The sequence below is a fragment of the Pseudochaenichthys georgianus genome, chromosome 22, assembly GCF_902827115.2.
Source record: "Pseudochaenichthys georgianus chromosome 22, fPseGeo1.2, whole genome shotgun sequence".
NCBI lineage: Eukaryota > Metazoa > Chordata > Actinopteri > Perciformes > Channichthyidae > Pseudochaenichthys > Pseudochaenichthys georgianus.
This window is the reverse complement of record NC_047524.1, coordinates 11,772,176-11,844,264: the sequence shown is the minus strand read 5'-3', so window position 1 is coordinate 11,844,264 and position 72,089 is coordinate 11,772,176. Positions and strand designations below refer to the sequence as shown.

At 41.0% G+C, this 72,089-nt stretch overlaps 2 protein-coding genes and 1 pseudogene across 2 annotated transcripts; 2 read left to right on the top strand and 1 right to left on the bottom strand.

The window, feature by feature from the left end:
• The first annotated feature begins 23,924 nt into the window (after positions 1 to 23,924).
• LOC139432918 (uncharacterized) lies at positions 23,925 to 25,850 on the top strand (annotated as a pseudogene).
• An 11,690-nt stretch (positions 25,851 to 37,540) lies between these two features.
• LOC117467534 (procathepsin L-like) lies at positions 37,541 to 40,224 on the top strand. The gene is made up of 8 exons (XM_034111205.2): positions 37,541 to 37,640; positions 37,910 to 38,052; positions 38,209 to 38,406; positions 38,500 to 38,691; positions 38,879 to 39,044; positions 39,141 to 39,246; positions 39,553 to 39,656; positions 39,819 to 40,224. The coding sequence occupies exons 1-7, from the start codon at positions 37,541 to 37,543 to the stop codon at positions 39,650 to 39,652; spliced, it is 1,005 nt and encodes a 334-aa protein (XP_033967096.1). The 3' UTR covers positions 39,653 to 39,656; positions 39,819 to 40,224.
• Positions 40,225 to 46,458: 6,234 nt separating this feature from the next.
• Positions 46,459 to 50,156, bottom strand: LOC117468189 (uncharacterized). The gene is made up of 3 exons (XM_034112209.2): positions 49,179 to 50,156; positions 47,857 to 48,025; positions 46,459 to 46,813 (listed from the first exon to the last, which is right to left on the bottom strand). The coding sequence occupies exons 1-3, from the start codon at positions 50,056 to 50,058 to the stop codon at positions 46,684 to 46,686; spliced, it is 1,179 nt and encodes a 392-aa protein (XP_033968100.2). The 5' UTR covers positions 50,059 to 50,156; the 3' UTR covers positions 46,459 to 46,683.
• Positions 50,157 to 72,089: the final 21,933 nt, after the last annotated feature.

The following is a 72,089-nucleotide window of genomic DNA, read 5'->3' as shown; positions in this document are numbered from 1 at the left end:
TTGTCTTTTAAAACTCATACTCTGGTGCCATGCGCTCCCTCTGAAGGGGCAAGTAAGATTTAAAACATCTGCAGGGTGGGTTGAGCAACCCCTTCTCCCTGAACGATATTTGTTGTTGAAAATATGCACCATTAAAATGAGTGATCCAAGGCCCCGTATGTATTACTCCCAATTATACTAGTTTTTCAAAATTATAATTTGCAATCGCTCTTTGCCTAGTGTCTTTTTAAAACTCTACATCTGGTTCGACAAACAAATGTTGTTTCCACCTTATCAGTTCTCCTGAGGTAATATCCATGCTACAATGGAGACATCAATACTCTAGATTGGAATACCTTCTTTGGCTTGGCTCTAGCTCTACCTTTAACATTTTCCATTCAAATAAAGATTTGTCTGCTTTCTATATTGTAACAAATTAAATCTTCCCCAAATTCTCACATGAATAAGAATCTCTATAAGAATAATTTGTTTATATGATGAAAAGATTGAATAATATGTTCTACCCTCAGTGTGTTTTTAGGATTATTTTCTAATAAGTGTGTTTATGTGTAAACTCACTCACTCCTGTGTTCCTTCTCTCCCCCTCAGGTCGTCAAGCCACGACCCCCTCAGGTTCTGCTGGCCCGTGCCAACTCCTCCGTCCTGTCCTCTCCTCCGTCCTGTCCTCTCCTCCGTCCTGTCTTCTCAGTCCATCCGCTTTTGGATCCTCTCGCTGTAACTCTTTCCAGTGGCCCAACTGCTTTGCATTTCATCTCCTCCTTTTCAGTCTCTACGCTGTTGCATGGAGGGCGTATTCCGCTCTCATGTCCCACACTCTGCTTTTGTGCCAAATCTCGTGGCTCAGTTTGCAACTTCGTGTCCTGATTTAGGGACCGATGAGTTTGCCTCTTTGTCAGCATGCTGGTTTGGTTCTGGATGCCTCAGGTGGAGCTGGTTCTGGATGCCTCAGGTCGTTGTTGGTTCAGCTCGGGTTCTCTGTCTGTTCGATGGAGGAGGGGAGGAGGAGTCTCCTGTGGTGAGGTCATTTGTCTGAAGATGGGGTCGTAGCAGTCTGACAGGCAGAGAGAGAGAGAGAGATCTCGGGATGCATTACCGATAGCTAATTCCAACACACTGAGGACAAATATATCCAATCCTTTCTACTCCATTTTTATAATCTTACTATCTGTCTTAGATGTTAAATGTCATCTAAACCCAATTAATGTCTACTAATGGTTGTGCCATATCCCTAAACATTGCTTTCACCCACTGTAACATGGCTATTCCAAATAACTCTTTCAGGAAACCATTTTCTTCTATAAATTAAAAATATCTACATGTTTCAAGCACCACATATTTCACACACTATAAAATAACGTCCCCATATTTTCTCCATTACTCTAAATCTCACTGTTATTTAGAACATAAGTACGTTTTGTGACTGGACATATCTGCAATGTCGCCACAATCTGCAGCTGGGGAGTTTGTAAGTACAAAGCTGTACTTGTGGGCTAGTAGCCAGTTTCTACTGTAATCATTTTCAATAATTGTGCTCAGGTCACCGGTCGGTTGTCCATAAACTTAACAGGGAGTGTTTCTGGTACAGACTAAAACATGGATCCAGTGTATTTGGAGATTCCCCTAATCTGTAAATCCCCATCACTGTTTATCCCGATCACTTAAACCCATCTCATCATTTGATACAAGAACTGCATATAGGGGTGAATCATCTTGATTGTAACCGCCTCACCTTTGGGACCGAGTATTTCTAACTCCTCCTCTTGTTGCTCAGCTGATCTTTTGGCTCTGGGGATAAGTGAAAGTCTCTGAAACACAGCTGGAGTTTTGTTAGTGATGTGAGCATTCTCTATGAGTGAACTAATGGATCATGTCTTACTTGATATTGTACTCCCCATCCAACCAAAAAGGTGCCAAGTGTAATGAGCACAATCAACAATGCTATTCTAACTCTTATCCCTAGGGGACCCCACAATTGATTTGGCTTTGTTCTTGACATCATCTCTATTTTGTCCATGGTTGTGTCAGTTACAGAATTTAAATAATGAGTACTATAATAACGTATACGAAAATTGGACTCTTTTTCAGATGTAAAACAAAAAATAGGTTTTCACTTTAGTGTACAATCTATAAAAATGTATAGACAATTCGTCTTTTGAGCTGTTTCTATCTTTATCTTATTTCTATTTATTGTTTTGTTCCAGCTCTGCCAAATCAGTCCTAACTCCCAATAATGTTCTGGAAGTTGCCGGTGAAGGGTGACCATGTGTGAGGTGGTGTCAATTTGCTCCTTTTTCTTTACCTTTAAACCGGAGCTCGTGTGAAGTGCATTACAACTTCTCACTGTTCCGTCCACTGGGATCAGCTCACTTTGTGAACTTTCACCCTCACCCATTCACCTGGCCGAACAGGAGTCTCTTCTGGAGTCTCGTCTGGTATCTCTGTAGCTTTCCAGCCTGTGTAGACAAAACTTGGATAATATTACTCAGAGTTCTGACATATTCATCACTTCTATTCATCTAATATCTAAAACTGGAATACTCCCTCCTTGGAGGAGGCCCAGGCTTCGGCATACCTTTTGTCGTTATGAGACCTATTATTAAATACATGTTATTATTCATTAACTACAACGTCACTGAAATCAACATATCTGTATAATCATGACACTCCCTCCTTTGAGCATAACATGCTCAATCAATATTGCAATGATTACCCTATTCTGAACAGGACATGTAAAACCCATAACGTTGCACAAAATAAATATAACTTCTCCGTGTAGCCATAAGGTGTACAAAATATATCATATGATGTATGGCTTTCTGATGGTATACAAACATATTCACTAAAATCTGCCATTAGCACAAAAATGTGTTTACTTGTTTCAGGAAAGGCTTTTGTCCTGGTATTATGCATCTGGTTGCTGCGAAAAACAATACCCCTGGTGTCGCTAATGCGTCTCAATAACTCTAGGATTAGAGGATTGTTTGATACCGCTGAACAAACATATGATAAAATAATATTTCTCCAAACTAGAGGGAAAATACGAATTATTCTCACAGAGGGTGACATGCATGGAGGGCTGGTGCCCCTCACTCAAAATGAGATATTGCCTTACGCACTACATTATAAATCAGTAAAGTCACTCAAGAATAAATAAATAAAAACTGAAACTTGAAACAGTTGTAAAAACCCTACAACTTCTTCATCCAAGCTCTCAATCAGTGTTATGTCATTTAATCTGCAGCTCATTGCCTTAAAACAGATACTTCAGACCGATTATAAAATTGTGTTTGAGAAAAAATGTAATCTGACTCCATAAATCACATAATTGTTTGACTAAAAAACTACACTTCTACTAACAATAAATGAAGTTCCCCTTTAAACACAGCCCCGGTCTCCTGACGGGGTCTATCTATGTACTGGCTGGAAATGTTGGGCCAGTCTCTGTCGCTCTGTCACTGTTCTCCCGCCAACAGTCACTCTCTAGTTCTGCTGGGTTCTTGTTGACTTCTTCACTGGTTTGAGACAAGCGACCCTATCAGACACCTCCCTTTGTAGCCAGACTTCACCACAGCAGAATCGAGTTTCTGTTTTTAGGTCTCAACAGCTCCACGTCTGGTGTATCGCCGCCCCTTGAACTGCAGTCGTGTGAACAGGAGGTAAGGATCCTCCGTCTTGGGCGAGTACTAGGTTTCCGTCTTCATATTTTTGTGTGGAAACCTGTCATCTTGACCTCACTAGCTGTGTGGACACAATAGTTTTCTGTGTAGGGGAACAACATCACTCGTAATCTCTTTCCTTCTCATAATTACAAAAATAGTCTGCTAAATGTTCTACTATGTTTTATGCTTTATGTGTAAATGCAATATGCTACTCACTGTCATGTTTTACATTAAACCGCAGGTCCCCACCAACCCGTTCACGTATCTAACAGATATTCCCCACTCAGCGAGACACCCGCTGAGAAGCCAACTCTGGTTATTGGTAGCTCTATGAGACACGTGAATTTAGAGACCGAAGCCTCCACAGTCACATGCATTCCGGGGGCCAGAGCGGGCGATGTTGAGGCGCATCTTAAACTGCTGGCTAAAGATAAACGTAAATACAGTAGGATTGTTATTCACGTCGGTGGTAATGATGTTCGTTTACGCCAATCAGAATGCACCAAACTTAATGTGAAGTCGGTGTGTAGTTATGCTAAAACAATGTCGGACACCGTAATCTTCTCTGGTCCCCTCCCCAATCTGATCAATGATGACATGTATAGCCGCATGTCATCATTTCAGCGCTGGTTGTCTTGGTGGTGCCCAGCAAACAATGTGGGCTTCGTAAATAATTGGACAGCCTTCTGGGGAAAACCTAGTCTGATTAAGAGAGACAGCATTCACCCTACTTTGAAAGGTGCAGATCTCATTTCGGCAAACATTTCAGGGCTTTGTGGACGTAATCCATGACAAACTGGAGTTGAGACCAGGAGGCAGAGTCGCAGTCTTACACGCTTCTCTGCGCTCTCTCCTAGGCAGTCACCCATAGGAATCCCGAACCCAATAAAATACCCAATATTAGCGGTGTGTGTGTCTGCCCAAGGACAATTTAAGGTAAAACCTAATAGAGGTGTCATACATAATAACCTAATAAAAGTAAATGTAACAACTACTACAGTGCAACAAAACAGGAAGATTAAATGTGGTCTCTTAAACATAAGATCTCTAGCATCTAAAGCAATATTGGTAAATGATTTAATATCAGATTATAATATTGATATATGCTGTCTCACTGAAACTTGGTTGAGACATGAAGAATATGTCAGCATAAATGAGGCCACTCCACCCAGCCATGTCAACACTCATATTGCTCGAGGCACGGGCCGAGGAGGTGGAGTTGCAGCAATCTTTGACTCAAGTTTACTTATCAATACTAAACCAAAATGTAATTATACCTCTTTTGAAAGCCTCGTTTTTAGTCTTACGCATCCGACCTGGAAAACTTTGCAGCCAATCTTATTTGTTACAGTGTATCGTGCACCAGGTCCTTATTCAGAATTCTTATCAGAATTCTCTGAGTTTTTATCAACTTTGGTTCTTAAAACAGACAAAGTAATTATCGTAGGTGACTTTAATATTCATGTTGACGATGATAAAAATAGCCTTACTGTTGCATTTAACTCTATATTAGATTCTGTTGGTTTCTGTCAGAGTGTAAATAAACCAACCCACTGTTATAATCACACTCTCGACCTTGTTCTGACTTATGGTTAGGGTTGGGTACCGAGAACCGGTTCCGGTTCGGAACCGGTTCCAACATTTCGATTCCAACGGCATCATTTAGAAATGTGAATTTCGGTTCCGCTTTTCGATTCCTGAGGAAATGTTTCTCGCCGCTCTCCGTAGCCTACTGTATGACTGCAGCGGGGCGGACAATGTAGCGTTGTATCTACATTTCCTACAGTGTAACCTGAGACCAGGGCCGGCCCGTCGCACTGGCATTATAAATGTTCGCCGAGGGCGCCAGATCTGTGGAGGCGCTGCGCTGACAGCTCTGGGAGAAAAAAAAATGTTTTGACCGTTGGTGCTCATCCTAATTGTTGGCCTTGATGTAACAAAATTCATAATTAAGTAAATGTAACACCCTTCTCATCCCGGTTACACTTTTCATTTGCCCTGTACGATGGGCGCTGCAAGTGATGAAAATGGGGGATGTTGGCTTATCTGGCAACCGCAGCTCACAGCCAAAGTGCGAGTGAGCGAGGGAGAAAGGGAGGGCGCTGTTGTTATTAGCATCTAGTGCTAGCTGCTCTCACGGAAGAAGAAGATGTTTCTACAATGATGTGGAGGGAGAGTCCTCTCCAGTCAGACTGAGAGGCTGATAACTTCAGCCCAGTGAGGTAAAGGACTCTGAGTGTTTAGATAGTTCACTTTAGTCTAAGTTATCTCAGTGGGTCTCAAACGTTTTGGTCACAATTTATGTAAACACATATTTCCAAGGCACTCCTTTATAATTATTGGGATAAAACAGGTTTGAAATCATTCCAATGTAGGCCTATACTATAGGACAGTAAACCAGACATATCGTTTTAAACTGGAGAGATAAAAAAATATGCATAAATAAAATAGTAAAATAAGATATGAATGAACAACAAAAATAAAATGCGTTACATGTAGGCTATTTGTTATTTAATTATTAAAATGTAAACCGATCTTTTTCATATGGGTGTTTAGAGTTGTACCCCCTAGATTTAGTCTCTAGTAATTATGCGTGTGCACCAGATTGAAGCATTTTACTTCAAAATGTTCAAACATTTCTTCCCGGTATGCCTGAGAAGGCAGATATGCTTGTTTTTCTCAACAAGAACTGTTTTTAAAAGTTGGACTGTTGCACTGTTGTAGCTTCAGTGGTTCTCAGGTTAAAGTTACATAGCAGTGAATATAAACAGACTGATTAATGTGAATATTACTTTAAACTAACTATTACTAACTTTAAACTAACTATTTTTTTGGTGGAAGAAGCATGTATCATTTTTTTACCCTGCCCCTCAAAGAATCGGAATCGAGAACCGTTAAGAACCGGAATCGAAAAGTAGAATCGGAATCGGAATCGTGGAAATTCAAACGATACCCAACCCTACTTATGGTATTGAAATTGAGCAACTATTAGTCGAACCGCATAATCCTGCTTTATCCGACCATTTCTTAGTAACTTTTGAAGTACTGTTACTAGACTACAAAGCATTAGTCAAAAGCTCTTGCAGCAGAAACCTATCTGTTAGTGCTATAGCCACATTTAAGGAAGAGATTCAACCAATACTTAACTCGATAGCATGTCTGCATGTAGGGGAGGAAACTTATACAAAATGTACACCACCCCAAATTGATCATGTTGTTGATAGTGCTATAGATGCGCTGCGAATAAAATTAGACTCTGTTGCTCCTTTGAAAAAGAAGAAAATAAAACATAGATTAGCTCCATGGCATAATGCCGAAACCCGCAAAATAAAGCAAAAGTCTAGACAACTTGAAAGGATATGGCGTTCCACTAAACTTGAAGAATCTCGTTTAATTTGGCATATTACTCTCAATGAATATAAGAAAGCACTGCGTAAAGCGAGAGCAGCCTACTACTCTTCATTAATAGATGAGAATAAGAATAATGCAAGATTTCTTTTCAGCACTGTAGCCAGGCTGACAGAGAGCCACAGCTCGATTGAGCCTTCTATTCCCTTAGGACTCAGTAGTAATGATTGTATGTGCTTTTTTAACGATAAAATTGTTACTCTTAGAAACAAAATTAATGACCTCTTGCCTTCGACCAGTATAGTGTTATCAACAGCTCCCGGAATCGTAAGTTCTAATATTACACTAGATAGTAAACTAGAATGCTTTTCAGCCATTAACCTTGAACAATTACATGATGAACAATTACAATGATTCTCTCTTCTAAACCATCAACGTGCATGTTAGACCCAATTCCAACTAAGCTGTTGAAGGAAGTTTTTCCATTAATTAGCACTTCTTTATTAAATATTATGAATATGTCTTTATTATCAGGCTATGTTCCGCAATCATTCAAAGTAGCAGTGATAAAACCGCTTCTTAAAAAGCACAACCTCGATCCAGAGGTTTTAGCCAACTATAGACCTATTTCTAATCTTCCGTTCCTCTCAAAAATTCTTGAGAAAGCGGTCGCAAAACAGTTGAGTGATTACTTAAAAAACAATGATTTATTTGAAGATTTTCAGTCTGGCTTTAGAACACATCATAGCACAGAGACAGCTCTGGTTAAAGTCACAAATGATATTCTAATAGCCTCAGACAAGGGACTTGTCTCTACTCTTGTTTTGCTCGATCTTAGTGCTGCATTTGATACTATCGACCATGATATCCTATTGCAAAGACTAGAGCACTTAGTTGGCATACAGGGAACTGCTTTAGGCTGGTTTAGGTCCTATCTATCTGAACGCTCTCAGTTTGTACGTGTTAACGATGAATCTTCCACGCAAACCAAAGTTAGCCATGGAGTGCCACAGGGCTCAGTGCTCGGACCTATTTTGTTCACATTATATATGCTTCCGTTAGGCAATATTATAAGGAATCATTCTGTAAACTTTCATTGTTATGCGGATGATACTCAACTATATTTATCAATCAAGCCTGATGAAATTAATCATCTAAATAAAATTCAAGACTGCCTTAAGGACTTAAAAACGTGGATGACCTTAAACTTTTTGATGTTAAACACGACCAAAACTGAAGTTATTGTACTTGGCCCGAAGAATCTACGAAACAAATTATCTAAAGACATACTAACTATGGATGGCATTAATTTGGCCTCCAGTGAGACTGTAAGGAATCTTGGTGTTATATTTGATCAGGATTTATCCTTTAACGCCCACATAAAATCAATTTCAAGGACCGCCTACTTCCATCTACGTAACATTGCAAAAATCAGGCATATCTTGCCTCAAAACGATGCAGAGAAACTAGTCCATGCATTTGTTACTTCTAGGCTGGATTATTGTAACTCTTTATTATCAGGGAGTACCAAGAAGTCAATCAAGTCGCTTCAGCTGATTCAAAATGCTGCGGCTCGTGTACTAACCAGAGTTAGGAAAAGGGACCACATTACTCCTGTTCTGGCTGCCTTACACTGGCTCCCTATAGAACACAGGATAGAATTTAAAATTCTTCTTCTCGCCTACAAAGCCCTTAATGGGCAGGCGCCATCTTACCTTAAAGAACTCATTATACCCTACTGTCCTACTAGGGCATTGCGTTCCAAGAATGCAGGGTTGTTGGTTGTTCCTAGAATCTTTAAAAGTACAATGGGAGCTCCACATTTGTGGAATCAGCTTCCAGTTTGTGTTCGGGCGGCAGACACCCTATCCGTTTTTAAGAGTGCGCTTAAGACCTTCCTTTTTGATAAAGCTTATAGTTAGGGCTGATTAGATTCAGCCCCTAGTTTTGCTGATATAGGCTTAGTTTGGTCCTCTGAGCTTCCTCATTGTTGTGGTTGATGCCAGGGTGTCAGTGGCATTTGGGTCATGGTTGGCACCCCTGTTCGTCTTTGACATCTCTGGGACCCCCTGCCTCCGTCATAAACCTCCCCGGGGTATCTGCATGGAGGGCCGTTGTTTGGTGCAATGTTCTGCGGACACTCTCAGCCTTCATCTGTTCTTCGTCTTGATCGTGGCTTTCCTCCTCTGCCACTTTGTCTTCCTCGGAATTGTTGATTCTGCACCTGAATCTCTGGCACCTCCCGAGCTTGAATTGTTGGTGGTGTCTGACCTGCCTTCTCTGGTTCTATGGCCATCCCTGATGTAGCTGCCATTTGCCTTGCCGCTTTCTTGTTTTTAATAGCTTCGGTATCTTTCTCAGCTATTTGCATCTTCAAGAGTCTCAGTTGTAGTGCTTCCATTTCTGTCTTTTGTGTTTGTCTTTCTTCTGTGATTTCTTCTAATCGTATGTTCTCTTCTATCAGGTGTTTTGATTGACTGGTTAGCACTCTTACTTCATACTCCAATTCTTTGAGATGTTTGTTCATGGAGACTCCATCCAACTGCAGGACTTCTCCTATAGAACCAACATTCGGGGAGGGAGGAGGGACTTCGGCCAGGCTTAGATACAGCTTCGGAGTTTGGATAACTGGAGCCTCTTTGGTTTTTTCTGCTATGTCTTCCCTCACTGGCAGGTCTGCTACTCGGACCACATTTATGCTGTGTGCCAATAGGCTGGCATATTCCAGGTGGAGTATCAGACTTGTAACTCTTATAAATCTTTCTTCAGCTTCTCTCCATATAGTTAGCTGTTGTAGGCATTGTTCGTGCTCATAGTCGAGTACTGCTCTTCTATGGGCTTTTGTTGGTCCAGGTTGATCATCTGCTGGAACCAGTCCTCTTGTTTGCCACTGTTCCAACAGTTTCTCTATTTGGTTCCATGTCTTCTGTCTAAGTTTTGGAACTGTTGTAGCATCTGATCTGATTTTTACCCTTTCCTTGATATCTGCAGTTGAGCCTGGCTCTGCTTTTGGTCTCAACTTAGTTTCTTTCGGTGACATGCTCTCTAACTATTCGAATTATCAAAGCACTAGTCCTCTGACTAGTACCTTTGTATTCCTTCAAAATATCCTACATCATCAGAATTGTTAAATCTGTTCTTTTTTTTAAAAATAAAGTTAATTAAAAGATACAAATTATGCAAATTTTTAAATCTGAAATGCTAAAAATAAAAATCGTACAGTGTATGGTTTTGACTATGAAATATGAAAATTAGAAATCTGGTGAAAATCTTCCACTTTCCGAAGTGTTTGGAATTATGTAAATGTCATAACTTGTGTTAGCTTCAATACATTTGTTTGCTTATTTGAAAAAGTATTATATAAAGTGTCTTATCTTATAATTAGAAACCACTTGCAATTCTATCTCGGCAATGAGGCATGTGTGTATTTATAACACTTAGAATTAGACTTCAAAATGCTATTGAGTGTTTCCTCTATGTAATAATTCTGTACTACCAGCAGAGTGCGCTATTGTAATTTTCAGCTTAATCCACTAGGGATTACTGTTGCAAAACTAACCTGTATTTAAGAAAAACTTATTTTCTTTTCTAATGGTAGAAAGAGAATTACACTAGGGAAGAATATTACACTTGGTTAAAACGACACAGCACATAATCGCCAAAACACTTTTGCAAACTGGAATATTTCAAAAACGTCAATTCAAGCAGAAAAAAACTTCCTATATCAGACCCCTATGAATGCCAAACTTCCCACGGTAAAATAACCTATCTATTTTATAATTCCAACTTTGCAAAGAAATATGATTTGTCCTTCTCAAGGAGGAGTAGGACTGGGTAAAAGCAAACAGTCTCACTTCTTCAATTAGCATTTCACGAAATGGCGACTGCCGTGTGGTCCATTTTAAACATGCTGGCAAAACAAGATGGCAACTTTTCCAACCTTTGACCTGAAGAACAAAGGGATTTTACAACACCTCGTGGCTTTCACAGCGGATTTTTTTAAAATTCAACACAAAACAACAATGCAGTTTAAAATAACATTTCTATTTAATGTACAATTTATAAATTGGCCTCATACCCTTACGTCACAGTTCTCTACCCATGCACGTAATTATTTGACTTTAAGAGCCAGTATGGTTATCTCCTCTGTTTAAACACGCCATGTTGGGACAAATTTAAGACGCAAATCAAACACAATCAGCAGAATATCGTCTAACTAACACACGAATGTCGCACTTCTAATCGTAATCCACACGCAATGTCTGTTTGAAAACAGGAAAACAACCACTGAAAGTTTCAAAACTTCCAGGCCTTTTCCTCGAAAAGGACTTTTTTATAAGAAAGCCTCACTGGAATCTAAACACTCACTCAACTGATCTTGTTTAAATAGTCTCCAACCATTCACGTTAACTTAAAACGTAACAAGAAACGCAATTGAAATGATTGCCAAATCACACAAAGGACTTTTAAAAATGACACAAACACTCTCTCCAATAATCTCAGTTTCCACTGGGATTTTGTTCTTTTGTTTAAATAGCCACACACTATTCACGTTAACTTAAAACGTAACAAAGAACACTATATTGGAGCGATTAGCTTCTTGCTGACATGTAATAACAGACAAACAAACTGCATGCAGGGTTAGATATAAGAAAAATAAGTAAATTGGACTCACCCTGCTTGCGACAAAGTAACGCCTCGTGTTATATGATTGTTGTCATTACATTTGGTTGTTTTAACATTAATTTCCCAGCTATTTTCAGGAACCGGAAGCAGCAGTCCAACACACAGTCCTAAGATTTTCCTGCATAAACTATTGAAGAATTTGATTTAACGGGTTTCTTCTCACCGATTGTTTGAGATCTCTTGTGTGTCAGACGATTGCGTTTCGGGTCCAGGCCACAGCCGGCTGGATGGTCTCTCCCGGTCCACTAGAATCACGTCGGCTTGGTCCCAATTGTTATCTGTGTGTGATTATTCTAGCGTCCAGGAGAGAAGTTTAAAAAGGAGACTAAATGGAGTCTCTGAGAAGGTTCAAATTGGTACTTTAATTAATAAAAAGCGTGATAATGTCACAAACAGAATATTGTCCGAACAGGAGAGAAAGGCTGCAGCTCCCTCTCCCTTTGGTGGCCGTGCAGAAGAGAGCTTACAAGCATTCGTCTTTCCCGCTTGCTCGCTGTTCGCTCCTCCTCTCTGGGAGCTGTAGTGACGCAGGGGACTTCCCCCCTCGTTCTCCTGTGTCCGATATCGCGTTAAACAGAGGATTTCAACATTTTACATGCATTGCTTACTTCCACATGCCTTTTCTCCTCCTTATCTCTTTCATAACATTATATGTAATACATGTTAACGGCGTCAATAGCCACTTTAATGATACTAATGGGCGGTAGTCCCGGATGTCGTCATGACGGATTTTCAGAATAAAAGCTTAGTATTGAGAACTTCCGGGTTTTTCCAGAATAAAATAGCATTTAAACTGACGGTATGTTTAAGGTACATTATGCCATAAAACATTGATTTTAATTTCTAACAACGGCACACTATTCAAAACAGGAATCGAACGTGTCCCCCCCCCCCCCCCCCCTTAGGTCACAGGCTCCTCCAACAGTGCTACGCAATAAAACAGAGAGGCCTACACAGAAAAAATAGTGAAATAGTGCAATAAGAGTCTACAAGTGATTGGAATATGATATATTAGATACATTATTTCTAAGTAGCAGCCAGATGAATGTTATGGATGTTGTTTCTAAGTTCAGGTGTTTAATAATCGTATAGCCTGTGGGATGAAGCTGTCTCTGTGTCTGGTGGTTTTAGTCCGGATGCTGCGGTACCGCCTGCCAGACGGCAGCAGACAGAACAGTTTGTGGCTGGGGTGATGGGGGGTCTTTTATAATCCTGAGGTCTTTCTTTAAGGTTAACCTGGTATTTTTACTCCACTACATTTATTTTAGCTGCTTTACAGATTTGGATTAATGATGTGAAATATAAACAACCCTTAAATCAGACTTTAGTTACACCTGAGTGAAATTCAGTGAAGGTGATTGTCAAGTGCCAACAATCAGGCGAGATATTTGATAGTTGGTGCTTGAGAAGACTACATATTTATCTGCAGATCCGTTTAAAGCATATTCATTACTCGTTATTCTCTAATAGTTCATTAAAGACTGTATATAATTGCTATTTTGCACATCCCTTTCAAGATTGTCTAAGGTTTATTGACATATCATATACACAATAGTGTAGTTATGCAATGAATGAAAAACTTGGGTCACAGGTTCCTCAACAGTGCATTACAAGACATCTATCAATATGTGTGTATACTTCCACCATTACACTGTCGTATTCTGCACATTTCTTATACTATCTACATACATAAGATTATAATTAATGTGTATAATATCAGTTAAAATAAGTGCTTCAACATAGTTAACATTGCAGGAAAGTTGATTGTCAAGTTCCAAAACAAACCATGCAATTTAGACTTTGTCAGGCTTAATATTTATCTGTAGATAAAGCTTTTTTCCTATTTAAAAGAAGACCTTAACCTAAAGTATTCTTTAATGTTTAAATAAAGCCTTATTAGTTAGCACATCCTCCTATCAGGCACTAAACTGTTTTATTCTAGATATCATTTGAGTATCTTCTTGATATTTTCTATTCTATATTTATATAATTGACCTTCTACTTTCCCACTATTTTGTATGTACTCTTAATATTTAAATGTTTTCATAAAATATAACACATTCAAAAGTGCTTTACAAAAATGAAAGACATTAAGAAAAAGGCATTTTAAACAGTCGTTAAAAAGCAACACAATCTTCCTGCATTGCAATTACTCTAAACGTGCTTTAACCAGTAGGTGGGTTGGGTTAAAAATCTGTAAAGTTTACAGTGTTAATAAAATAAAATATACTGCTGTTTCTGGTTTAGTTTACGACGAATATTATTTTGTTATTGTTTTGATATTTGTAACACAAAAGCGATGGAAAAACCCCACAGCAACACAGAAAAGATGGTTCTATTTCGTATAAGGCTTCGCCCTCTAAGGCTATCGCTATTGGGTAAACCCCACTGCACGTGTGCAGCACTGACAGATTTATTCCACGCCCACCTACGACGTGGGCCCCACCTACGACGTGGGCCCCACCTACGACGTGGGCCCCACCTCCGGGCTCACTTCCGTATAAATAGGACGTAGGCCCTACAATCCGCTCCTACTTTTCTTCAGCACTCCGTTGCAGAAGCATTGACAGGCAAAAACGGTTCTTTTAAGAGCTACCTCTGAAAAACAAAGATTCCTCCTAAAGCTTTGTTTTTCTAAACATGGAGACTGGACAGGAAAGTCAAGGCTGTGTCAGGGATTGCCTCGTGTGCGGGTCGGGCTACATCATGAGCTTTGACAGGCACTCACAGTGTGAGTCCTGCCTGGGAATAGAGCATGCGAACGCTGCTCTCATTCCCGGGGTAGCATGCTCGCATTGTGCCCGTCTCCCGCTGGCCCTGAGACAGCAGAGAGCGGACGCTCTCGCTGCTGCAGCTGCCGAGGACAATTGGCACGTCCGGGAGGAGTACCCCGGGGACAAAGCCATTGATTTTCTGGATCAGAGTGGAGGGCACGAGTCGGACGACTACGTCCCCTCCATACAGGGATCAACGGGTGATTCCCCCATTATCTCTCCCCTCCGGACGGAGGAGACAGATAGGGAAACCGGTGTAGGTCCGGTGTATGATCCCGTGATCCCTATCTCCGCCAACACGGCATTGCTGTCGATTGGCGGGATTCTCCTGGAACTGCCAGAGATCATATCCAAGGCGGCCGCCTGGAGAAATCTCCCCGTTCCCCTAGCTCAGGAGAGCTCGCCGCCGGATGATATGTCCGGGGTGTTCTCCCGGGTACACAGGGTCAGGAGCAGAGTTGGGTGTAACGCGTTACTTTGTAACGCGTTACTGTAATAATATTACTTTGTCGGTAACGGAGTAGTGTAACGCGCTACTTTTATAATCCAGTAATCACACTACAGTTACTAACATTGCCCCGACACGCGTTACTTCGTTACTTTCTAAAATCAGTCATAATCAAACCTCAACAAACACCTGCAAAGAACACATGCTAGGTGAAGCTAACGCACATAGCTGTTGTTTATTTATATCACACACACACACACACACACACACACACACACACACACACACACACACGTAGTTCTTCTTCTCTGTTTTCCGGTTGTTGCTTGTTTTGAATGACGAATACACACTACCGCTACCTGCTGGTAAGGAGAGTTATTGCCACTCACGCATGCGCAGTTCGTACGTGCTCGGCTGAAGTCTGGCTCCAGTGCAACACATGGCCAACACGCAGGAGAACACGCTGACGCAACAGCGTGAGCAGAGATAGACTGCGCAAAATATACAGATAGCAGGAGACAGAGGACAGCCACGGTCAGATAGCAGGAGACAGAGGACAGCCACGGTCAGATAGCAGGAGACAGAGGACAGCCACGGTCAGATAGCAGGAGACAGAGGACAGCCATGGTCAGATAGGAAAACATTCAGGATCTGGATCAGTCTTATGCGACAATGGAAACTGAACTAAAGAGAACATTTGAAACTTTAGCAGTCTGCGTGATCTGCCTGTAGGGAGGGGCGGGCCGGCCCTGCGAGTAAAGTAACGAGTAAAGTAACGAGTAAAGTAACGAGTAAAGTAACGAATTACTTTATGTAGATAGTAACGAAGTAGTGTAATATATTACTTTTTTTTAAAGTAATATGTAATATGTAATATATTACTTTTTTTTAGTAACGACCCCATCTCTGGTCAGGAGGGACCCGGTCTGGCCACGCTTCCCGGCCATAAGGAAGTACCAGGAGGGGGCGGCAGCGGACCCTGGAGCCATGAGGTCTCCGATAGGGACATACGTGCCTCTCACGAGAGTGGAGGGACTCACGGACGTGGGTTTCCCGACCGTGCCTCCGCTAGAGCCGAACCTCACGGCATTCTTTGGGGCTAGGCAGGCCAGCTCGGTTTCCGGACGGCAACCCATGCTGGCTGCCACCAAAGACAGGTTTGTCGCCAAACAGACGGACCGGATGCACCAGTGTGCTTTCCAGGCGTCAGCTGCGGCAAATAACATAGCGTTGCTGACAAACTCCATGGTGGAAATGTCGGAGCAGTCTAAGACTATGTCCTCAGGGGAGGCTGAGGAGATAGGCAAGGCGGCCAGTACTGCACTCACCCTGTGCGCAGCAGTCGCAGTCTCGCAGGCGCAGATTGCGGCATGGGCGACACAGGTCCACCGGTATCTCTGGCTACAGCAGGGGAATATACCGGAGGGTGCAGGAAAAGACCTTCTGGAGGCTCCAATTAGTCCGGACGGACTATTTGGACCACAGTTCCATGCCATGGTGGAAGGTATGAAGTCTGCTTCAGAGCAAGCAGACGACATAAGGCGTCATGCTAGCTGGCTACAGGACAAACGTCCGCAGCGACAGCAGCGTCAGCAGCGTCAGCAACGACAGCATCCGCAGCCCCCGCTACAGTCTCAACGGGGGCAGAGCGGGCAGCGGCGAGAGCAGCAACGGCGTCAGCACCGCCCTTCGGCAGCGGCAGGGGCTCCGTCCCAGGTCTCCGCTCCTCCGCCGCAGAGACAGGATCTGCAGGCGGCGAGTCGGAGGGGAAGGAAGAACCCCCGCTCCTGGTCTGCTCCTCCGAGAGAACCTCCGAGGAAGCAGAACAGAAGATGACTCTTTGGGGGGGTTATGTGGGAAGAGAGATTGGTCAATAAAAATGATTCAAATCTCAACAGTGTGTCTGTAGCATCTGTGTCTCACGTATCCCCCACACTAGTCAGGCCGGTTTCTATTAATCTATTGATTAAAAAGCAGCGGGACTTGTTGCATAATCCATCTGCTGTTAACCGGTCGGTTAATAGACAGAGGGACTCGCTGGTGGAGCCAGCTGTTTCTAATCGAACGGTTAGCAAACAGCTAGGCTCGCTGTATAAGCCTGCGGTATTTAACCAGTCGGTTATAAGACAGCAGGGCTTGACATTTAAATCGGCCGCTTCTATCCTTACGGGTAACAAGCAGCGCGATTTTTCCTCTGTCTCAGTTGTGCCTACACACAGTCGTATTAAGCCTAGCACGGCTGTTACGCAGGAGGTGAAACACACTGCACACACCTCCACAAGTTGGAGCATAAACCCGCCTCAGGGTCCTGTTTATTAGCCTTCTCCTAAACAGAGACAGGATGAGAGTCGGGGTGTGATGCAACGTGTGGAGACCCCTTCACAGCCCTTTAGGGTGGGGCCCCCTTGGGTTGCGTCACGAGCAACGGCGGCAAGGGCTCTGGCATGGCTAGTCACCATGACTACCACAGCACAACAAAAACAGGTACGCCCGCTCTCAGAGCGATGCTCAGAGTGGAGGCGGCTATGTTTAATGGACGGATGGATGAGCAGGCTGATCAGCAGAGGGTACTCTCTGCAATTTGCCTCCCCCCCCCGCAGTTCAATGGGATTCAGGAAACACTTCTGTCATCCCAAGAACAGTGCCTGGCGCTCCAGACGGAGCTGCAGGAACTCCTGGTAAAAAGTGCGATTTCCAGGGTTCCTCAGGGGGAAGAAAATCGGGGGTTTTACTCCCGTTATTTTCTTATCCCGAAAAAGGCCGGGGTGATGAGACCCATCCTAGATCTGTCAGCATTCAACAGAGTGATACGGAAAAGACCGTTTCACATGCTGACAATCAAACAGGTAATGGAGTGTGTTCACCAGGGAGATTGGTGCACCTCTATAGACCTGAAGGATGCTTACTTCCATATAACCATCATCCCAAAACACAGGAAATTCCTGCGTTTTTCATTCCAGGGAATATCGTACCAGTTCAATCGACTGCCGTTTGGATATTCCCTGGCTCCACGCACTTTTTCAAAGTGTGTGGAGACGGCGCTGGAGCCGCTACGCAGAGGAGGGATGAGAGTGTTATTTTATCTGGACGACCTGCTGTTGCTGGCTCGCTCCAGAGAGGAAGCTGCTTTACAGACGGTACAGCTCGTATCTCACCTGTCAAGCCTGGGTTTCATAATCAATTGGGAAAAGAGCTGTCCTCTTCCATCCCAGATCATCATGCATTTGGGGATGGAATTCAACTCAGCCCGCATGAGAGCACGACTCTTAAGTAAGACTTAAAAAAAAAAAAACTCTACTTTTTAAACGACAGGTAGCCCGAGTAAGCCTACCTTCGTTCCTTGATGGGGAAATATTCATTTTTTAATGCTATATTCCCTGGGAACGTGATGCTCCATTTACGCACGGCGAAATGGACATGGGTTATTAACTGAGTAGGTGTGTTTTTGTGCTTCTGGTAACGGACGGAACCAGTGCGTAGACTACATCCTGCTTCACCCTTAACCCAATAGCGATAGCCTTAGAGGGCGAAGCCTTATACGAAATAGGACTAGGGTTACGTATTGTAACCCAGCTTCTATGAGTATAGGCGCAGCCCTCTAAGGTTCGGGCCCCACTGGTGCCGCGAATAGCTGAAGAAAAGCTGTGGGAGCGGATTGTAGGGCCTACTTCCTATTTATACGGAAGTGAGCCCGGAGGTGGGGCCCACGTCGTAGGTGGGCGTGGAATAAGTCTGTCAGTGCTGCACACGTGCAGTGGGGATTACCCAATAGCGATAGCCTTAGAGGGCTGCGCCTATACTCATAGAAGCTGGGTTACAATACGTAACCCTAGTCTTAACATGACCCAGTGGTCTAGTAGTTAATAAAAAACAATAATATCAAAACAAAATATGACTACTAACTTTATTGTGAAATTAAAACGGAATGGTAAAATAATAGTTTCCGGTCTATTCTGAGCCCGATCTCTGTAGATAAATAAAGAACTAAGACAGATGTGTAATATGTAATGCAGCCAAACCATTTATTACAATGCATTCATGTGATGACTTTCAAAGAGTAAAGCAAGCACTGCTGAATAAAGTATGATTTTCTCTTTTACGAAACGTTTTTTTTTTATATGGAATGCAGTTGGAGGTCAACCAATCAAAGAGCTTGAGGACTGATCACGGGGTTTGTCAAGCTAAGCACATGGTGTAGTCCCAAACGATAGCTGAGGATTCTGGGTAGTGTAGTGTCTTCTGCCATCCAAAAACTCCGAAAAAATCTTTGTTTCTCCGAATTGAAGGGGGAAAATACAAAAGCATTGTACACAATTCAAACTAATCAATGTTGTGTAATTAACAAGGATAATCTGGTGTTTTTTAGTCGATGAGTAGTGCAGATATCACTGTAAAATCAATCGACAGTAAGGGGAATACTAACTTCCGGGTGTAAAATTCTCCGTTATCCAATGGGAATGGACGCTCGTAATACAATACAGGGGACATGATCATTATCTTTTAAATAACGTTAACTAAAGGGAACAATCTATTTGACACAGCTGAAGCTCTGGCCTTCCTTAAAAACTAACTAATTTAATAAAAATCACAGTTGCATTACACACAATGCACTGTTTTTTGAGAACACAAATTCGTAACTAATGTAATTTTTACATTCTGACGAAAAATAAAAATTATTATGAATACAAATAAAATAAAAGAAGCCTCCCGTGAGTTACTACAAGCTATAAAGTAGATTTAAAAAAAACGTGTTATAGAATAAAAGCTCACTGCGGGACGTTGTAGAAATGCGTGTGTGCACCACGACAAAGGAGCCTCATTCACTTTACATCGGGGTTATTTGCGTGGTGCCGACACGTAAATGTAACAAAGTTCGTGACTCCACCACGCATTGTGGTGTTAAGAAGTCGTGGTGGAGTCACGCATTCTGGTGAGATCAGGTTGATTTGGGGAGGACACAGGTGCACAGCATTAGGGATTGGGAATCACCAGAGGGAAGCCACACAGTTTTTCAACCGTGCGTGTTTTCGCTTATTTTCTGTTTGTTTTGAGTTAATTTCGGTTTATTTCTTTATCACAGTTAGTTGTTTAGTTATCAGTTAAACACCCGGCTCTTGTTTTGCTGTCATCATCCTGCAATCCAAATAAACATCTTAAATGCACTCAAAGAGAAGACCTGATTTGCTGTCAACACCACGCGTCTGGAAAAGCTTCATACCATATCCCTCACTGGCAAATATTTGTTGTTCGGTTGCCTTTACATTTGTTGAAAAATTTGCTTCCAAAGACGGATGGACACAGGAGGACAGCGCTGTATTCATTGACTTTTCCCGACTTAAATCCACGTTACGCACCCGCAAGAGGAACGAGGACGGACCAAACATCAAAGTCACGGTAGGAGTATTTATGAATGAATAAAAGGTTGCGGAGGAGAGTGGCCTTCACGCAACGGGATACAGGCAAATCCCATAAAGTAATTCTAAACAAAGCCTCCGTGGATTGCTAAATAATGGCCATGAGTAACGAGGAAAATCAGGAAATGAACGCAGAAATGAACTGAAACTGAAAGGAGGATGGGCTTGGTAAAAGGACAGCTAAACTCACATATAAAGCAGCGGAAGCAAAGATATTATCTATGCAAAAGGACAGGAATTCTGGGATAAAGGAATTGTGTAAAATGGCAAAGGAATTGGAACAAATGATGATTTCAGATGGAAATGTTTGTGACATGCAAATCAAACATGAAATGTTGTGGAAACTGTCTGGGGAAACTACAAGTTTGCATGAGTCATTAAAACCTTTGTTGCCTGAGGATAAAATGTTTAAACAAACGGAATGGTTTCAAAATCAAATGCACAATGTTAAAGGAGTAATACACAAAATGGAAAAATGGGTCCATGCAAACAGGGAGAAATGCATACAGGTTGTGGATGATGAAATCGATGATGTGACAAATAATGGAAATGAGGTTGTGGATAACAGTGGCTCAAATGAAAATGATGTATTACATGCAAATGAGGAGCTGGATAATATTGGGCCAAATGACAGTATTTCTAACATTGGTGACAAAACAAATGTGTCAGGTGGAAGCTCTGGCCATTCAAGGTCCTCAAGGTCAACAACGTGCTCTGCACGTATCAAGGCAGAGGCTGAAAGGGCTGCACTCCTGGCTTTGGAGGCTGCTCTCAAGGAAAAGCATGAGCTGGAAGCTCAAGAGGCTCAAATTAGGAAGAAAAGGGAATTGCTTGAAGTGCAAAGTCAGATTGCTGCGCAGACAGCAAAGGTCACGGTACTCAGAAACCTAGGGTCTGACATAGGAGTCACAAATGGAACAAATTCATATGTGTCAAAACGCAAGTCTGCTCTCAAACCCTGTTCCACAAACTTCAAGTTGTACCGTCAATCATCCACCAACAGGAGGCAGTAAAACTACAAAACCCACTCAATCACATACAAATCCATACAACCAGTACAATCCACCAACAGGAGCTGCTAAAGTTGCAATGCCATTACAGTCTCAGCAGCTACAGGATCCATACAACCAGTTCAATACTGCAGCTACAATGCCAAGTGGAACAGGGGCACGGCGCAAAGAAACCATTTCACAAGGAACCAGATCAAAAACGTATGCTTCAAATCACATCCCAAGCATGCCTCAAAGGTCTTTGCAGTCATATCCCAGTGCATATACACAACAGCAATGTATCCAAGTCGACGAGGACCAAGGCAGAATGCTTCAAAGATCTCGTCAGTGATATCCAACTGCACAGCAATCAAACCAAAACAGTGAGGAACCAGACCAAGGCAATATTTTCCCCATCATGCAAAAGCAAAACGACATCACAGCATTACTAGTGCAACAGCAGTCTTCATTATCATTACCCCCAAGGGACATACCAGTGTTTGATGGAAACCCTCTTGAGTACAACTTATTTGTCAGAGCTTTTGAAAATGGAGTGGAAGGAAAAGCTGCTAGCAGTGTAGACTGCTTATACTACCTGGAGCAGTACACTCGAGGGCAACCTAGAGAGCTGGCCAAGAGCTGTCAACACATGCCATCTGACAGGGGGTATCAAAGAGCAAGAATGCTTTTAGAAGAACGCTTTGGAAATGAGCAAAAAATAGCCATTGCATATATGGAAAAAGCACTTGGATGGGCACCACTGAAGTCAGAGGACATCAAAGCCTTACAAGCATTTTCACTATTCCTACGAGTCTGCTGTAACGCTATGGAGGACATAAGCTATATGTCAGAAATGAATATGCCATCAAACATACGTGCTATAATCATGAAGTTACCATACAAACTGAGGGGGAAATGGAGAAACATTGCTTTTGAACATCAGGAGAGACACCATCGTCAAGCAGGTTTCAGTGACTTGGTAAATTGTATTGAGATACAAGTGTCTATTGCATCTGACCCACTGTATGGAGACATTCAAGACACAGTTGTCTCATTCTCAAAATTCAAAGTTGGAAATAAAGTGTCACAGGGACGCATAAAGGAGAAAGGAAGCAGTTTCGCTACATCTGTGGCAGCTGTTAACTCTGAAACTCAAAAGGAGAAATACTTACCTGATAAGTCAACAAAGGGACCTTGTCTGCTGTGTGAAGAGGGCCACAGATTGGAAGTGTGCTCCAAGATGGAAAAGAAGCAGCATCGGGATAAAATTGATTTCCTAAAAAAGAAAGGTGCTTGTTTTGGATGTCTATCAGTTGGACACATGAGTAAAGATTGTCACAGTCGGCTGTCTTGTAAGTTGTGTAACCTGAAACATCCTAATATTCTCCATATCCATGCAAAGGAATGGAAAGAAATCAAATCAAAGGACACACAGCAAGAAACAACATGGATGAGTCAAGCCACTACTCCCAAGACATGTGGCCATATAGGAGCCAGAGCACAGGATTGCGTCTTGTCAATTGTGCCTGTAAAGATCAAGGCAAAGAAAGGCAGCACAATTCTAAAGACCTATGCATTTCTAGATCCCTGCAGCTCATCTACTTTCTGCTCTGAGCAACTGATGAGGAAGCTAAAGGTGAGAGGAAGGAACACTACATTCCTGATGAAAACAATGAATAAAGAAAGCTTTGTCAACAGTCACGTCATCTCAGGACTAGAGGTAGCTGCACTCAATGGTAACATCTATATTGAGTTGCCTAATGTGTACACCCAACGCAAGATGCCTGTGACTCGTAATAACATCCCACAACAGGAAGACTTGTATGCTTGGCCATACTTGGACTCTGTGGAAATTCCTGCTATCGATGCTGATGTGGAGCTGTTAATTGGAACTAACTCTCCAGAAGTAATGGAGCCATGGGAAGTGATAAACAGCAGGGGTAAAGGACCTTACACTGTTAGAACCCTATTGGGATGGGTTGTCAACGGACCATTGAGAGGAGGCAATGAGAGTGGGAGTAGCTGCCCCACAGTCACAGCCAACCGCATATTCATTGCTCACATAGAGGAACTGCTGGTGAAGCAGTACAACCATGACTTCAATGAGAAATCAGCAGAAGACAAGCCAGAAATGTCCATAGAAGATCTTAAGTTCATGCAAATTGCCAACATTTCAGCTGAACTCAACAATGGACATTACTGCTTGAAGTTGCCTTTTGGAGAAGAGGACAATGTTGTCATGCCCAACAACCGCCATCTTGCTGAGCAAAGGGTCCTCTGCCTAAAAAGTAAATTGGAGAGAAATCCAACATTCAAAGAGGAATACACCAACTTTCTTGGTGATGTCATAAACAATGGCTATGCAGAGTGTGCCAGAGCATCAGGTGAAAGGAAAAGAAGGAAAGGTATGGTACATCCGGCATCATGGGGTGTACCATCCTAAAAAGAAAACCCTGAGTGGTATTTGACTGTGCGGCAAGCTACAAAGGTGTGTCACTCAACACTAAACTACTCCAGGGACCTGACTTGACAAATTCCTTGCTCAGAGTTCTCACAAGGTTTCGCCTAAACTCTATAGCAGTTATAGCTGACATGACATAAAAGCTATGTATCATCAAGTCCAAGTGGCAAAACAGGATGTAGACTTTCTTCGCTTCCTATGGTGGCCAAGAGGTGATCTGACACAGCCACTCACTGAGTACAGAATGACTGTTCATCTGTTTGGTGCAATATCATCGCCCAGCTGTGCCAGTTTTGCCCTTAGAAAAACGGCTGAAGAGCTTTTATGTGGACGATTGCTTGAAATCCTTGTATTCAGAGGCAGAAGCCATGTCTTTGGTTACAGACCTTACCGCTCTATGCCAGTTGGGAGGATTCCAACTGCTGAAATGGATCAGCAACAGCAGGTCAGTGTTGGAAGCCATTGATGTGGAGAAAAGAGCCAAGGAAGTGAAAGAACTGGATTTCGACAGAGACAGCCTTCCTGTCGAAAGAACCCTGGGACTGCAGTGGTGCGCATAAACTGACACCTTTAGGTTCAAGATGGCAGTCCAAGAAAGACCATTCACAAGAAGAGGTATCCTGTCGGTGGTGAGCTCGGTCTACGAGCCCATTGGATTTTTAGCACCCTTCACCTTACCTGTCAAGATAATGTTGCAAAACCTCTGTAAGATGAGCTACAGTTGGGATCAGCACATTCCTCAAAACTACCAGTTGCAGTGGGTGGAGTGGCTAGAAGATCTAAGAAGACTCAGCACTTTCAGTGTGCCGCGATGTTTTAAACCCAAAGGATTTGGACAGCTCACAAGTGCCCAACTACATAATTTCTCTGACGCCAGCGAAAACGGCTATGGCACAGTTTCATACTTGAGGCTGCAGAGTGATGATGAGAAGATCCATGTAACTTTCGTTCTTGGAAAGGCACGAGTTGCTCCTCTAAAGAATGTGACAATCCCAAGGATGGAACTAACAGCTGCTGTGCTGGCAGCGAGAGTTGACAGACTCCTGAAAGCAGAGTTGCAACTAGAGCTGGAAAACTCAATCTTCTGGACAGACAGCACAACAGTGTTAAAGTATATCAGGAATGAAACAAAGCGCTTTCACACCTTTGTTGCCAATAGGGTCCCTGCTATAAGAGAAGCCACAGACATCTCACAATGGAGGTACGTTGACACAAAACGGAACCCAGCTGATGAGGCCTCTCGTGGGGTGAAAGTTGAACACCTTCTCACTTGCAGCAGATGGATCCATGGCCCAGAGTTTCTATCCAAGAGTGAAGAGGAATGGCCTCTTAACATCTTGGATTCAACTTCCATCAGCAGTGATGACCCAGAGGTTAGAGGAGAAGTTTCAGTTAATACTGTCATCATTAATGATGCACCAAATGCAACAAATAACATCTCTGATGAAGACCCACAGAATGCAGTAAATCAACTAATAACCCACTTCTCCTCGTGGAAAAGGCTTAAGATCTCAGTTGCGTGGTTTCTCCAGCTGAGAAAGACGTTGCAATTGTTGAGTCAAAAGAGAAAAGAAATACAAGCTTCTCTGTCCAGCAGTGGACTTGACCCAACCCAACAAAAGAATAAAGAGGAAGAGGACATGAAAAGATTCAGAGCCACAATGGGTGGTCACGTCTTATTTCCTGAAGATATTGACGCGGCAGAAAGTGTCATCATTCAGTACTGCCAAATGGACAAGTTTAGTGATGAAGTCACTGCTTTGAAAAAGGGAACATCTGCAGTGAAGAAAAGCAGTCACATTTATAAACTTGATCCGGTGCTGAAACAAGGAATCTTGAGAGTGGGAGGTAGGCTTAGCAAAGGAGCAATGCCTGAAGACACAAAACATCCAGTCATTCTTGCTAAGGACCAACACATCGCCACTCTAATCTTACGCTACATTCATGAACAGTTAGGACACTGTGGAAGAAATCACCTACTTTCCAGACTTCGTCGACTATACTGGATCACCAGAGCAAATGCTGCTGCTAGAAAGATCCTCTCTTCCTGTGTTGTCTGCAGACGATATAGGGGAAAGCTGGGTGAACAAATGATGGCAGATTTGCCAAAAGAAAGACTGCAATCTGATCTTCCACCATTCACAAATGTGGGCATTGACTATTTTGGGCCGTTTGAAGTGAAGAGAGGCCGCAGCCTCATCAAACGCTATGGAGTTATCTTCACCTGCATGGCCAGTCGGGCAGTCCATCTGGAAATGGCCTATTCATTGGAAACCAGTTCTTGCATCAATACAATACGCAGATACATTTCCAGGCGAGGCCAAGTATCACACAGCAAATCAGACAACGGAATCAACTTTGTTGGAGCAGAACGTGAGCTGAGAGAAGCTCTATCTCATTTGAACCATCAGAAAATTCAAAACTCACTGCTTCATTCTGGAGTGAAATGGAGTTTCAACACTCCAGCCGCATACCATCATGGAGGAGTATGGGAAAGAGTCATTCGCATGGTCAGGAAAGTGCTGAACTCTATACTTCATCAGCAACATTTGAGTGATGAAGGACTACAAACACTCCTGTGCGAAGTGGAAGCCATATTGAATGACCGTCCCATTACAAAAACCTCAGAGGATCCAAATGATCTCGAACCCCTGACTCCAAATCACATTCTCTTGTTAAAAGGCAAACCTTCTCTACCACCCGGGCTTTTTGACAATAATGACTCCTACTCCAAACGACGATGGAGGCAAGTTCAATTCCTTGCCAATCTCTTTTGGCACAGATGGATTCAGGAGTATGTAACACTGTTGCAAGAGAGACAACGGTGGCCAAAGGACAAGAGGAACTTTGTCACAGGAGACATTGTCATTGTAGCGGACTCTAATGCCCCTCGCGGATCCTGGCTGTTGGGCAAGGTACTGCAGACCTTTCCCGACAGACAAGGACTTGTGCAGTCGGTTAAAGTCCAGACGAAGTATAACATCCTGGAGCGACCAATCACGAGATCGGTCTTCTATTGGAAGCTGAATAAAGACTGAAACCCAACTTCTATTATTGGGGTTACCAACCCTATTGGATTATCCACATCAGGCATCCTCAAAGTACGGACTCCGATCCGGACCGAACCACAACTGTCTCTGGACTCTGAGCAAATTATACTTTTCATATGTATTATCTGTATTATCTGTGTTATCTGCGAGACATCGCCACAACGCAACGAGTCAAAAATGATCCGCTATGTCCATAGACTGCAAACAGCGCTCATCGGACATTTATGAGAGAAAGTCTCTAATGTCCGAGTGCAAGTGAATGCAGCACAAGATGCACGTCATGTAACTCCTCCCCCGGTCCTGGCGCGAGCGTGGACCAAGCGGCAAACTGTGGGGTAGAGCTGTGAAGCCAATACGGAAGTGTCACACACTGCAGTTCATATATTGGCCGATAGGCGATGGCTGCAGAAAGGAGCAATTTCCATAGACCCCCATGTTAAAATGCCCAACTTTACAGCAGAAAAAAACATGTTTCTCTCCCTGGCTCCATACATTTTATTATCGATATAGTTAGATTCCACCTTCATGATTATGGATCTGAGAGTGAATTGTTTTCTAACGCGACCCTTTTATTTATATTAGGTCTTAAAGTTTTTGCATAAATTAGGGCGTGGTCACATTGAGTGACGGCTCTGTCAAGTGCCTGCCGCTGTTAGCTTCTTGTCTCTCCGCTAGCTGCTCCGTGAAGCTAGCTACAGGGACTCTGCCTGCTCAGCTCATCCAAGGAACACAACTTGTAGCCGGCCGTGGTTGTTTGTTCTTCATGCTTATATATCAGACTATTGTGACTCGCTCTGCCGTTAAAACAGACGGTGCATGAATGCGGTAAGTGAAATTCGAGGGCTTTATTTATGTGTTAATGATTTTAATCAGCTACGTAATGAATGGTAAGGCTTGGGTTAGCATGTAAGCTAGTGGTAGCTACATCGGTGCTAACGATTGTAATCGTACCCTCCAAGTTAAAATCATAGACTGTATATATAAAGGTTAAAACGAAATAGACAAGTGTTAAGTGGGATAATACTGTTGAACAAACGGCTTCTGTTTGAGGTTGATAAAATAAGGTTACATCCTTGTAACTTAGAGATATTTTATTATGTAGGAGGAACTGTATGCATCGCTAAGGTTAATTTAAATTGGCTATGCTCAAGTATGTAGACAAGTTAATGTCGAAGTAGTTATGTGAAATCAACCTCACAATAAGATATGTGTATATTACAATTATTAATGTCATATTTCAAGATGATTACTTAGATATTACAACATGGTTGATTGAGCTGGAGTTCATTATTGAGCTTACACGTTAACGTCACAGTCATCTGAAGAATGGACCCAAACCTTGTTGTTTTTATTAATTGTATTACAAATTGATATAAAATAAACAGTAAGCATTGGTAACACAACTTCCAAAGTTACAGTAAAATAAAAAGGACCCTGACTCGGACAATACACAATCCAACATGTTCAACAGAAGAGAATCAGTTATATTGTTTGTACACATGGTACTTTACATATATATATATATCTGTTTGTTTAAGCTGTCCAGGTGATGCAGACAGGCTGGACCAGAGAGTGAGAGACAGAACTGGACTCCTCACAGCAGTGAACTTCAGCACAGGTACAAAGACTCTTTTTTTCTTACTGTACAAAGAATCAAGAAAGATATTGGTTTAAATGAATGAAGTATTGACTTGAATACACTGATATACATTCCATTAAACAATACTAAATACTAGATCACCTACACATCAGTTAAGTTGAGGGGTTTTTCCATGCAAAAAGTTACATTTAGATATTTAGCAATATGACTTTGTCAGCTTTCTAATTTAATGTATTGAAGGCAAAGATGTATCTCTCAATATTGTCTGTAAAAAACGTGGTAAAAGTGATTCTTTCAGTGAGACAACAGAGCAAGCTTCTACAGTTGCACTACGTTTTGATAACAGTTAAATATTATTTTGATAATAACATATATTTCAATGTTGATGAACTTCATACTGTTCCTTCATAATCTGATTGTCTTTGTAGCTCATTGTTTAAATTTAAAAAAAAAACATTACAATTACAAAATAATGATATCTACAGCCCCTAAACACACAAACACACCACTTTCATAAATAACACACTTGTTCTGCAATAATATGTTTTATGTTTCCTGTCATTTTTGTTAGGAAAGGACATACCTGAAAGACACGACATGTTCTCCTTCTCTGAGGGTCAAGAAGAACATCCATTTTAAAGCAGAGGCTACTCAGTATTGGCATATCCAGCCTTGCAGTGGGGTGGTTTGTGAACTACCTCTCTGAAAGGTCCCAATGTGTTCATTTTGATGGACTGTCTTCTGAATGGTTAAACATTTCTAATGGTGTACCACAAGGTTCTGTTTTAGGACCACTTTTATTCTCCATATATATTAACAGCGTAGGTGATAATGTGGATGAAGCTACTTTACATTTTTATGCGGATGATACTGTGATGTACTGTGCAGGTCCCTCCATTCAGGAGGCTGGTGTTAAATTACAGGCTGTTTTTAACACTATTCAGACTCAGCTCTCTGAGCTTAAGCTTCTTTTAAATGTGGATAAAACCAAGGTAATGCTCTTTTCAAAAGCTAAAAAGACACCAGAGCCTGTTTTAGATATTGTAACTACGCAAGGAACAAAACTTGAAGTTGTTGCCTGTTACAAATACCTGGGTATCTGGCTTGATGATTGTCTCTCTTTTAAACTCCATGTCAATAACCTGCTTAAAAAACTGAGGGTTAGGCTGGGTTTCTTTTTCAGAAACAAGTCCTGTTTCTCGCTTGAGGCCAGGAAAAGGCTAGTCACTGTGACCTTTTTACCTGTGCTGGACTATGGGGATTTGTTGTATATGAATGCACCTGCCAATTACCTGAGCAAATTGGATGCTGTGTATCACAGTGCTCTGAGATTTGTCACAAATTGTAAAGCGCTTACACATCACTGTACACTGTATACCAAGGCAGGTTTACCATCACTCTCTGTACGGAGGCTCAGTCATTGGTACACGTTTATCTATAAAGCTTTGTTGGGTAAACTCCCGTATTATATCTGCTCTCTGATAACACAGAGAGTTGCAAGCAGCTATTGTCTGAGGTCACATGATGTAGTCTTGTTAGATGTGCCAAGAGCAAGGACTGTCTTCGGTAAGACAGCTTTTATGTGCGCAGCTCCATTTGCTTGGAACAATCTTCAGCAAGAATTGAAACTGAGCAATCTCATTCCTCTGCATGTTTTTAAAGCTAGGGTAAATGAAATGCTTGCTGATACAATGGGCACTTGTAAATGTCTATAACTATGTATCCTGTAAATATAATGTATAATGTCCTTTATTGTTTTATGTTTCATGTGGAATCTATATGCTGCAGGTCTCCCTTGAAAAAGAGATCTATGATCTCAATGGGACCAATCTGAATAAATAAAGATTTGAAATGAAATGAATCCAAGAGGATCATTAAAAGCTGATGCTATGAGATGTTAAGACCAGTACAGGACATTCACTATAAACAACTTTTATTGTAAAAACAGTCAGCTGATCGAATGCAGCTATTTCCACATCTGCACTCCATCAGCTGATTATTTCTATTTGCCTCACTTTATGAGCTTCACATCACCTGTGCCTTGTACCGCAGAGTTTGCAACGTCACAAATAAATGGGGCCAATCTTCAGTCAGATGTGAATGTGTAATCTAACATTTTCAGTAAGAATAATGGACAAAAGGAATGCAAATACAAATACAATTTATTGAAATGTGAACCAAAACTTAATCAAATGTTTTAAATAAAAAGCACATATGGACAGAAGGTGTAAACCTATTAAATGTATAAGTAAACACATTTAGTCAAATAACGTGACAGACTAGGCCTGTGCAGTTGGTATCAGCTGTGCCCAGCATGGGCTCCTCCATCAGGCCTGGTCCTCCTCGCTGAGGAAAGACCCTCAGTCCTCTCCACACCAACAGACAGGACGTCCATCACACGGAGGTTTCTCCCTGAAGTCTCTGCAGCCCTCTGGACACCATGCTGTCTCAATCCGTCCACTCTGAATATGAGAGGGGGGAAATGAAAATAATAAATGCTTTAGACAATAAGAAATATAAAGTTGACGGTTGAGTTGCTCAGTTTTTTTAGATTGTCAATACTATTACTGTATAACTAATATCTCAGGTTAAGAGGCACATTCAAATAAAGATTGGTCTTTAAATACATTTTGTCTTTTGAATTGTTTGTCTAAAGTCAAGGATCTAGAACTGGTACTTATTTTTAATGATAGTCTGGTTATTATGCTGTTGGCCTCACAGGTAAGAGCACTAACTAGCTACCATCACATGTACCTTAGCTTGACTTAAATGTATTAAACGTATGGTTAAGTGATATCAAAATATAAATAACTAATGTCATGCAAACATATTAATATTTGCTTGATTCCAGTGTTGAATTTAGCACAATTGCATACACACGTTAAGGGGTTTTAAGATTCTGAAGTATTATGCTAAAAACTCAATAACTTAGATTATTATTTATAGTTTTGCTGAATAGTTTCATGGCCGCTTACCTTAGAAACGTAAAATGCGACGGCAGTGTGCAGATGGGGAGCATGTTAGCTTAGCTTGGTAGCTTCAGCTAGCTCTGGAACTTCCAGCTGGGTGGCAGCAGGTCCCGCCTCGGCTCCGCCTCTTTGCCCTTATTTGGAGAAGGCGGGAGTTGAACTCTGACGTCACTGTTGAGCCGTTAGTGGCCGACTCCGCCTACTAAGGGCTTCACGGCAACTCTGCAGAATCCTATGGGTGACGTCACGGACCCTACGTCCATTTATATATACAGTCTATGGCGTGGACATATGATTGGCGGCGATTTCATTTGAACGGGAGGGCGCAAAACGAGAAGCATTCGGACCCAAGCACTGAAGGAATGAGGTATTTGCGGTCTACACTGACAGAGAAGAGACTCTCAGTTTGGCTGTACTCAGCATTGAATCAAAACGCACTAAAGCTGTTGATCTTAATCAGTGTGTGAGGCGTTTTGCTGAACAAAATGGTAATCGCCGCATTCAGCTGTAATACACGTCAACTTGATGCTCTGCTCACGGATGAGCATACAAAACTATTAAGATGACCTTACGTGTGTAAATATATTTTTTTCTTTGAGGGGGTCTGCCCCCAAAAAACTGTTTTAAGTCCTGAGAAAGTCAAATAAGACGGTGTGTAAAACTACACTGCCCAGCCAAAAAAAAGTAACCACTTTTATTTAACTAGGCCAGTAGGTAAGGACATTCCACTGGATAATAACTGAAGTATAAAAGAAGGCATGACTGAAGTGATGGAGACAATGTTGAAGGCAAACAAAAAGAGGAAATAACAGGTCAAATCAAGCAAATCCCCCTCTCAGATTCCACAGCAACCAGAAGAACATAAAGACTGGCGACTGGTGATTTGATTAATCAGCTTTGTGATGGAATAAAAAATGCACAGTGCATTTCCTTAGCTGTGGATGAGTCCACTGACACCACTGACAATGCTCAGTTGCTGGTGTTTGTGAGTTTTTATGATGAGGCAAAGGGGGAGTTTGTTGAAGATGTGTTGGGCCTGACGAACCCCAGTGGACACACAAGGGGGGGAAGACATTTATAAAGTAATAATGGGAATGCTGAATGAAAAAGAGTGCAGCTGCCTTTATTCATAACTGTGCAGCTCTTACACTGCGACTCTGAGGGATCAAGCACAGACACAATAACAATGAAAACTGCTGCATACAGATTATTTTTGTTTTTGCAACCTCGTGTAAAGAATCTTGTTGCAATTGTTTAAAAGTTTGAATGACCGTAATAAACGGACCTTTGTCTTATTGAAACATTTATTTTGGACCTTTAAGATTTGTATTTGAGTACCCCTGATCTACATGAACAATGAACATTATGGATTGAGAATACTGATATGGACTATTCTATTTGGCTGCAATGTTTTGTATGTTGTTGAATTGTTACGTTATTATACAGTAACAATTAGGAGCCGGTGTGTTGCAGCCAATTTGATGTATTTTAATATTTATATATGAAGGTGCTGTGATACTACTGAATTGACCTGGGCATAGGCGGGGACTCAGCCAATTTCAGGGTGAAGCCTACTATTTGGGGAGGACACAGGTGCACAGCATTAGGGATTGGGAATCACCAGAGGGAAGCCACACAGTTTTTCAACCGTGCATGTTTTCGCTTATTTTTGTTTATAGTTGTTATTTATAGTTGTTCGGTTGCCTTAACATAGTGTTTACATTTACTGTGCTTTATAGCCTGGTATTGACTTCAGTTATCCAGTGTTCGTGATCAGTTGTGCAAAACATTTTGCTTTATTCCCATGTCTGTTGCATATAATTAGTGGATGAATGTATGTGTTCCATTGATAGGTTAGACTTTCTACTGTTCTCAACAGTTTTTCACTTTAATTGGATAGTCCTAACACATGCCTACAAACGCTTAGTGGAGAATGCCTAATAAAAGTATGCTGATAGTCAACTCTAGATTAGTTAACGATCAACAGATCGTCAACTAAACTCTAAAGTTGCTTATCTGTTGATCGTCAACTAATGCTTAATGTAATCTTTAGTTAATAATAATAATTTCAATTTATATAGCGCCTTTCACGAAACCCAAGGACGCTTTACAATGGGAAGTAACAAAACAAAAGGTAATAATAATCATACAGAGCAATAGCAGGAAATAAGTGACTGTATATTAGTTGAGGCCAAAGGCCTGAGTGAACAGATGGTGTTTGAGGTGTTTTTTGAAGGTGTCCAGAGTGTCTGCATTCCTGATTGCAGAGGGCAGAGAATTCCAGAGGGTGGGGGCTGCGACACTGAAGGCTCTGTTGCCAAATTATTGACATCTTGACTCTTAGTTAGTTAGTTAGTTGACTTTCAACTGACAGATTGCTTTTGAGTAGTTGATTGTCAATTTTGAGGCTGACACAATCAACAGATAGTAAGGTTGAATAGTGGTTAATAACCTGTTGCAAAAAAACCTGTTGACAGTCAACAGACACTTTTTGTCAAATCTATAGATCAACACCTGAGATGTACCTTATATTCTATTGGCAGTTAGTTGAATGCATGTTACTTGTCTGTTGAAACTGTGTTGTTGAAGGTCAGGACTCCCTGGAAGAAGAGATCTTGTATCTCAATGGGACATTCCTGGATAAATAAAGGATAAAAAAAAAAAAAAAAAAAAAAAAATGTCAACTGATGACTTATAGAGTGTCAACAGATGGACTATCAAAATAGTGTTACCAACAATATCTGTTTGGTTGAAAACTTCTTTAGAGCATCCTGTGATCTTTGTCATTATCCTGCAAAAAGTTTAGTGGAAGATGGAACTCATCTCATTCTGTAGTAAAAATGTTGCCCTTCCAATGTGCAATACTGCCATCTTTTGGGAAAAATGTATATTGGCTAAAAAACGACTATAAAAGCAGCTATTACGTGGTTGTGTTATTTTCCATCCGTTGTCTTTTTTTTGGTTATTATCCAGAGTTAAATTAGAAGGAATTATTTGTGTATTGTTTCGGTCAAGAGAAAGCAAATAATGTTGGAGTTGTGGTGGTGGAAAACTCTGAAAACCAATGTTTCTGTTTGTCTGCAGAATCAAACAATTCATCGGTAACTTTACACACACTAATGCACATGAACATCTAGGTATGTACTCTGTATGTTAAAACATCCACACATGCCAACCTCTTTCTCAAGAGCGCGTAAGCACACAAAAACCTTCTGCTATCAAGCTCTTCTTCTGTGGAACCAGGTTCCAGTTTGTGTTCAGGAGATAGACTGTCTCTCCATTTTTAAGAGTAAGCTTTAGACTCTCCTTTTTGATAAAGCTTAGAGTTAGGGCTGGCTCAGGCTTGCCTTGGACCAGCTCCTTATTATGTTGCTATAGGCTTATACTGTTGAGGAAATGTCACATTTCACCTCTCTTTTGTCTCGTTATCTGAATGCACTCATGTTCCATAAATGCATGTAGTAATGCAGGTTACTAACTTAGCATCCAGGGCATCATCCTCAGAGTTTTTGAGTCTCTCACCTGGCAGTTTGTCAGCATTAAAGGTTACACCTGGATCATGAGTTGTGGCTGTGGCTAAATGATTATTTATTAATCTATACACACAACATCTATTGCACGTCTGTCTTTCCAGGGAGAGGGATCCCTCCTTTGTTGCTATTCCTAAGGTTTCTTCTGTTTTATCCTCATTTATTTTGGGGTTTCTTTGGAAGTAACTCCTTGTACGATATGACGGTCTAAGGACAGAAGGTGTTGTATGCTGTACATGGAATTTACTTCAGCAGAACCATTATGAAACCAGAACATGATGACTCACCTCCAAAGAACAGATGCAGAGCCCTAAATCACCTACAGGCGGACAGACCTCAAACTTGACATCAATTTGATAGAGGCAGGTAAGCAACCACAGCAGAAATAATAGGGAACACACAGATAGACAAGCACAAACACTATTTGTACTGCAGGTGCATTGATGCAAATAAACAGAGATTGGTGAAGTTCAGAAAGAGTCTGAGGAAGAGAAACAGAGATTCAAAGGAAGCAGGAAATAGAGCTGGTACATTGAATAAAGGAAAGTTTATGAGACAAAGCTGAAGTGAAAGAGTTTAATCTCGACCTGTGTGGTTTCCTGCAAGTCACAAGGGATCTGTGTGTCAGTCAGGATGAAGCTGTTGCTGGTTGCTGCTCTGGCCGTGGCCAGCTGTTCAACCATCTCTCCAGATGACAGAGTTTGATGCCTGGAAACTCCAGTTTGGCGAGACACTCTTATCCGGCTATTTCTAATTATTGTAGTCTGCTGTCGAACAAAGTAGATCTTTGTTCTATGAAAAAACTGCCTGTGATGCTTACAATTGGAGTGTGCTAAAATGTGTACTCATTTTCACACAACACAGCTAAACGTCTACGTAAAGGAATGTGTGCTCTGCCTACATGATAACAAGTTTACAGCATACATTTTTGTTTTTCCTCTTATCAGGGGAAATTTCTTTACTGAACATTTAAAAAATAAACTCTATTTTGCCGGCAGGAAGGTCCTACAACTCCCCGGTAGAGTAGGGAAAATCTGGCTCAACAACCGCAGACTGGTGCAGAAGCACAACATCATGGCTGATCAGAGCATCAAGTCCTACTGCCTTGGCATGACCTACTTTGCTGACGTGGTATGTATAAAAAAAAACACAAATAGTGTCTGCATATTTTTTGTTTTAAACTCTTGGCATTTATGACAAACTGTTATTATTGTCTCTGGTTGTAATCCGCATGTGAGGATGCCGTGAATTAGGGCTGCACGATTTTGAGAAAAAATCTAATTGCGATTTTTCTGACAAATATTGCGATTCGAATTGCGATATTTGTTTTTAAGCGACCCAACGGAAGTTTATTGTAAAATACGGCCATAACTCCGGCTAGGAAGGTCGTATCAACGTACTCCCGTCTCTAGCACCCCCGCAGCCCGAGCTACGAGTGAAAAAACTAAACTTACATGAAACTTCCGTTGGGTTGCTTTAAAGTCAAGCTTCAGTTTAAGATTCACCCTGTAATAGAAACATGTGATGGAGCCTGACCCAGATGACCCAGATGGTTTGTTTCACCAAACCATCTAAAGCTCCATTGGAAGCCATATTGGAAAGGGCAGGCACTTTCAGAAGCACTTGGCAGGTGATTGGATCAATCTGTCTATCACCTTCTATCATGGGCTACTTCTGATTGATTAACAATGGCTGGTACATGTGGAGCACAGCACTTCTGATTGGTGTGGATGACTGACACACGAAAAAAAAAAAAATTGTAAAAAAAAAAGGCTTTGCGATTTGATAATCGCATCATTTCAAATCGCGATTAATCGTTCAGCCCTACCGTGAATGCGGTTTAGTTAAAGACCCTAATACATGAAACTTCTGCCCCTCTTTATCAGGAAAATGAAGAGTACAGACGCCTGATTTTCCAGGGTTGCCTCGGTTTCTTCAACACTTCTCTGCCTCAAACTGGCTCTGCTTTCCTCCGACTGCCTGAAGGATTTGATCTGCCAGACAGTGTTGACTGGAAGGATAAGGAATATGTGACTGAAGTCAAGGATCAGAAGCAGTGTGGCTCCTGCTGGGCCTTCAGCGCAGTATGTACAAACATCACGCTTGGCATAATTTAGTTGGTTAGGTTTCATGTAAAACATGTTACACATTACACCCTGAATATTTGTATAATGTGATGTTTTGATTTCTGTATTTCCTTTTTAAAGGAATTCACATTGCTATTTAATTGGAATTATAATTAAATGTAAAAATCAAACAGTGTTTTTCAGTGTTGGGTCTGCAAGAGGTGTCATCTCGTGTACTTTACTTCAGCACATACACCAAGAACTGCAGAACCATTATGAAACCAGAACATGATGGCTCACCTATCCAAAGACCAGATTCAGAGTTGTTATGTGAATCATGTGAGGTTATGTGAGGCATTGATTCAAATAAACAGAGACTGATGAAGTTGAGAGTCTGAGGAAGAGAAACAGAGATTCAAAGCAAACAGAAAATAGATACATTGTTGGTGAGAAAAAGTGGAAGTGAAAGAGTTTAATCTCAACCTGTATGATTTTCTGTAAATAACAAAGGGTCTTTTTGCTTTTTCTGCTTGTGTGTCAGTCAGGATGAAGCTGTTGTTGGTTGCTGCTGCTGCTCTGGCCGTGGCCAGCTGTGCCTCCATCTCTTCAGATGACCTGGAGTTCCACGCCTGGAAAGTCCAGTTTGGTGAGAGAATATTTGGTGACATTTTTCATTTTGCGGTCTGTTGATCACAGTAGATCTGTTTTCATTGGAAAAACTGCCTGTGAGGCTTACATTTGGAGTGTGCTAAATGTATACTCACTTACACACAACACCGCTAAACGTCTAAAGTAAAGCAATGTGTGATCTGCCTACGTGTTAAGAAGTTTACAGCATACATTTTAGTTTTTCAGCTAATAAAGGGAAATCTGTTTACTGGAGGATCAGTCTTTTTGTTTCTAATTTGCTGGCAGGAAGGTCCTACAACTCCCCGGTAGAGGAGGCTCAGCGCAGGGAAATCTGGCTCAACAACCGCAGACTGGTGCAGAAGCACAACATCATGGCTGATCAGGGCATCAAGTCCTACCGCCTTGGCATGACCAAATTCGCTGACATGGTATGTATAGAAAAACACAAATAGTTTCTGAAGTATTTTTGTTTTTAACTTTTATGACAAACTGTTATTATTGGTTGTAATCGGCATTTGAGGATGCAGTGAATGGCGTTTTAGTTAAAGACCCTAATAAATGAAACTTTTGCTCTTCTTTATCAGGAAAATGAAGAGTACAGACACCTGATTTCCAAGGGTTGCCTCGGATTCTTCAACACTTCTCTGCCACAAACTGGTCCTGCTTTCCTCCGACTGCCTGGAGAAACCGATCTGCCCAACAGTGTTGACTGGAGGGATAAGGGATATGTGACTGAAGTCAAGGACCAGATGGATTGTGGCTCCTGCTGGGCCTTTAGTGCAGTATGTACAAACATTACTTGTTGTCCTCTTTTGGTAATACAGTAAACTTTACATCAATATACTCTGGTTTCATTTAACACATTTATCTTTCAGACTGGCTCGCTGGAGGGTCAGCACTTCAGGAAGACAGGGAAGCTGGTGTCTCTGAGCGAGCAGCAGCTGGTGGACTGCTCCGGTGACTATGGGAATTCTGGTTGCAATGGAGGCTTGGCGAAACACGCCATCAATTACATTGAAGCCAACGGAGGGATAGAAACAGAAAACTCCTACCCTTATCGGGCTATGGTAAACAATCTGTTTGGCTCTTCTTTGAATGTACAGCATCCCGTGTAAGATAGAAATGTGTCATTAACATGCTAAAAAGTATAGTTGAAGATGGAACTCATCTCATTCGTAATGTTTTCAAAATGTTGGCCCTCCACGTAAGACATTTCCACATTTTGTCAATTGTTGAATTTTTTCTTCCAAATAGGATGGTGAATGCCGTCACAACCCTGCCCTTAGCGCTGCCACATGCACAGGCTACATCCGCGTGAACCAAGGAGACGAAGTTGCATTGAAAGACGCTGTGGCCACCATGGGACCTGTGTCTGTGTCCATTGATGTTTCGCATGCATCCTTCAAGCTGTATCACTCAGGTGAACAGTTATAAACACGTATATTCTCTGACAGAAAATATTATATATATTTAACTCAAACGTATGTCTGTCTTATGTGGCTTTGTGTGTTTCTAGGACTGTACGATGAGCCAAAATGCAGCAGCTCAAAGTTGGGCCATGCTGTACTGGCTGTGGGTTACGGCAGTGACAATGGACATGACTACTGGCTGGTGAAGAACAGGTAAATACCAAAATATGGTACTAATATTTAAATGTATGGACCGTTTTCCTACTATCGCTTAGTAGTGGATTAAGAAAGTTCTTGTTTCCACAAACAGCAGCAGTTATGCGTCTTATTTATAGCTGTCAAATTAAGTCAAACTCAGGTCGTTGTCAACCTCTTCAACTTAACTTACAATTCATTTCTACTATAATTTGTCTTTCATCAGTAAAACAATAATTTAGTCTCTACTTGCTGTTGGTACTTATATTGTAGTTCTTTACATAGTGGGGTTGAATGTTGTTGGTAATGTGTTTGCTTCTGTAGCTGGGGCATCGGATGGGGAGACCAGGGTTACATCAAGATGAGCAGGAACAAACACAACCAGTGTGGCATCGCTACTCAAGCCACCTACCCCCTGGTCTGAGCAGGTGAGAGCAAGCTTTCTTTCTTTATGACCAAATGCTTTTTCAAGATGCAATTTAAGTGTAACATCTGGGAGTCTGCACAGATGTATCCGAAATAATGTGTGAATGCACTCCGCAGTTTAATTTCTATTTACTGGTTGTAATTCATGTTTATTGGATTTTCAGGTCCTGGACTTTCCTAAAGGCCCTGTCACACTGTCCCGAAATTGACACCCGATGGACACACGAATATGGAATTGTGAATTTCGCACGAAGATGGCCCCGAACCACACACGAAGGCAACATTTACATTACATTTAAGACATACAACTGCAATGAAAGTACCAAAAACAATGATGTTACAGTACTATGATACTGTACTGATATCTTCAGACTTTGTTCTTTACTTTCTCCGTCTTTATATGTAGAAAATATTACGTTTTCTCCGTAATGTTGTTTCCATAACAACAACAATTTCCTGTCAACTGTCCTTCAAAATAATATATTATATCCTTTTTAGTTTCACAGAACACAAATTGGGTTATTTACATAATATATTTACATGATTTTGTTGTGCAATAAAACAACCCGATGGACACACGATAAAGGAAATGTTCAAATTCGGCTGTGATCGTAGCAACATCGGGCCATTCGTGAGGGCATCTTAAGCCATCGTATGACCGCTGGCGGAGTTTCTCAGGCTCCGGCAGCAACTTCGTGAGCGGAGGCAAAAAATTGCCGAAGGACCTTGCGAAGGTTCATTTTCGTGTTGAATTCGTGTGTCAATTTTGCCCTTCGTAAGGCCATCGTGAGGGCATCTTGTTATCATCGGTGCCATCGGGCATTCGCCCCGATCAGAGTGAGTGTGAATGCACTGATGATAACACGAAGATGACACGATTTGACAAGATGCCCTCACGAGTGCCTTACGAAGTTGCCGCTCACGAAGTTGCTGCCGGAGCCTGAGAAACTCCACCGGCGGTCATACGATGGCTTAGATGCCCTCACGAATGGCCCGATGTTGCTACGATCACAGCCGAATTTGAACATTTCCTTTATCGTGTGTCCATCGGGTGTCAATTTCGGGACAGTGTGACAGGGCCTTTATTGAGGTGGAGGAACGTGATGCATAATTTGCCTTTATTTCATAGAGAAACATTATGGGGTTATAGAACAATTCTTGAAAAATGCAGAGATTTTGGCCACTTTATGATGTCATAATGTTTTTTTGGCTTGTGTAACCGTTAGCCAATAACCAACCAAGGTAACACCCGTCCACCTTATCACCTGAATCTCCTCCTAGAGCACCATTGTGTTCTTTTTAACCAAATATCTCTCAGAGGGGCTTGGGGAGGGGCTCCTTATTTTTCATCTAAGGTTGCGGCCACACGAGGACGAAAACGGCTAAACGCATAGGATTAACGCAATCGCAAACAAGCTTCCGTCCACACGCAATAGTTATCCGGATAGTGTCTGTCCACACGAGACCGCTCCGTTTAGCTCCAACCGCTGGAGAAGCTGCAGTACATATGCAGGAGCCTGTACGTGGCGCTGTAACTTCCTCCACAAAAGCAGCGAAGAAGCATGGTTGTCATGGTTGCCCTTCTGTTTATTCTCCGTGGTGGGGGCCGAGGGAACCGGGCAGAGTTTTTCGCCAGTCAACGTGTATTAAAGTTGAAATCTTCCGGACAAAATTAAAAAAGTGTCGGTCAAAGGTCTTCTTTGTTATTTATTGAGCTTTAAAACAAATGAATAACGACTCTATATAATATGATAATAAAATACACGGAGCCTCTCTTTTTCCTCCCTCTCTTCGGACAGCGTCAGTGTCTGTCTCATGCAGCATCTGACCCGGCCGACAGTACAAATAAACATTTATATACATTATAACTAGTTTAGGGAGTTTGAGAGGTAATTAAAATAGCTAAGGGTGATGACTTGAAGTGTGTGTTTTGCTGCAGCGGGAGGAGCTGCAGGTGAGCAGAGCTGCGTGTCTCCGTCCTGTCAGATTAGATTTCACTCGCGTTTAGGTCCATATCGAGAGAAAGATAAATAATCAGAATTCAGGGTGCAGTTTACTTTGACGCGGGGGTGAGCAGCAGAGGTGGGGAGAGGCGGGGCTATTGCCTCATCATTATTGCTGTAGATGTTGCACAAACAACTGTAGCATGGTCAATAGCGTCCGGAGCACGATAGCAACTCTGCGATCCGCCATTGTTGTTGTTGTTGTTGGTGGCGAAACACTTCAGCAATGGCGCGGGGTAAGCGGAGGTGAGCAGAAGAGGTGGGGAGAGGCGGGGCTATTGCGCAATCACTAGGCTTGTTTGAGACACATTGCGGCTCGCCTCGAAAGTAGACGAGAGTAGCCGATCGCAGCCGGGGGAGGTGTCAAAATGCTCGTCTTAAGTCGGACAGCTCGGACTCGGAGTCGGCTTGACTGGCTGGGTTTGCAATGGCGGAAATTGCGTTGGCGTTTTTCGTTGCAGATGAAGTGGATGCAATAGAAATCCCACATGTATTGTATGGAGAATGACATGATCTAAAGGGACTGTGATTGAGAGAAAATTAAATATTTGTTTACAATAAACATGAATATGTCATTTGTTTGATTTGCATTAAAAGACAATACCATTTTTGATTTAAATGATAGATTACCTTGTGCATTTGTTGCAGCCCTTGCTTGCTGCATAAGTGCAGCTGCTAAACTGTTATCTGAAAAATAATTTACATAATTTAAAATCATATCCAGATTGTTGGAATGCAATTTAGTTGTTTACTCACCATTTTGTAGTCTTTGGGAAATGTCTTGTGAGACTCTTACAGTGATGTCTCCCTGTCCATCACGCAGTGTAAGCACCACAAATTCCATTTGACCCACTGTAGACAAAGGTGATCACTATTGCTTTATATAGGTTTGTTAATTCAGTCATGATGAGGAACCACACCAGTGACTGGGTTCCATAATTAGAAATGCTCCTCCCTCTTAATGTTTGCAAAACTGATAGGTGGACAGGCTACAAATGATCAGTCCCTTCAGATCCGCACACATGAAGCTTCATTAGCATGAATTGAACAGACCTGCTGCTGTGTTAATTCTTTAGCTGCCACTTTAAGCTTTGTGATGTGTACAACATGGATGTAATTTGATTTAATCTTGCCATTTTAAATGATGTAATCAATAAATAAGGTTAAACCAAATCATTACATTACAACAGATTTTATTTTAATGATTTGGTTTAACTTAAAGATAAACTTTATTGTTATTGCACATATTACAGGTACTGAGACAACGAAATGCAGTTTAGCTTCTAACCAGGTGCAACAAGCAGTGAAGTGAAAAGTAATGTACACAATCTACAGAATAACATATAGAATGAATTGAATGATGAATAAACAGTGGGGTATGAATACACTACACTGTAAAAAAAAAAATTGTAAAAAAACGGTTATTTTCTGGCGACGGGGACGCCAGAAAATGTCCGTTAAAAAAATGAAAAAAACTGTAAAATAAAATATGGAGATAACATGTAAAAAAACATTAACTTACCTTACCACAAGTAGCCTCTATTACTGTAATTTTACATTAAATATTTTTCTTTTAACATATATTAATTGTTAGAATAGAGTCATAAACCTCTAGAAAACAGAATAATTATCTTTTAAAAATGATAAAGAAAAGCTAAAATACAGAAAATTACTTTTATTATTACAAAAAAGTACCGTATATCTAAGACCATTTTACAAGCAAAACACAAAGAAAAGAACGTCATTTTACTTTGCAAAAGCGTTAGTTTACATTAATTATCAAATTTTTTGCCAAAAGAATCTGTAATTTCACAAGAAATCTTCTTATAATTCCATGAAATCTTTTTCTTTTAAAGGGGACCTATCATGCAAAATGCACCTTTGTACGTCTTTTATACATGAATATGTGTCCCCGGTGTTCCAGGGAACTCACCAAGTGTCAGAAAACACAACCCTCTCTATTTTCCTCCTTCGCCAAATCTCTAAAAAAGGGGCTGAAACGGATCTGAAAAAAACGGATCCACATTCCAATACTTTTCTACGTCACAAAGAAGTGCTCCGCTTATTGGTCAACTCTCCACCTATCAGGGGAATGAGCCACGGCCACGTGCATTGCCAAACCTCTCATTCGCATCGGCAGGCTAAATAATCAACACCCCAGTCACATCTGTGTTTTTGCCTGCTCTTGCCAGGATGTCTAAGCCAGTTAAACGTTGTGCTATTGTTGGCTGCAAGACTCGGGACAGGGGACTGCATGCAATGCCATCAGTGGAAAAAGAAATGAATCTGTGGCTAGACTTCATTTACAAGGGACATGTGCCAGAAGACCACGGAAGATTTCTGTTTGTGTGTTCCAAACATTTTACCACGGACATGTTTATGAACTTCTCTCAAGTCCAACACGGATATGCCTCCAAAGTAATGCTAAACCCGGGATCAATACCAACCATCCGGGACCAGGCCAGTGAGGACACATCCAATTTTGAAGCTGTAAGTTTTTATTTAGCGGTGTTTTTCCTGATAAAGCTATCACTAGCTTGCAGCATGTAGCATGTAGCTTCGCCGCATCAATGTCGCCTCAAACCCAAATAGTAATCGGTTAGGTGTTTATATATTTTTGTAGCATTTTATTTTGTACGCTCCGCAGTCTTTGCTTTGTCATTTGAATTATCAGGCATTTGCTAACATGTTCAGACATACTGCCGTAATGGCGATCTGTGTGAAGGCTGTACAGCCACGCCCTAGGCGATAACACAAGTATTTATTCTACTATTTATTAGTATTTAGTATGCTCTAAAATCATATTGAGTAAGTTATAATAACAAACGTAATCTTCTGTAGGCAAGTGCCGTTTTTTCTAGCGTTATATGTAAACGCTTTTGTGATTGTAGTCTGTAAGAACGATCAGATATCATCGATCTGTAAGCTAAGCTACGCTAATGAGACATGCCGTGTTTTGCAGCGTTATATGTAAAAGCTTTTGTGTGTTTACTTGTTTGCGCACATGAATATAAATGGGGGTGTGTTAGGATACAAGTACAACACTGTATGTATGCGAGGGGACACACACACCACGAGTAAAACTGAGCTAAAGCCCCGTCGGTCTGTTGTTGTTGACAAGGCCTTACCTCTAGCAACAGGCTAATTAGTGGCTAGCTCAGATTGGAAAAGGCTAAACAAAGAGCTTTGCTAAATAGAGAGCTTTGCTAAGAAGTTTCAGTTTTTTTACATGCATATACTAATCTAAACCACATTTTTTGTTGTGCTTTTTTTACCATTGCACAGCCCTACGTGGCCAACTTGATGGACCTCATCTTCGAGCAAGTCTTTGTGGACCCTGCACCATTATGAGCGACCTGACAGGGAGGAGGTCATCGCCGGGTATGCTACACGGTTCAATGTGGCTGCTGTCTGAACCCAACATTGACATTTCACGGATCAGGAAACTCCCTGCGTATCCTGAGGACAACGCTGGCCGGAATCACCACTCTGATCCTGCGTCCAAGGAAGCCCCAGCACCAGCTCACAAAGCTTCTGTAAAAATATTTAGTGTCATTTATACAAAATACAAGTAGGCTACATTTAGTTTTTTTGTATGGGTTTTTTTAACCGTTGATTTTGACAATAAAGTTCCAAGTTGATATCAAAATGTGTCGTGATTATTCATGTTTGGATGGGTAAAGAATATTCTGATTTCAAAAGCATAAGGTTGTGTGTGTGTGGACCTTTTTGTCGTACACATGGGTGTGTTATGCCATTGCTGTGTAGTATATAATAGTACAATGACGTCGTGGCGCAATTTGCACAAATAAGTCAATAACTGAGCTTTAAAAACACATGAAACTACACACATTGCTGACAACTGAGGTGTTGTTGGAGTTATACTTTTTATCATCCTAAATTATTCAACTTTCCAACGGTTGTTGCAGGAAAAGGACTGTAAACTATTAAACGCAATGAGGCCATTGTATATATGTTGAAAATATGAATGTCTCCCTTTATAAATATATAGCCTATATATATATATCGCTGTTTTTGCGTTACAAACTGTACACATTGCATTCTTGCTAATTTGCCAAAATATGAACGGAATAAGGAACAAGCATCGTAACAGAGTAAAATAAATAGGGACAACAGCTTGTCAACTAACCATTCAGAAACGTCCTGCTGCAACCGAGATTTTTGCACCTCCACCGCTTCAGGGTCAGTATCTGGATCAAATTGATAGTATGCTTGATGACATGTTTATTCGACACTCGTAATCACAGCAAGCATGGTAACGTGACTCTCGCCGGCTCATGCCTGCTCTTCTGCAGGGGGGCGTGGTCAGCTGCTGCTCAGAATTTTCAAAGACGGGCTTGGAATAAAGCGAAAATGAGCGAAACGAGGCATGTCTAAAAAATGATGTTTGGTATTTTGAAAAATAAAATGTATAAATATACCTTATATAGGTATGGTCATACACTATATCATTTAAATATAGCATGATAGGTCTCCTTTAAGTTTACATTAACGGTCAGATGTTTTACAGAAAAAAAATCTGTATTCAAATACATTAATAAACTGTCAAAATAAATGCGTTTACTGTACTTTTACATTGTGTCAATCTTGTATTTAAAAATATCAATTGGAAAAAAGAACTCCTGAAGTATGATGATATTTGTCTGATATGATATAGCAAAGACATGTATGCAATATCATTAAAACGTTATGCCTTTGGCAACATGTTGAAAATATTTGACAATATAAATAAATGACACCACCACCATTCTTTTTTATAATTTCTTATTGGCAATGCCGTAACATAATTAAGAACACAATATATACACGTTATTACAATACTTTCTATATATATAACCCATACATATACACACACACATACATCCATACACATAAACACAATAATAATAAAGCAGAATAGACCGGCAAAGAAACCTTAAACATTAGCCAATAATTTGTGCCAAAGATAACATTATATACACTAAACTCTCTTAACAATTACGTATGTGACTATGTGTGTGCGATTTTACTCTCTCCATTCAAAGTCAGCGATGTTGGTGATCAATGAAAGCACCTTCGGATTGACTGACTGCTGTTTCTTTGAAGCGTTCCTCTCCCTTTTAGTCCCCTTGTCCGGATTGATTTTGAAAAGGCACCTGTTAAGACAGAAGTACACTTAAATGTAGTGCTACAAACAATAGTTTTTATAATTACAAATTCTGTGGATGATACGGCCATTAATTGTCTTCACACTTATACAGCTTGAAGTCAAAGGGCAATACTACTCTTAAATTGACTGTTATGATCATATCTGTACATTTAAAGCATTGGTTTGAAAAGAGTTCTGTTCTATAAAGTTGTCACTTGGCATCACTATCACACTGGACAGTATCGCAGCAGGTCTGTAAACAGGAGCAAATACTTGAGGTCATTTGAGTGTGGTAGCTACGAGTGACATCTTGAGAGGTTTGTGTAACTGGGGCAGATGAGGTGCGTGTCAGCAGCAGAGTGAGCGGTGTAAAAGCATCTTAGTTAACCAATATAAGTATTAATGTGTTTGTTCACTGCAATAATACCGGGTTTTGGTGCAAGAAATAGTTGCTTCTTCCTTGTCAGATTCCGTTGTCATCAGGTGCTGACACTCACGCAGTGCCTCTATAGACCACACACATACACTAAGCCTGCTCCATGGCTGTATTACTGTGCTGTTGATATGAATAAGTTAAGGAAATCAACCGCTACCAAGAATCTTGTGTGTTCTTACCGACACCCCAAAGTGCAAGTCACTCCGAGTGAAACCTTCCCCCATACAGTCCTAGCTGAATCCCTATTCAATAGGACTCCTTGAAAACGATTCCTTTTTCCAAATAACTTAATTGGTTTTCTTTTGTTGTCGACAAAGGGCCCTCTTTCTGTCATTTTCATTGAGCTGAAGTAAACATACCACCGATTGGCTAAGAGTGCGTTTGGGCTTTTAGGGAGGAGCTAAAGCACACCACTGCAAAGGAAAGGGGTACGCTGAATTTACATCGCAAGACAGAACTAGAGCATAATGCAAAACAGAATGCAGCGCAATAATCTTTTTATCTCGATTATCTTGTATTGTCAGGAGCACTTATCGTGTGTCAGGAATGTGCACAATCCTCTACTCTGTGGCTTAAGATGGAATGAGTTAGAATAATTACGATTCAAGTCTTACCTCTGCAAGAACTCCAGGGTACCTCCCAGTTCTGTGGGATAGCTGATGTTGAGGCAGTAATATGCTGCAAACATCAGTGTCAGGGCGTCAACAACATTTGGGACACTGCCATTGACGATGGTCTGGTCGACGGCGACCATGAAGTGTCCAGCTGTCAGGGGAGAACTCCCTGTAGAAAAATTACAAAAAAATTATAAATGCAAAAAATATTTGGTGCAGATTGTTCATATTTGTTTGTACTGGTGATCATATGGCCAATTGCATTTATAGAATTGTGAGCTCCTGCAGCTTTCTTTTCTTTCTTAAGTGTTTCTTAATGTTAACAGTAGAAGATGGCACATCTTAAAGGGATAGTTTGGGTGTTTAAAGTGGGGTTGTATAAGGTACTTAGCCATAGTCAGTGTATTACCGAGAGTAGATGATTTCGGTATGCCCCGAGTTTGGAGATGCAGACAGGAGCAACCGCATGGAAGCAAAGCGATGTTCTGCTCTGCACAGGGTCAGCAGCAGAACATATTGTAGCCACCTTAAAGAAAGGCCCTCCTAAAAATATCGCACGCTATATTTTGAATATTTTCGTGTGTTTACTTTGCCATAAGACAGCCCTTTTTAGGGAACTGAAGCTGTTGTATGCATCTATACTCTCGCCAAAGCAACCTTTGGAAAGTTTGTTTTTGTTATTGTGATTCACCAAAGTCACACAATAGCACAAACAAACTAAGCGATTGAGGCAGCAGCAGACAAGCAACTCCAGTGTTCTGTGAGGTTAAATTATTGTTTTTTGTCTGGTGGCTTTGATGAGAACATAGATGGCGACATCGGTTCTCTGTAAGAAACAGACAGTATAGCTGTGTCATGGCAAGGTAAACCAGCAAATTGTTCTAAATATATCATGCACTTAACTAATTTTTTTTGTGAGCCTTTCTTTTATGCGTCTTAAATATGTTTTGCTGCCGACCCCATCCACCTCAGTACATTGATTTGCTTCTGTGCGGTAATTCCTGTCTGCATCTCCAAACTGGGGGAATGCCGACCATCATCTACTGTGGCCGTAATACACTGACTATGGATAAGTACCTCATACAACCCCACTTCAAAACATCCGGTCTGAGTGTCTGTATTTAGGCTATCCACTTCATTGTAGACTTATTGTAGGAGCTTTAAACTTCCAACATTTGAAAATAAATAATAATAATTCACACCCTCACCAAAACGTATGCCATTTGTATTAACACAGCCAAATGATGGGAACATTTAAAATATTCCAAGCCAATGTAGCCATGCACAAGGATTAAAAGGCGGGGGAATAATAAGAATCATACCACACACAACGATGCATGGTGAGCTTGGCAGGTCATCAACTTCCGATGGCAGACAAGTTTCATCAACTTTCAGGAACATCTTGGCCTGGTCTTCATTGAAATGCCTCAAAAGAAGCATCAGACATCCGGGAAGATCAGCATCTAGATGCCTTGCTTTGGCTATTTCCATGTCTGATAGGATGTCCTCTATTTTGCTCTTCTTCTCACGGGACATGAGGTATGACACAACTCTTCTACATTTGCTTGACATAGCTTCTTTGTCAACATCCATACCTGTGAGTTCTTTGAAGTGAGCCATCATGCCGCACATCTCAAACAGATATGGCCAGTCTCTTAGCAGAACCGGGGTTTCCATTCCCTTTATGATATCACTTCTCTGAGTGTAGAATGTTGCCACCATTTTCTCCTCAATCCTTTTGGTGTCCTTGCTCCTCGTTATGTGCATGTTCTTTAATTCTAATTTGAACTGTTCTTGAGTCTCCCCAGTTTCACCTGGTGGTGGTCGCTGTGGCTGCCAATTAATATACCCATAGGTATCGAGTCTCATTGTCTTGGGAGGTTGGTCTTCACCCTCACTTGCGCTTGTTGCCTTTCTTTTTAAGAAAAGGGAGGTTGTTCCCCTTTTTAAATTGTCCACTCTGCTCTGCAGCTGCTTGGTTAGAGAGTCATAACCGCTACCTACAACTATGTCTTCAATGTAGTCTCGAAATGACATTGGATACATTAAAACCATCTCCCTGGCAATTTCACTTAGGTGTTTTTTTCCTGGCATAGGGCAGATGGTTAGGATCTCCCCTGCGATCAGGCGAATCACCTCACGCCTCTCACATCCTGTTGGTCGCTCGTTGTTTACAAGCTTTCTTGTTATCTCTGATGGCATTTTACTCCAGGGGATCTCAAAATTGAAGTGCCAGTTATTGTTCAATGGAGTTCGTCTATGCAGAGTTGAGGTAGACGGGGCACTTGAGGTAGACGGGGCGCTTGAGGTAGACGGGGCACTTGAAGTAGACAGTGGAGAGTTGGAATAGTCTGCAGAGTATTCGCCTGCAAAGGGAACCAAATGATATACAAATGGTGATTAAATACATTTTTGCATTTATTATTGGCCCTAAACATAATATTTCTACAACGCGCAGAACATTCTTGATAGATTTTGGCTATACTAGATGTGACTCTCGTCATGCATCTCATAAACCTCTATTGTTTTAAAAATCTCTATAAACCTGGTCACAGAGCTCAATCAAATAGTTTATCTTACAACTGGTTTGATGCCTACACCTGGCCTATGGGTAAAATGAAAATATTTCAGAGGAGATAAAGTAAAAGCAGGCATCGACCAGGTACCAGGTTTTTAATAGGTGGGGAAGCAGTAGGGCTTGGCGATATATCTACTGTTTAAACCAGTGGTCGCCAACCAGTCGATCGCGAGTGTGATTATGGAGCCTTCATTGTAATAGTAATTCAGATGCAATTAGCCTATAAAAGGCCTCAAATTGGAAGCCCGTCTTTTTCACTCAATTCTGCAATAGGTAGATCTCACCTTTCACCTAGGCCAAGGTCGGTGATCTTGGGCTTAAAAAGGTTGGCGACCACTGGTTTAAGGTATATCGATATAAGATGAAACAATACCATATATATCGATATAGTTTGATGTTCTGTTGCATAACCTGTTTTCTCTGTAAAGCTGTGCCAGTGTGTTTGCCTCTCTTCTCTGACACTCTGCGCGACCTCCCCCTCCCTTATTTTGGTTGGAGTGCAGCAAAGCAGGAGTTAGTCCTGGACTGAGGGACTGACTAGAATGATAACGTTGCTAAGTGATGAAGTTACTCCATTGGTCGAAGTGAGTTATAACTTTAGACCATCAGCCGACAGTGATTCTGCTGGTTATGTCGCCTCCGCGATCAATCAGCTGATCAACTTCCTCAATACACACGCAGATGTTTTTTTTCCTGTAGGACTATGACATTTATTTTTTCCTGTATACCATTTTTATAAAGTCATTTATATTTTCTCATACATACTTGCGGGTGAATAGTCTCTGCGTGGATTTTCACTTCTCATTATTGTTCTTGGTGTGACCATAGGTGTTTCTGTCTCAGCTCTGGGAGGCGGGTCAGGAATCCCACTGGCATCGTTTTCAGCTGGATAAAAGACACAAAATAGGAATTAGGCCTGCTATCATGTTTTCTCATTACAAAGCTTGTTTTGCAAGACCACAATATTACAATTCGGATGATCTCAAATGTAGTGATGATGTTGTGCTTTTATTTTCAACATTAAAAAGAAACATCGTTTTTACAACTCACAAATAAGTATACTTACATAAAGCTTTAACACTGGCAATCAGTTTTCTAGCGTTGATTGGCCTCATGACGTGTGGCTTCAGCTGACTACTTTGCTACCACAACAGACCTATGGTCCAGCCGAGGGGTGCCCAACCAGTCGATCGCGAGATGTGTCTAAAAATAGAACAACAATATTCTGTTTTATGTCCTGTAACATAATCTTCCTGTGCCAGAATAATGCACTTGAACGCATCAAAGCTTTGTGATTGGCCGGCGTCACCCCATGTGTCGGGGCGTGGCTGAGGGTCTTCAGTACAGGTGGCTTGTCACCTGCCTGCTCATCTCTGAAACCAGACCATGTAAACAGGCTGGTGTTTCTTGCAAACAATCTTTAAGAGATGACATGAGCAGCCCTACCAGCATTTGCCATGGTGGCCGAAACATTTTTATTTGGTCTTAAATTGTAGTTCAACATTTATTTCCTGTTACTTCTGGACCATGACGGTTGGCCAGCCTTCAACGTTTAACTGAGTGGAATATGTTGAATATGTTTTACCAACATGTTGGCTATATGTTAAGGAGTTGTCAGTATGTTGTGACAGTGCACTGCATCATATTTGATTTAATTTATTTTGGTCTAATTTATTTTTATTTATCATATTAATATATGTTTAGTATGGTTTTGGAAGTGTGCTCCAACATATTTGTTGATCTTGTTTATTGGTAAAATATTATTTGTTTTAAAGTTCAATAAATGGTCAATGAATAATCGTCAAAATAATCGTGATATCAATTATTGACCCAAATAATCGTGATTATGATTGTTGCCATAATCGCACAGCCCTACTACACAGTGACAATGTATGCTAGTTAGCTACTTTTCAGTCCACATCACGCTCAAGCTTCATTATAATATATAACACAAAAGTAACACCATGCGTGTGTAACGGGTCACAACCATAAGTGACCTGTTAAATGATTAAATTACCAAGAAAATCTTTAATTTATAACTAATATTTATTTATACACATGTTTAACTCCGTTACACGTGGCGCATAACACCTCGTGGCCGCAGATTACTCCGGGTCCCAGACCCGCAGGTCTAGCAGCCCCCCCCCATAAACCAACAATATTTGTATTGCAGATCTACATGAATCACACAAACAATCTATTTTGGATTCAAAACGGCGAAAAGTGTCACGTTTGCATCCCTGTAAAGTACCGTAACGATACCCATCCATTGTCTAGCTAGCTCAGCTGCTACCTAGCTACCATAACGTTAGCTAACATTACTTACTTTGTTTTCGGTCGTTAATCAAAATGAACACCATAGCTAGGACTTTGACGTTTGCAATGTTTTGAGTTGTATGTTTTGTATCCGTTGATAAATAGTTTTAACGTTACCTCTCAAAATGCTGCTTCCTCTCCCGGCTGGCGATGTGCTGTGTATTCAGAGAGAGCCGCGTGGCATGTGGTTACTGCGTGGTCTGTGGCTTTGCGCATGCTCTGTGCGTACATTAGCGCATGGTCTCTGCCTGGTTTCTGCGTGCCTGGGTCACATCCATGGCCTGGGTGCAGCAGATCTCGTCTCTGATTGGCTGCAAATCGATTGCCCTGAAAATGCTTTGATGTAGATGTGTCGTTTGCTGGCTCCTCCGATCTTTGTATTATTTTAAGAATTCGTAACACCACACCATGAACATTCATTTAAAAGTAAAACAAATATGATGGCGGGCAAACTATTTACATTATAATTATAATTTGTTTGTTCTTTGGATTGTATTTTCCTAATTTACAAAATGACAATGTAACTAGACGATACATAATAAAACAAACACTGAAGGCCTACGAAAGATACAAGCAAATGATGTTATAAGAATGTCTTTATCGTCCATTTATTCTTTTAAATTGAGAATAGTGTACTAATAACTAATGTTGGTGAACATTTATATAAAGTTGATTATGATCAGGAATATCCCATCTGTACTTTGGTGCCCTGTCCCAGGTAGCCTACAATTTAAGGTATTAATCAATGTGTACATATAGTTTACTATCATTTTTAGTCATGCACTGTAGGCTACTGCCTTCCTGATTGCTTTATTTTTGAGAAACCTATTCTGCACCTACCTTGGTTTTAAGAGAGTCCAATACCCTATGAGACTGTTCAGTCTCATAAAACATGCTCAATTAACTTATTGAAAACACAAGCTCACAATCAAGTCAGATGGGAGATCTACAGAAGCAAAGTGTGATAGACAAAGTTGCATTACTGAGATTATTTTTTAAACAAACAGAAAATAAATCTTTGTTATTTCACGAGGCCGTTGTACCTACATTCACTTATTAATCCATAATGTAGGTACTTAACCTTCAACTACCTTCTGCCTGAAATCCCTGTGACATTATTGTTGTAACCAACAACATTATCACAATACATATTTAAGCTAAATGACTTTGATTGTAAAAGATCTTTCGCTGTATTAGCTTCGTCAACATGCTTTGGTGAAGGCCTATTCTTTCAATATGATGGACTTGAATAGTTGGATATTATTAGACGTCTAAAAGGACAACATTTGATAGTTTGTTAGTAGAGTTGCTTTACTTTAATTGCAATGCTAATACCAATTTAGCATAGTGGTAGCACTAACTGCTAACAAGGTTTTGATACAGTATTCAGAGGCTGTAAGTGCCTGCTAGCATGTTCAATGTTTTGGGCTGAATTGTACTAGGCCTAGGGGAAGATGCTAATGTTATTTAACTTCTAGATCCTTTCATTTTTCACTTAAAGTGAAACTCAATAATTGTTTTGCATGCTCTCCGCCAATCACTCTGTTTTTTAAATATTGAGGTAAGTCACACATTTTAGAACATTGATACATTTCATAACAAACGCGGTGCAGTTGTAGCAATAGCTACGAGAATGCACTCTGTGTTAGCTGCACAAGGCACTTTGCATATAGCTTCACGTCTCTGATGATCTGAAAAGCTAAATGTCAGAAATGTACACAGCTTTTTCTTGTGTTGAAAGAGATTAGCAGCTCAATGTTACTTGGGTTGTGAACGCACAACAGTTGGTTGTGTGTTAGTTGAGTTGCTTTACTGTAATTGCAATGCTAATACCAATTTAGCAGGTAGCTAACTGCTAACAAGGTTTTGATTTTCAGAGTAGATTGGCTGTAAGTGCTTGCTAGCATGTTCAATGTGATGAGCTTATGCTAGGGTGATAAGGCCTAGGGGGAGATGCTAATGTTATTTAACTTCCAGATCCTTTAATTTTTCGCTTACGGTGAAACTCAATATGGTTTTTACATAGGCTACTGCATGTATATGCTCTGTGTGTTTGTGCATGTACATATCCTCCCTGTGTGTGTAATGTGTGTAAACACAACAGAGTGGGAAAAGACATTTCCCTCTGAGGGATGATATATTATATCTCCTTCTTCTTCTTCTTAGAAATCATAAGTGAATGGCCACATTAGGTTTGCCTGCAGTGAATGCTAACACCTATGAGCTAGTATATAGATGTATCATGGCATAGCCAGATGTCTCTCATAACCCACAGTCTATGGCTGTTACTGGTGGGAATAGCATCATTTTATATCTGAATTGTGCTCGGAATTTGCACCCAACATGTTAATAACAGTTTTGTTTAACTCTATGGTTGTACACAGTTTTTATAACATGACATTCACATATTTAACAATTAAATCTTCAAATTAATACAATTGTAGCAATAAAGTGAAAGTCAAAATGTGTTAAAATGTAGTTTTGTTGTTGTTGCTATAATAGGATAGTCAATACCTGTGTTTTTTCAGTTTATCAATGTAAAGTAGTGGTTAAATTAAGCAAAATTACAAAATATTTCTTTCTTTACTCATATATTTTCTTGCAATTATACATTTTATAAATGATTATTAACAGTATATTGTATGTATTTGACAGTGATATATAGCCAAAACAAAAGTATTTTTTTGTAAAATTACAGAAAATGCAGCTAATTTTGCCAACAGAAAATCCTTTATTTTTACGGTTAGTTTTTTTAAATCCACATTTAAAAACTGCTAAAAAACAGATAAATAATGTATTCCATTTTTACAGTTTTTTTTTGTTAAAATACATGACACATTTCAATAAACGGTTTATTCTTGTAAATTGAATATGATTTCCTGTAATTATGAAATACAATAAAAAACTGTATTTTTTTCTGGGGAAAAACTGTAAAAAAACATTTTTTTTTTACAGTGTAGATACACACTAGCAGCCTGTGAGCAGTATGAACAGTGTGTATGAATATGCTAAGATATATAAAGTATGAAAACGGTAAGCAGTATAGTATAAAATATATAGATATTAATTTCATGATGATAAACATTGTGGAACAATGATGAAAAATGGGAATGGATGTGGCGACGTAAAACTGACACAAAACAACAACAAACTTTTGCCAGCCAATTGGAGAGTTTCATCAGCAGCACGTGGTAAAAACCACCAATGAGCGCTCAGCTCGAGATACCAGCGAGCCGTTTCCCATCAAGCATTTAGCTTCCGCAGCTCGTGGAGAGCAACTGTGCCAACTCGCCTCGCCTCGCTCTCAAGGCTGCGGGCGTCTTTGTCCCGCGATATTTCAAAGTCTCATGTGGGCGGGCCTCCAGAGTAAGTCGGACAAAATGACTAACCATCATGCAACGCACCAGCAAGACGTTGATCGCAACTGCGCAGGTCTGCGCAGGTCTTGCTTGTCTCAAACAAGCCTACTATCAGTGATCTGAAAATGTTCGGATAGGGCGTACACACAGAGCCGTTTGACCGAGATGGGTCTGTCTGCAGACCGCAGCAAGGAGGCGTTTCCTATAGGGGCGTTTCCTAACTTTTTTAATCCAGCTGCTTTTATAAATCTTCGCAGAAGAAGTCATTGTTCTAGTGATGGGAATTCCGGCTCTTCTTGCTGAGCCGGATCATTTGGCTCACCAAGAAGAGCCGGCTCTTTCGGCTCCCAAAGGGCTCTTCAGTTTACCACATATTATACCTTTTAATTAAATCAAATGTAGCGCTGTTTTGACTAATGATTTATATGTGTACACATATATCACTTAAATTATTCAAGACATCCTTTGTACTAAAGTATTCAAAAGTAAAAATTACATGTTTAAAGGGAAATGGAAACACTTTTCAAACTGCTTTCCATGCGACAATATTACCATTAGGAAATGTATTTATCTAGTCTATTTCCAATGTAAACGATCGAGATACGCGAATTTACTTTTTGAAATACGTGCCTAATGACCATGGGCGCTTCCATTGCTCCGGGACTTTTCCAGTGACGTCACTGACTGGCTTCCTGGGCCAAAGCTCAATAACAAACAACATGGCGTGCAATGCACCAGTAGTTTACATTACAAGAAAACGGTCGTCGTCAGGAGTTTATTGTATTGCCCCAGGCTGCACAAATGGATTTTATACAAAGAAGGAAGAAGTACATTTCCATAGGCTGCCACTAAAGGATGAGAAGCTGCTCAAAGTCCAGTCTGGATGCCTGGTTCAATACAAAACATTGGATTTGAAGCCAGGATCTGTTCCCACAATATTCGATTTCTCAACGTATGCAGTCGGGAACACCGACCGTCCCAGCACGTCGGCCGCGCAAGACAATGACAGTGTCAACAAACGTGAAGTTTGAGCCACCAAACGAGTTGCTTCAGCTGCCGAGAGAGAGGTAAATATTGCAGCACTACCAGATTACTAGCTCACACATGTATTTACTGACACAGTGTGACCTTATTAATTAACGCAATCGCGTCCAAACTAAATGGTAGCTATTATTACGACGCACAATAGAGAATTGGGGGTGTTCTATAGCTCAACTAATTAAACTGGCATACACACGCTCATCTGTCGAAAACAGCCCTAAAAAGGCTAGTATTGCTATCAATGGATGGTATTGCAGGACCCAGAGCGGACAGCAGATAACGGAATTGCAGTTGTATTGCTTATAGATTATCAGAACATTTCAAAGGGGACACAGCCCCATTGGATATTAACCTATGGATTAACTACATCATCGTTTTTATCGTTGTAATGCCATTGAAGACCAGTTTAGACCAAACAATGAGGAAGGTAAGCCGTTAGCCTGGCGTATGTTAGTACCTAGCGCCACTTGTTTTGATGTACGTTTTTGTGGATAACCTCGCGAGTTTGTATCTTTCAGTGTTGAGGTGGGCACCGTTAGATTCTGTGTCTCCTTGCGATCATAAACGATGTGTTGGATGTGCGGCTAGGATAAGTAATAAGGGAGCTAGGAGTGATTTTCGGTGCAGTAATAGGTTAGCATTTTCGCTCGGGGCTAATTCAGAGGCTCACTGTTAGTATTGTGTTTTTTTAATTTTTTTATTCCGGATCGTATGCCACTCTATTCGACCGAATCGGTTCATAAGCATAGGCCATGGGATGCCTGGTAACTGTAGATGCTTCCACATCAATGTCATCTCCCGACGAATAGTCAAATTCATCGTTCAAAACGTCGATCTCATTGCAAAATTCCTCCATCGCTACCATATCTGCTACGTTGTGTTGACTTCTGGTGGAGCGAAAACACAGCCAGTGACGTCACCATTTGGGACTCCCCTAATGGCGGTGGCCTGGTCCCGGAATTCCCCACCCTGCAGGCGGATAATTAATTTTCTTTTGGCGAGTAATATCATATACAATAAATATTACGATCAATATCCATTGTAAAATGAATAAACTACCGGAATATTATAACTGTAATTGGTGTTTCCTTTCCCCTTTAATATAAATTATTTGCTGTGGCCAATTGTTTTCATTGCATTTACAGACCCGTGTAACTCTCTGATACCACCCAATTAATGCATTGACTTGCTTGTAGAACCACGCTACACAAAACAAATGGCAACACCTATAAAAACTATTTAAAAAAAGGGGCTACTGTATCAACCTATATAAAGTATATAAATATAGTTTTTCTCCCTGCAGGAGAGGGGAGCGTGCTTTGAGATCAACTCAGCGGTCCAGACATATACATCATCGCTACGGCGACATATATTCAGTTGCCAGTTACTTTTGGCATTAGGGCAGGGATATCTTTCAAGGTTTGACATAATGAAGTGTGCTACTTTTAAAGCAAGCAACGATGTTTTCAAATCTGTAATCAAAAAGCTCCTCAAAAACACTATAGAAGCAGTTCCTGCCGTTGTTACGTTAGTTCAAACAGTAACAACGGACTACTTTTCTTAGCGGATGCATGTCAATTTAAATCAATACAATAAACTATTTTTTAAATCAATAAAATCTTTTTCTAAATCCATAAAAGCATTTCAATTATTATTGGGAGTCATGTCGTTACTTTGTTGAGAATGTGGCCATGTGTAATAAGCGGGATAATGTCCACATTGCACATTGCATAATGTGCCTTCATGCCGATCTAGATCCCTCCGCAAAAACAAAACAAAAAACGTCTCGTTCGCGGGCGAGAGCCGGCTCCCGTCGTTCACTATAGGAAACGCCCCTATAGGAAACGCCCCTATAGGAAACACCTCCTTGCTGCGGTCTGCAGACAGACTCTATTGGTTTGACCCCCCAGAGAGTTGCGTATGCCTTTCTATCCACCTTGGGACCCGTTATCGTTTCCTCAGTCGTTTAGTGCCGTATTCGGTCGTGGCCGAACGGTCTATATGACACTAAACAGTAACGCAAACGACCGAATTTGTCCTCGTGTGGCCGCAGCCTAAAGTAACAGACAGAGAATCAGAATTTTTGAAACGGGGCTGAAACAGAGGGGTTTATGGGATGCTGCAATGCATGATGTGTTTGGTATTTCAAGCAAAACACTTCAGAGGCATGTTTTGTATCTGAGAACTATAATATATTGATGAAAAACTGTATAATAGGGGACCTTTAAAAATGGAAAACAGGGTTGACTGAATAAAGTCCAATGATCGATCGGTCAATCAATCAATCAATCAATCAATCAATCAATCAATCAATCAATCAATGTTTATTTATATAGCCCAATATCACAAATGTAACATTTGTCTCAGTGGTCTTCACAGTTTGTACAGAATATCAGTTTGATCAATGATCATTTAAAACATGTTCATTTTTTTAAATCTTGATTCACCTAACAGTAACAGTAATTTCTTGTTACTCCATCTCGGTGTGCAACAACCCACAACATGTCCTGTTGAGGGTATGACAACTCCGTAGGAGCTGTGGCTTGATGCAGCATGCGGCATGCAAATGCACAGGATGAGTCTTGCACCTGATGCTTGGAGTGGATTGCTTTTCAACACAGAAATTCAAAGTCAAAAGACAACATCAACTATGACAGGAAATAATTGTATCCTCTTGCCCTTCGTGCTTTTCAAACTGTTTATTTTATTCTTTCTTTTTTTTTACAATTGATAAATGTGTGCTCACATCTAGTTGTAAATGTCTAAATTACAACTGCCTTAAGATTCCCAGAGAACATGAAGCAACTTATCTGTCCTGTATGTCTACCAAGTAGGTCGCCTCAGTCAAGGCTGATGGGTTTTACAATAAAATGTGCGCTGCGCAAAATACATTAAAAAAACTGTGTAGTGTCTTTTTAACACTATAAATGTACTTGCTTTGGTCATAGTTTGAAGATATGTGCATCTTGAGGCTTTATCTCATATCTGGGTTCATTGATCAAACCAGTTTTGTCTGAAATAAATGATTCACTTCAAACAACTGTTTGTTTATCAAAAAGTCTGACCTTATACTTAGATGATGCCTCTAATACTCACTCATATTGGCATGCAAACTATTCCTGTGGCCTTCGGCTTGCAAATGTGACGGCCCCTAGGCCTTAGACTCAGGTCCCTGGTTAGCCACTCCCCAAATCAGGAGAGATTGCTGACACCTGATTTGGGTTGACTGCTCAGCTACAAGTATGGGTGCCTGAGCAGTCAGTCTTTCTCTCCTCTTGGGTTGCTTGGCTCTACGGGACCTTGGTTTGTTTGTTTGTTTGTTCTTTCTTTATATATATATATATATATATACTGATGCATGTTCACACACCCACACACTACACACATTACTGATTAACTGACTTCATAGTTAATTTAGTTTCTTTAAATAAATGCACTTCAATTGGATGAATCATGTGTGGTCTCCTTTGTCCGTCCTTGAGCCAGGGCGTGACACAAACCACAGGTCAAAGATAAAAGCTGTGGGCATCTGAGGTGGGAACCTCAGATGAGCAGCAAGTTTCATTTTGGTGAAAGAAAGAATATCTCCTCTTTGGTCTTTTATGCTATCATTGTACTTGTTGTTTGATTGGATACATTTTGTTGCTCAGTCTTTACAGGACACTTTTTTTATTTTCTTCAGCGGTTTGTAAAAGGTTGTCATAGATTCATTTCTCATATTAGGAAGCAACCACAGAACAGGAAGAGGTAAACGTGAAAGGAGATCTGTGTGTAAATGTTAAAAGGGGCCCCATTGTGGTAATTTTCATATTTGTATTTTGTGCCTGTGATATGTCTACATACTTTAAAGTTTAAAAAGCCCTTAATTGTTCTCATACTGCCTGTGCTGCAACACCTCTTTTCATCCTCTGTCTGAAATCAGAGCCCAATCTGCTCTGATTGGTTAGCTGGCTGGGTCTGTTGTGATTGGTCAACAGCTTAGAGATGTGACATACAATGCTGCCAATAGAAGTGCTTGTGTTACAAAGTTATATCCCTATGTTATGAAAGTAGATGGTTTGCAGATCATTTACTTGCACAACAACCTCAATAACACACTACAGGAAAGGGAAAACCCCAAAAAGAATAAAGAATAATAGGGCACCTTTAAAATATACAGCAAATTAACACACTTAAAGAGAGAAAAAAAGAGGGAGAAATAACACACTTTTGCTACTCTTGTCTGATTTAGTTTTAAGAGCCATTCTCAGAGATATGCCTCAGCTGTATGTATGGTATTTTGAACTTTTATTATGTTCAATATATTTGACGGACAGAATTTTGCTTTCAAGATCAGACTCTTCCCCTGTCAAATCTGCCCATTGTGACACTTGAGCCGCCCCAACCTTGACAATCTGGTTCCATATAAACTGTAATTAAGTAACTGCAGAAATGGAGCCTTGAAAGACATATTTTGCATCCTCAGCTTTCAAAAACCACTGATTCTAATTTAATTTCTCATATATATATCACAGAATCTGGAGTGTGGGAATAAGTCAGAATAGCCAGAACCCTACATGATCATGGATTCAAATAAGTGAATACAACAACATTTTCTTGGCCTGTGCAGAGTTCTGATGGATCAACTTAAGGCGACAACAGCAGACTGAACATATTCCATGCTTACTATTTATTTTCTCCTTTTCGGGTAAAACTTTTGTAGTCTAAAACCTGCATACCCACTTTTCAGCTTGGCCCCAAGCACAGTTACAGTCAAAGGTTTTGCCATAGAATATGTAATTAATCTCGCCTGTATGCCAATGTATCTTTCTTCTTTTGCCCAGCTCTGCCCTAAGTAACAGCCATCAGTCCCGAATATGTGCATAACATCCCATTTCCTTTACCCATCAAGGTCAAGCTGGTACACTAAACATTGTTCCCCGGGTTACATGTACAAACTCTTGTTAATACAAATTTGCAAAACCATTGCCATATGTGAATAAAATAATACCATCACAAAATCTTTCTTTCAATTGCAATTTGTAATGCTCAAGGGTTTTGCATGTAATCCAGCTAAACAAGAAGTAAAACAAATATGCAAAAAATATGAGTATACTCAAACCATTATTTTTGCATATTTTTTTAACGTTAGGTAGTGGAACTTTGTTTCTCTCAACTGTAATCCATAAAGTTGGCTATACATACATTTACAATGCTTGAAATTATTTTGTTCATTTGTCATGGGCCATTCAGCCTAGCTGCATTTGTTTTACTGCAAGCAATAAAGCTGGAAAAAGTTCAGTACACCATTCGCACTTTGCCCAGTCAAAAAAACTTCACGATATGGCCTCATATTTTATAGTCCTGGGGGAAAAAAGAAAAATATGAAAGAAGAAAATGATTGTTCTCCTTTTCCCATGTGGTAGATGACATCTGTTTTAATCACAATAGTTACTCCGTGTTATTAATGAAATCACATTAAGTAATTGTAATCTTCACATTAAAATGTCACATTAGGTCTGGTAATGAAGATATTTGATGGGAGCTGGAGAAACACAGAAGCAGGGATACAGAGACAGGGAGAACATATTAGGGGATTTAATCAGCTTGTGTGACAAATGTTAACCTTGACATCTTACTTTTCCCTCAGCTGTAGCAATCGGCAACAGCGAGCCGTGTGGAAGGAAACAGGCCCAGCCGACGTAATTGAAAGAGAGATTTAAATTATCTTTTGTCAGGCCAGTCTCGTAACAGGAGACCTGGAAAAAAAAGATTTGATCAGCACCGGAATGTGACAGTAGTCAGCCAATTAGGCCTGAATGATTGTTATCCAGTGACGTTATCGTCATCATCCCTTTGTTTTTAGGGGAATGGAGGAGGGCATTAGGAAGTGGAAAACGCAAAAGATGAAAAAGCTCCCAGACAGGGACAAAGGGAAACACAAGGAGGGCGCGTAAGAGGTGAAGCAAATTAATTGGTTTTGCTAAATCCTCCTCAAACAGCAGAAGCCAATGTGGCTCCACAAAAGGCCATTACGGGTAATCAATTTAAATCTGTTTTACCCTTCCCATGGAAACCAATTAGGTAATGCAATTTGGCTTTTCTGATTCACAGCATAACCACTGCACAGGACAGGATGTCTAATTCCCATCCTGCAGGGAGAGACAAGTGAAAACACTGGAAGGTGTTGCTGGAACAAACAAAGCCATTGATCTGAGGAGGCTGAGAGATCCAGGATAGAGTGAAAAACATACACAGGATGCATGGCAGGAAGATGAATTCATGAATTGGAATTTAGCTTAGTAAACAGTGACCCTGCTGTGTACATTTCAAACAGCCTCAGTAATTAAAGTGTTTTGCAAGTTCAGCTTTTCCATTAAATGTGACTCTGTATTTAATGTAGTTAATCATTTCTGACTGTATTTTTGTTGGGAGAAGCTCTTTTTAATGTCACTAGATGGCAGTATTTGACTGCTGATGATTATTTCAGCAGTTTAGGGTGCCGTTGCCTTGGTTGAGTCCTGCAAAACCTGTGATTCAAAGTCAAATGTTCCCCTTTGATATTTACAGTTACATTTGCCATCCTTGAAATGCGCATGTGACACACATACAGAACATATATACATTGACACTGCATCTCACTGTACCAATGAAACCACAGCACTTTAACGACTCACACACCATCCAGTGTATGTCTGCTTAATCAACAATGTCACCACACAATTTCAGTAGTTTGGCCGTTGGGTTGGTCTGCACAAAAGTGTCAGTCAGTCAGTCAGTCGTGTCACCCATCATAGCGAACAAACAGTCGGTCCTACGGGGATACAGACGGGCCATGTTTCTGCACCCCATGTGTTATCCATCTCCCATTATGCCTTCCTGTGTGTAGGTTCTTGCATGTGTGGTGTTTTTGTGTGTGTGTCGGGGAAATGGGATGTCAACTGGTTTGTCATGGTAATGGGGAACACGTGTGATTGTGACCGACAGGAGTTCTAGATGACCGCACACAGTACTGATAAACACACACACAGTACTGACACACACGGTGGCTTAAGTTATTAAATAAATACAAAAAAATGTACCTGTTAAGGAGCTATACTCGCCTCTCCATCTTGCTCTTTTAAGTATTTGGTTCCTTATCTCTATCGCTTTTTCTTTTCCTCATATCATCTCGCCATCCTTCTCGGGCCAGCTGCATTTGTTGGACAGCGCTCCTGGCTGTGGTCTGAGGGAGGCGAGTGAAGCTAACCGTTTGAGAGAAACAGCTCTTGCAAGGCCAATTACACCCAGACAAAGCACTTTGCATGTTATTGTGTTAGGGATTCATGCTTGATTGACTGAATGGGTTCTAATGAGGCTGGGGGACGACGTGCACAAAAGGAAGGAACACTCCTCAGCTTCCCTGATGGATTGTATATCACCCCCACACTAACGTGGACAAACACATGCATGCACAAGCACACTTGCCGGCGTGCAATCACATTGGCGTGCACATTGTAGCATGATTAGACTGAAGATACACACAAAGATTCAAACAACAGCTCTCAGGTTAGAGTGTGAAGTTGGTACAGGGTGCGTCTGTCAGTGTGTGCAGTGAGAGGCAGATGAAGAGGAAATAGTGGAAAGGTAACTTGCTGTATTGCCTCTGCAATGCTTCTATGTGAAAACCTCACTCCCACTGGCATCCTTTTATAGTATCACTTCACTAGGTAGAGTTGGATATAGAAACAGATGGATTGGTAAAGCCTACAGCAGTGATAACAAATGGCAGCCGTTATTCTTGTTGGGCCTAACAGATGTTAGTTTTATTTCTGTGTTGTGTTAGGCGCCGGACTCCACTTAGTTACACATCTTTGAAGTTTTTTTGTTCTCTGTCTTAGAGGATTGAAGTAGAAATGGATATTATTAGCCACAGGCTAATGAAAATAACAAATGCCAGCTATGATATATGCAAGATCACTGTCAACAAAATACAAATTGAAAATGAAATTAGCCAGCAGCCCAGGTACAGCCTATGCATTTGAATAGTATGAGCTGCATGTGTGAAAGACACATGCAGCAAAGTTAGAAGCTAATCGCATATGCTTTCAAATGATAGTTTTTCAATGTTTACATCATGTTGCATTAGAAACTAAACTTCTAAAAACATTTGTTTAGAGTTAATCATCACTATCAGGTGCTATATTCATAGTATGACTATCAATGACTCCAGCAGCAGCAGTTAAGGACTCTTGAGAGGCCCAGAGCGTGTGCCTTGAGTCCTCTGAGGAATATTCACTGTGGCCTTGTCCTTCTTTTCACTCCTTCCATCATTCTTCTTGTGTCCTGCTCTTGCAACTCTCCCTGCACCTGATCATCCCCCTCTCTTCCACATGCCTCTCATTCATCATTTCTTGTTACCCCCTCTTCCCTCCCTCTCAGCTCTGTCCTCTCTGTCGTACATCTCCCCGCTGTACTGGGGTCAGGGTAAGGGGTGAATTGCCTGGGCGCACCACAGAGCCTGTTCTGGAAGGAGAAGTCATGTATCTGTGACCTGTCTTATCTTTTAGTTTTATATTACGTGACAACTCTTTCTCACAGGAGATGGCCTCACGTTCACCTGCAGCAACCTGCTATATGTGTGTGAGCATGAATGTCTTGGAAACATGTCTGTATCTAACAGAGTGGGTGGGTGGATGTTTTTTAGTTTCCTCCAGTCCTTTGCCTGCCCCTTGGTCCACCTTTTGTTTATTTGCATGGTTTTCTTTCCTATCCTCCAGCTCTCTTCCTTGCCTGACCTTTCTCTCTCTGTCTTTCCTCCTCCATCGATAGCCAGAGCTAATAAGGCAATTAAAGCCTAATTAAAGGAGTCTATGGAGAGAGGGAAGGTATCGGGCAACTTCATGAGGGTAAGGGAGCGGTGTGTTTTCTCAAGTCTCTGGCGAACTCACCCTCACTGTCCCCCGACCAACACAACAAAGATAAATGAATAGAAAGGCCTGAGGAACAGTACACACAATCCCATCACAAGTCCTTGGATTAATTGCTGTACTTTTGGTGGTATCAAGAAACAGGTAACACAAGCTAGATAATTAATTCAGCTTGAAGTGTATTCATCCAACCAGCCCACTCATTGTTGTCTAATTTGCCATTGCAGATCAAAGGCCCCTGTGTAGCGTGTCAGCCAGGTTACCTTGGCTCTCTGAATCAAAGTCAAGGATTAAGGGAAAGTGGGGGATGGGGTTCAAGGCCATGTGATAGAGGATCATCCTCTTTTTGGGATGTGAGCTACTTGTCACAGAGGTCTGCGATAGATCCGTGTTGTTTTCCTACAAACATCCCAAAGCTTCTCTTAAATCCCATACCATACGATCACTGTGTGCACTTGTAGTCTGAAACAAAATCTTTACCTCTGATTTAGAAGGCACTTACAATGCATTAGCCTTGTGGTAATTACTAGAAACTCAATTAGAAGAAACCGCTGAAGACCAAGACCAAACTGGAGGGCTTAAGCTGCAACGCTGGTAAATGGATTTGGAGTTAATTTAGTGAGTCAGAGGGTGAAACAGCCATCAGTGATGTTTTAAGCTGCAGCAAGCAACCTGAGCGCTCAGGGCTCTGTACTGCAGGCTGATCTCCTCTGTCGTCTGCTCTCAATTGGTATCCAGGTTCATTTTTAGTTTGAGTGTTACAAATAAATTGCTCTGGGAATATATGTGTGTGTGTGTGTGTGTGTGTGTGTGTGTGTGTGTGTGTGTGTGTGTGTGTGTGTGTGTGTGTGTGTGTGTGTGTGTGTGTGTGTGTGACTGTACGCACACATTCTTGCATGTTCATTCATCTGACAATTCATCTTCCAGCATTTCTTTATTGGTACATTACTTCTCATTGAAGTTTACACATGTGTGCTGTAGATGTAAGTGTATTCCCCTCAGGCCCTGTTTGGAGAGCAAGTAGTATATTTTATTCATGGGTCTTTGTATGCTGTCTAATATGCCTCGGGGCATTTTTCTGACCTTAAGCATTGCCTGCTTGTTTCTGGTCTATATCTATATTTACCGAGTGTCTGTTTCTCGCGTGTTTTTTAAAGCACAGCTAAAACAAGACATTTGAGACGAAAATAACGACACCTGAGAGTAAAAAGAAAGCAGGAATCCTTTAAATGTGATTATAGAATAGTGACCAATATATACAGTATCTGAATAGAATGTTTTATTGATGAAGATAAACCTTGACAGCGCTCTGTTGGAAATAATCCATAAACATGGTGAGAATGTTCCTAAATTGCGACCAATGATTTTTGTCATCATGGACTAATCTGAGGACTTTTTAGTGAAAATCACATGTTGGTGTGAACAAAGGTTTCACAATCACAAGCTGATGTTCTCAAGGTACTAGTTTTGTCAAACTTAAAAGGTCCAAAGCAGATCTTCACAGTCGAGAATCTTCTGCCAGTAAATGATTGGCATTTTTGCTAGAAAAAAAATACTTTTACAACAATCAAAATAGATGCGGTTTCATTTCCTGTTGATTACATGGTGGATTCCTCACACCATTTGTTGCTATTTGTTGGCAGACTTATTTTCAGATACAATTACATGGGAGAGAAACAAAAAAACAGCCACAATTTTGGCCATGCCGATGCATTGGTCAGGCTCTAGCGGTGTGTGCCTCAGAGACCTGTACATATTGTGACTGTAATGTACAGCAAGCTGGTAAGTCACACCACGTATTGGACTCAGCCATCTAAATCCATGGAGAGAGGGAGAGTGAGCAGATGGACTGCACATTACAGAGAGTGTGGGTGGTATAGCCTGCATGTCCCTGTATGTGTGCTTGAGAATGCTCCTACTATTGGTGTGTGTGTGTGTTCACGTAGGTGTTACTGCAGGATCTTGGCTTTTGCCTTGGAATAGAGAGTGTGTGTGTGTGTGTGCGCGCGCGTGCGTGCATGCGTGTGCACGTGCGTGCGTGTGTGTGTGTGTGTGTGTGTGTGTCCTGTGGGATGGTGAGTGGGTGTGCATCATGAGACCACTGCTGTGCCTCTCTTTTCTGGGGACCAGATGGTGATGGAGCCGGTCGCCCCACCCAACTGTTTCTGACATCACCACTCAAAGAGAGGGTGGGAGAGCAACTCTGCATAGTTGCTTAAGGTAGTGCTAATTTTAACATATTTACATACTGTTGGGTAGTATAGTTTACAGCAATGCGTCATATTCTAAAAGATCATCCTATGTTTGTAGCCTTGCTGTCCTCACGTATCTCTAAAAAGCCAACTTTTCAGAGCTCAGAAAAACTTTTTGAGGTTTAACTTATCCAAAACGGTTTTTAAAAAGTTTGTTTAGGTAAATAGACGTAAATATATGTCTTAGTTTAATGTTAGCACATCTGCCCTAACTGATATACCTTTTATTGCAGACTTTAGCAAATGATTGAATTTATCATAAGCAATTGTTATGTTTTTCATGGGTGATCAATTATAATATATATATAGTATATATATAATATATAAATCCAATTTTCTTTTGTATTATAAATGAAATTAGAGTAGTCATCAATTGTAAACAAAAACTATTATGTCTGAGACCAGAGAGGAAAACATCTTACACAGCCACACTATATGCTATGATAAAAAACGACATTAGCTAGGACTGCTTGCTCAGCAAGTGAGAGCATCTCACTTTACCCATCATTTCCCTGTTCAAGTGCATGCTGTGCAATATGATAGGGACAGGTGTGCAAATTACACAAGGGAAGCTAATCACCAGCCACACTCTCGCTGACAGGCGGACGCTGCCTGCTGATGTTTCGTCTCGACTTCTCTCCAAAGACTGTCTAATTGTATGTGGAGGAAATAAGCTGAATAACAACACATGTCTCAGCAACATTATGGTCCATGGATCAGAGGGCACATAAGCCTAACCATGCTTATAGTAGATCTGACAACTCCATGATTTTGTGATGTGCTTCAGTACAGGCGATTAATTTGTAATATATGACAGCAGTAAAGGAAGCAATATTTAGTGATACAAATTATTGTTTGAAGAGGCAACAAGCTGATCCTGCCATACCTGTTAGATTTGTTAAACATTTCCTACCGACACATTTTGTTTGGTAATGTTTCTGTGAACTGCAGCATATCCTTTCTCTTGGTTTAGTCTTTAAAACAGACTGCATTGGAAATGATACGGTAGCTTAATGTTCCTCTCATACAGCCTGAAATAAACCCACAATCCCTCAAGTCCAAAATTACAACCAGTCTTCAGTGGATCGAGGCTCAGCTCGAATATAAATGTCATACATATCTTTGTGCCGGTCTCTGTCCCCTCGAGCTTGCTAATTGAGCTAGCCTCTCTTTCCCTATACATCCCTTGGATGTACATGCCGAAGCGCGGAGAGATAGCTGACAAAAGTGTGTATTTTTTCCCTCTGATGCTGCTAACTGTGATGGTGTAGCTAAATGAGGCCTGTGATAGACGTGGTGCCAGGCAGAGGCGTCCAGCCCACCGGTTCCCCTTCTCTCACCGCCTGGTGCGCCGTGCAATGGCCAATCAACTGCTCACACAAAGGCAACATTAGCATATTCCCTGGCACAAAATCGCTCCCTTAATTGCAGCTGCATTGAGCCCGTGTTATGCACACCTCCTCTCCTCTCCACTCTTTATCCTTATAGGTTGTTTTCTTCTACACTCTTCACATCACCAGCCTCTCCAAGAGTGTGTTTTTCTGTTATTCGTTCACGTTTCATTCCGTTCTCCCTCCAATCATTCGGTCTTCATCAGACGGCTATTGTGTGAGCACAGAGAGAAAAAGATGGGGGCTGGGAATGTGTTTGGCATGCTATACTGTAGGAACAAGGTTGTCAGTCTCAAATGATGCTCTCATAATCAGCACATTGGAACAGGGTTGCTGCACAGAATAACAATATCAGCGGTATGTACATTTCTGCGGTCTCCCTTTTGGCCTGTCAATCTTTCTTTATGTCTCGGATTGTGCAGCATCTCACTGCTTCCCGTTTTATCCCGGCATTTCTGTTTGTTTCTTTTACTCTTTCTATCCGCGCTGAGTTTCTGGCATGCTTTACAGTTCTTGTGCACATTTCCATCTGCTTAAGCCTTGCTCTGCCTCCAGTGTTTCATCTCCATCAATCTCTCCTGCTTCGTTGTCATCCTCTCCTACCTCAGTTTACCCATTTCCTGCTTTTCCTTTTTGTCTCCATCTCAATGCCATGGGTGAGCTAATAGCATACCTGCCTACGCTCTAAAGATCTCTTTCATAATCCCATCTTTCCTGACTAATAATACGCACAGAATAGTAGCAAAGCTTAACAAAAACCTTGGTTATGATTATATACTAAGTCAAACCTTCAGTCCCACTGTCACTGCCTCTACCAACCATCAACCTTCAAAGTTCCTCCACAAAGGGAGCTCCTCCTGTACCATCATATTCATGTGAATCTCCTCTCATATGCTTGTCTATTTGCCTCTTAACTCTGCTATCATCGCTGGACTCACACACAACCTATCTCTGCTGACACTGTCACAGTTTTATCCTTCATGCCGTGTACCGTCACAGTTGTGGTGTTTCTGTCTACCTCCGTTGTTGCTTGTAGTTTGTCTCCCAGCATTGCTGGTGTGGTAACTGTGTTTATTCTGCCAGTCAAAGACGAGGCAGAGACAGCATCACTCATCCCTGTGTTGTGGCAGGAGGCTGTGTGAGGGGGAAGGAGAGAGAGAGACAGAAAATGAGAGGCAGCAGTCACTTTTCAGACTGTAAAGAGTCCCAGGTGGTTTACCCAGTTGTGTGTCTGAGATAAGCTGGGGTCTTCACTGCAGATATGTAGAATTTCCATACAGTTGGAAGATTTGTGCTGGATGCACTCAAGTCATCCCTCTTCCAACAGCATGAGTGTATAAGGTTCACCTTTAATGAAAGCTCTGTATCACAACAAATCTCTTTAGCAGCCTCTTCTTGAACAATTACTCCACAGGAATATGTAAAACTAAATAACAAGCAAATACAAAAATGTGGGTTGGGTTATCCTCTATTATTGGTTTCATAATATACTTGATATCATGTTAATAATAAACAAACAAGGAGGATATTCCATTACCTTTATTTGTGAAAGTAGATTTTTTTTCTTTGGTTTTATAATAATAGGGTTTTTCGCGTATTATTTTGGCCAAATTGTGACAGCCCTAATCTCTATCAAAGTAAACAAGTCAGCAATAAAAAAAAAGGTATTATTATCTTGATCCAAAACTAATCCAAAGTTGCCATAAGAAGTCCTGCTCATCGATTGGCAACACTGCCCTAATGAGACTGACTTAAACAGAGATATTTACTGTAACAGACACAATAGCAACCACATAATAGTGTATCCATCATCATCTAATGATATACTGTATATCCTCATAGCTGAGCAGAATATGAGTTACATTTGAAAGTATAGTAGTAGTATAAAAAGGACACTTTGGCAGGTTGGATCCAACAGGATTGGTTGAACAGGCTAAAAGAGTATACTGCATTATTTAATGAGTCTGTAAAGTGTTACACTATCTAAATTATTCAATGATGTCATATCAATTATAATCACATTGAAATATACACGTAGTGACTTTAAACTGGTAATTTGAGCATCATTTTGACAAGGTTGTGACTGTGTGAAAGTGTCACTAACCAAATGACTCTCCACTGTTAATATTTCGGGTAAAAGAAAATGGCAGACTGCATTGTAATTGTTTTGATTCTGGCCTTTAGACTTTTGTTGCATGTCACACTTTTTCTCCCACATTTCTACACTGTCATTTGCCAAGTAAAGGCAATAAAACAAAAAGAAACGTACTAAGAATAAGGCGCAAGACGATCTCAAGCTGCAGATGTTATTCTACACAATGCGACACATTCTCACTTCTAGGAAAGTTATAGTAACGCAGTTAAAGCCCGTCCTTTTTGCCAAAATTCAGGACAGCACTTTTAGTGTT

Coding starts and splice junctions, on each gene's coding strand:
- LOC117468189 (XM_034112209.2), bottom strand. CDS start 50,058: ATGCCATCAGAGATAACAAGAAAGCTTGTAAACAACGAGCGACCAACA. Junction 48,026..49,178: donor ACCATGCATCGTTGTGTGTG/GTATGATTCTTA, acceptor ATTTTTCTACAG/GGAGTTCTCCCCTGACAGCT. Junction 46,814..47,856: donor ACCCTGGAGTTCTTGCAGAG/GTAAGACTTGAA, acceptor CTGTCTTAACAG/GTGCCTTTTCAAAATCAATC.
- LOC117467534 (XM_034111205.2), top strand. CDS start 37,541: ATGAAGCTGTTGTTGGTTGCTGCTGCTGCTCTGGCCGTGGCCAGCTGT. Junction 37,641..37,909: donor CGCCTGGAAAGTCCAGTTTG/GTGAGAGAATAT, acceptor ATTTGCTGGCAG/GAAGGTCCTACAACTCCCCG. Junction 39,045..39,140: donor CTTCAAGCTGTATCACTCAG/GTGAACAGTTAT, acceptor GTGTGTTTCTAG/GACTGTACGATGAGCCAAAA.